The 72,089-nt window shown below is 47.6% G+C and overlaps 2 protein-coding genes across 5 annotated transcripts in view; both read right to left on the bottom strand.

Moving 5' to 3' along the window:
* LOC132835178 (lysophosphatidic acid receptor 6-like) overlaps positions 1 to 4,144 on the bottom strand; it is an 8,361-nt gene extending 4,217 nt beyond the window's left edge. The window contains exons 1-2 of one of the 4 annotated variants that reach the window (XM_060854530.1): positions 4,070 to 4,144; positions 2,426 to 2,610 (exon numbers count right to left, since the gene is read on the bottom strand). The gene's annotated coding sequence lies outside the window, so the exon portion shown is untranslated. Of the gene's footprint in view, positions 1 to 2,425; positions 2,611 to 4,052 lie in introns of all 4 variants that reach the window. The other 3 variants (XM_060854529.1, XM_060854531.1, XM_060854532.1) reach the window with 3 other exon arrangements.
* Positions 4,145 to 14,895: 10,751 nt separating this feature from the next.
* LOC132835280 (lysophosphatidic acid receptor 6-like) lies at positions 14,896 to 34,628 on the bottom strand. Its single transcript, XM_060854695.1, has 3 exons — positions 34,438 to 34,628; positions 32,846 to 32,898; positions 14,896 to 16,319 (listed from the first exon to the last, which is right to left on the bottom strand). The coding sequence occupies exon 3, from the start codon at positions 16,292 to 16,294 to the stop codon at positions 15,191 to 15,193; it is 1,104 nt and encodes a 367-aa protein (XP_060710678.1). The 5' UTR covers positions 16,295 to 16,319; positions 32,846 to 32,898; positions 34,438 to 34,628; the 3' UTR covers positions 14,896 to 15,190.
* Positions 34,629 to 72,089: the final 37,461 nt, after the last annotated feature.

Genomic DNA, 72,089 nt, shown 5'->3' with positions numbered 1-72,089 from the left:
TCAATGAGAGATTTGGAGATTGAGATGAGTAGGATAAGGAAAGTACCAAAGTATTTCCTATGTTTATACAATTCCATTAGTCATATGACTAGAACAATCCTTGATACCAACAATAAACTGTAATGGAAGGGGAAAATAGCCTTTGACATGACTCCGCCCGAGTAATCCACTCACCACCCTACCAGAAGGATGAGATTGCACTGGGGGAGAGTGTGGGGGAGATTTACCAGGGTGTTGCCTGGGATGGAACATCTCAGTTGTGAAGAGGAGATTTTGGATTGGTTTTCCCCAAGAGCAGAAAACACTGAAGGAGGATCTGATCTGAGTATCCAAAATCATCGGAGGCATGGAGAGAGCCAATCCTGAGAACCATCTGCCCTCCACCACCCTGGCAGATCCGTCGAAGACCAGAGGGCGAACGTTCAAGGTGAGAGCCAAGTGGTTAAGAGGAAAGTTGGGAAGTTCTTTTCCCGCAAAGAGAACGTGTGGCCTGAAAGGATGGTGGAAAATCGAGGGTTGGAGGTACAGGGGAGTCACCAGTAACCGATATATACGTGTTCCCAGGAATTCTCAGCACCATAGAATAAGTGGATGCTGAGAGTCCATGAATCACCTCAACCAGTGATAAACAGGCAAATTGGGGTGGCACGGTGGCTCAGTGGTTAGCACTGCTGCCTCGCAGCACCTGGGACCCAGGTTCGATTCCAGCCTCGGGTGACTGTCTGTGTGGAGCTGTCACATTCTCCCTGTGTCTGTGTGGGTTAGCTCCCACACTGCACACACGTGCAGGTTGGGGTGGACTGGCAATGGGGAATTACTGTGACTCTGACATTGTCAACCTGCTGCTTCAAGTTCCCATTGCCGAAAAGTGGGGCGCTGGAAAAGCACAGCAGGTCAGGCAGCATCCGGGGATGTGGAGAGTCACCACTTTGGGCATATCGGAGACACGGGAGAGGAGTGAGAGATAAATAGAAGGGTGGAGGTTGGGCTGGGGCCAAGGTAGCTGTGAGTGCGATAGAAAGATGTAGATGGGAGGTGATTGTGATAGGTTGGGGAGGATAGGTGAGAAGGAAGATGGACAGGTAGGATAGGTCAAGAGGCAGTGCCGAGTTGGAAGGTTGAATCTGGGATAAGGTGGGGGGGTGATGCCATGTAGTTGGAGGATCCCAAGGCAGAAGCTGGCTTGGATTTAGAGGCGGCCCAGGACTTGGTGGAATGGGAGGGGGAGTTGAATTTTCCATTGCCTCACCCTTCCATGTCTTTGTAATCTCATCCAGTTCATCAAATTAGATTAGATTAGATTCCCTACATTGTGGAAACAGGCCCATCGGCCCAAAACGTTCACACTGACCCTCTGAAGAGTAATCCACACAGACCTATTTCCCTCTGACTAATGTACCTTACACTTTGGGCAATTTATGCAGGCCTGCATATCTTTGGACTGTGGGAGGAAACCGGAGCACCCGGAGGAAACCCACGCAGACACGGGGAGAATGTGCAAACTCCACACAGACAGTCGCCCAAGACTGGAATCGAACCCAGGACCCTGGTGCTGTGAGGCAGCTGTGCTAACCACTGAGCCACTGTTGGGTGGAATGGCCGTGCTAAATTGCCCCGTAGTGTCCCGCAATGTGAAGGTTAGGTGGATTAGCCATGGGATGGGTGGGGGGGTTCTGGGTGGCATACCCTTCAGAGGAGAAAGTGAGGTCTGCAGATGCTGGAGATCAGGGCCGAAAATGTGTTGCTGGAAAAGCGCAGCAGGTCAGGCAGCATCCAAGGAACAAGAGATTCGACATTTCGGGCATAAGTCCTTCTTCAGGAAGGGCTTATGCCCGAAACATCGAATCTCCTCTTCCTTGGATGCTGCCTGACCTGCTGCGCTTTTCAGGCATGCCCTTCAGAGGGTCAGTATGCGCAGAATGGCCTGCTTCCACACTGGGATTCTATCAATCTAGGAAATAGTCAACCCTGATTGGATGGGGCACTCTGATGTGACCATTCTAAGGTGGCATATAAACCCCAGGCTGAGTTAACAATTTTTAGGCATTTACCAAATGACTGAGTCTGTGTCTCAAAACAACGCATGACGTCTCTCCTGGAGATGCTTCACAATAGACACAACACAGAGGACAACAGGAAGTGAAAAGCTGGCAGTGAGGAAAGTAACAGAGCTTCAAATCTAAGGAGGATTCGCAGACCCGAGGGGTGCTCTCAAATGTAGAGCAACTCTTGAAGCCTGTGACTGACAGAGACTAGGCAGTGCATGGGGATACCTCAGTCCACATGATTCGTTGAGATTCTAATGGCTTTGAGGGAAGGACATTCAGGAATTGCAAACGTAACTTTTTGGGTCAAATGCTTGCAGGTTTTGCTAGGAATGTAAAGCAGGGAGCAAGGAATGTAAGGTGCCGAAGACCAAACCTACCCTGAGCAACCACGGGCTGCCGTCTCGTTCAAGCGTGCCTTGTGTTCTGAAACAAGCTCGCGGGCCCTCTTATTTAACAGCCATTCACGGGACTACGGGCTTCGCAGGTCGGGCCAACATTTTGTCGCCCAAGTTTCGAGCGAGCCACCCGCTCAAGCACATCGCTGCAGGAGATGCCATGCCCCCTTTGGAGAAAGGATCGAGAGTGAGAAGAAGGCGGCTGGAGGTGTGTGGGAGCATCGATTTAAGGCGGCGTGTGAATCACTTGTCCAAAGTTCAGTGAGACATTCCTGATGAAGGGCTTATGCTCAAAACGTCGACTGTTCGGATGCTGCCTGACCTGCTGTGCTACTCTGGTGCCCCCACGCTTTAGATTAGATTAGACTTACAGTGTGGAAACATGCCCTTCGGCCCAACAAGTCCACACCTACCCGTCGAAGCGCAACCCACCCATACCCCTACATTTACCCCTTAGCTAACACTGCAGGCAATTTAGCATGGTCAATTCACCTGACCCACACATCTTTGGACTGTGGGAGGAAACGCAGACACGGGGAGAATGGGCAAACTTCACACAGTCAGTCACCTGAGTCGGTAATTGAACCCGGTTCTTTGGCGCTGTGAGGCAGCAGTGCTAACCACTGTGCCACCGTGCCACCCACCGTGCCACTTTTTGACTTTAATGAGCAGGGTGCAAAACCTGTTTCTCCTTTGTCCATAAGACTATCTGTCCATATCATAGACTCACCTTCTCCATTCAAAATGATATCTTTCCTTTAACAACTTATCAAGTTGCTCACACTACTGTAGACGTGGTCTCACCAGCACCTTGTACAGTCCCAGTCAGAGTCCCCTCTCCTTTCATGCCAACCCCTTGACATGAGGGCTGCTATGTTCCTATCAGTGTTTAATCCACATTTCCCTCTGTGGAAACAGTCTGATCTGCTCAGTACTCTGAGCAGTTTTTTTCAAAATTATTTGACGAGGTTGATGTTGAGGGTTAACACTCTGTCCCAACTCTCCTCCAAAATTGAAGCAGGAACCAGGGAGGTGGGTTTGGAACATTTCGGGAAGCTTAGTTCATGCCAGGACAAAATAAAGGCACACATTTCCTCCCCCAATCCAAAGATGTGCAGGTCAGGTGAATTGGCCATGCCCAATTCAGCGCGGTGGCTCAGTGGTTAGCACTGCTGCCTCCCAGCACCAGGGTTCGATTCCAGCCTCGGGCAACTGTCTGTGTGGAGTTTGCACATTCTCCCCGTTTCTGTGTGGGTTTCCTCCCACAGTACAAAGATGTGCAGGTTAGGTGAAGTGGCCATGCTATATTGTCAATGCTATACTGCCCATAGTGTTAGGTGCATTAGTCAGCGGGAAATGGGTCTGGGTGGGTTATTCTTCGAAGCGTCAGTTGGGCCGAAGGGCCTGTCCCAACACTGTAGGGAATCTAATCAAATCTATAATCAACCAAGCAAGAGACATGCTCTCGAGACATTCTGAAGTATTGTTTCAGAAAGAGCTTTGAAGTTTCGAACTGCAGGAGCCAATTTCCCCTCAGCGCATTCTCACTGTGAGCAATGTGTCATTTCAGCTCGAGTGATTGTTGACAGTAAAACACAGCAATACTCACTGAGTCCTCAGTCTCACCTCTCAATGGGGCTGCAATGATTGTGGGATCTCTGAAGTTGTTGCCTGTTTGTCTCTCAGCCAAACGTTATCACCTCCTATCTCTGTTGTAACTTGTCTATTTCCCTGGCTTTCCATGCACTGGTCCCTCCTCTCTACTCCAGTACTTCCTCCCACAGTTTCAGGAAACACCCATTATTTTTACATCTGCTCCTCCTCGCTTTATCCCTTACTTTCTGGGGTTTTGTTCTCTGTTCAAATGTAGTGAACGTGTTGACCACTATTCACAGGAGGGTCCGTGTGCGTTCTCACTCTCTGTTTCACTGTGGAAGAGCTGGATTGCAAGTAGTTAGCCCAGGGCATTGAGTGTGGGTTCTGAACTGGTCAAGCTCCCAGACTGTAGCAAGCAGGGGATAGGGACAAAGCAGTTGCTCAGTCTGAGGTATTGGTCTCCAACTGTGAATTGATCCAGTCATCAATCTAATCAGGTTTTAGAGTCATCCGACACAGAAACAGACCCTTTGGTTCCAACCAGTCCATGCTGACTGTAATCCCAAACTAAACTAGTTCCTGGTTCATATCCCTCCAAACCTTTCCTGCTCATCCAAATGTCTTTTAAATGTTGTAACTATACCCCCATCCCGCACTACCTCAGGAAGTTCATTCCACACGCAAATCATCCTCCGCGTAAAAAAAAACTTCCTTTCATGCTTTTTTAAAATCTCTCTCCTTTCACTTTAAAAAGTAACCCCCTAGCCTCGAAATCCCATATCCTAGGGAATAGATAACTACTATTAACCTTAACTATACCTCCCATTACCTGTAAGGTCGCCTGTCAATCTCCTACGCTTCCAATGAAAAAGGTGTCTCAGTATACCCAGCTCAGTGTACAAGCCCTCCAGTCCCAGCACCATCTCCTCTCTCCAAGAGCCTGGCTATGCACTGTTGTGGTCAAATACGTGATATTGTTCAGGAAAGTGTACCCAACAGCCTTTAAATATGTAGGAGAATGGGTCTGGGTGGGTAACTCTATGAAGGGTCGGCATGGACTTGTTGGGCCGAAGGGCCTGTTTCCACACCATAGGGATTCTGCGTTCTATCTCAGCCTTGACTAAATATAATGACCCAACCTTCACGACAGGATTCCACACATGGGAGATTGTGTACGGTTCTGGTCTCCACGCTACCAGAAGCACATGGATGCTTCGGAGAGGGAACAGAAAAGGTTTCCCAGAATGTTGCCTGGCCTGGGGGCAGTTTGGGGATGAAGAAAGGTTGGCCAGATTAGGTTTGTTATCGCTGGAACACAGGAAGTTGAGGGGTCGACCTGGTAGAAGGTTATAAGGTTGTGAATGGCGTGGGTAAGTGTGGAAAGTATGAAGCTTTTTTTTCCCCAGGCTGCAGGGGTCGGTCACTCGGGGACACAGATTCAAGGTGTCAGGGGGAGGGGACGGGAGGGGGAGTTTAAAAGAGATGTACGAGACAGGTTTCTGACACAAAGTGGGGTGAGTGGCTGGAACACGCTGCCAGAGGAGGTAGAGGGAGTTGACACAACAGCAGCATTCACCAGGACAAATACATGATTAGGAAGGGAATAGAGGGATAAGGGTCCTGTCAGTGAAGACAGTTTTAGTATGGAAGAGCGAAATGTGTCGGCGCAGGCCTGGAGGGCTGAAGGGCCTGATCCTGTTCTTTGTTTCTTTGAGACCCTTTAACAGAAAAGTAATATCCTCATCTTTGGCTCAAAACGGAGACCACGTTCCCTCAGTTAATCCCCCGTCATAAGAGGATAAATCCACTCGGTTAACATGGTGTCCCGGCCTCCTCAGTTCACCGCTAATTTGAACGTTCTTTCTCCCTCCAGCCCTGCTTCTCTGTCTCTGATTCTGGCCAAGTGTACCCTGTCCATGAATGTTAACTCCCTTTGTGCAAAGGTCATCTGATCTGCTGATTTGAGGTCTCTCAGTGTTTTGCTTTCGATGACTGGCTGGGAGTATTTCACTTCTGAGCACTCTGTGCGCCTAGGCCGCAATGGGCCTCTGACCCCAAAAACCACTCAGTTTTGCATTAAGTTCCCACTAAGTGTGAGCAGGTTCTCCAACAAGTTGCAGTGAATAGATTCGAGGGGAATTCTCTGAACGTTCAGCGGCAATGAGCTCTGATGTACAGTCATGACTGATTCTCTTGCCAGCTGTCAATTACGAAATGCTTGTTGATTCAAGTTGCTGCAGAGTTTATAATTAGATTGAGGCAACCAAAGGTTTATAAAGTCAGAATGAAATGACAATCCCCTTCCTGTTTTCAGGATGGTTTAAATGTCTTGACTGCCTCAACAGGTTCTCCAAACAGGCATTCAGACATTGATGAAACTATTTCTTGTCTCCTGACGTGTTAATAGAACTGAGAGCTGCTTTTACTCTGGGCTAATGTTGCTGTCCCAATGTTATCTTTTGGCAGCAGGTGAATGACATTTGGTTTCTCCGTCATCAGCCTTTTCTCTCCATCTGACATTTATATTTTCCCTGTAGAATGGAATCCCAACAGCATGGGAACAGGCCATTCAGCCCATTGTCTCCACATGGACCCCACCACCCACCCTTGGGACGTCAGGGTGACCTTGTAGAGGTTTATCAAATCATGAGGGGCATGGATAGGATAAATATCCATGGTCTTTTCCCCCGAGGTGGGGGAGTCCAGAACTAGGGGGGCATACGTTTAGGGTGAGAGGGGAAAGATATAAAAGAGACCTACGGGGCAACGCAGAGGGTGGTACGTGTATGGAACGAGCTGCCAGAGGAAGTGGTGGAGGCTGGTACAATTACAACATTTAAAAGGCATCTGGATGGGTATATGAATAAGGAAGGGTTTAGAGGGATATGCGTCAAGAGCTGACAAATGGGACTAGATTAATTTAGGATACTTGGTTGACACGGACGAATTGGAGATGGCTCAGCAGATACATTAACACTGATTTCTCTTCACAACTGCTGCCAGACCTGCTGAGCTTTTCCAGCAACGTCTGTTTCTGGTTGTTTAAACAAAAAAAAATCAGTCTACTCTTCCCGTGAGAGAGCAGAGTCCTTCCCTTCACTCCACACTAAATCAACTCCTGAAAAATGTGTTGCTGGAAAAGCGCAGCAGGTCAGGCAGCATCCAAGGAGCAGGAGAATTAACGTTTCGGGCATAAGCCCTTCTTCAGGAATGAGGAGGGTGTGCCAAGCAGGCTAAGATATAAGGTAGGGACTTGGGGGAGGGGCGTTGGGAATGTGATAGGTGGAAGGAGGTTAAGGTGAGGGTGATAGGCCGGAGAGGGGGTGGGGGTGGAGAGGTCGGGAAGAAGACTGCAGGTCAAGAAGGCGGTGCTGCGTCCGAGGGTTGGGACTGAGATAAGGTGGGGGGAGGGGAAATGAGGAAGCTGGAGAAATCTGCATGCATCCCTTGTGGTTGAAGTGTTCCTAGGCGGAAGATGAGGCACTCTTTCTCCAGACGTCGTGTTGCCATGGTCTGGCTATGGAGGAGGCCAAGGACCTGCATGTCCTTGGCGGAGTGGGAGCGGGAGTTAAAGTGTTCAGCCACGGGGTGGTTGGGTTGGTTGGTGCGGGTGTTCCAGAGGTGTTCTCTGAAATGTTCCGCAAGTAGGCGGCCTGTCTCCCCAATGTAGAGGAGGCCACATTGGGTGCAGCGGATGCAGTAAATGATGTGTGTGGAGGTGCAGGTGAATTTGGGATGGATATGGAAGGATCCCTTGGGGCCTTGGAGGGAGGGAGGTGAGAGGGGAGGTGTGGGCGCATGTTTTACATTTCTTGCGGTTGCAGGGGAAGGTGCCGGGAGTGGAGGTTGGGTTGGTGGGTGGTGTGGACCTGACGAGGGAGTCGCTGAGGAAGTGGTCTTTCCAGAATGCTGATAGGGGAGGGGAATATATCCCTGGTGGTGGGGTCTGTTTGGAGGTGGCGTAAATGACGAAGGATGATACGATGTATCTGGAGGTTGGTGGGGTGAAAGGTGAGGACCAGTGGGTTTCTGTCCTGGTGGCGATTGGAGGGGTGGGGTTCAAAGGCGGAGGAGCGGGAAGTGGAGGAAATGTGGTGGAGAGCATCATCAACCACGTCTGAGGGGAAATTGCGGTCTTTGAAGAAGGAGGCCATCTGGGTTGTTCAGTATTGGAATTGGTCCTCCTGGGAGCAGATGCAGCAGAGGCGAAGGAATTGGGAATATGGGATGGCGTTTTTACAGGGGGCAGGGTGGGAGATGGTGTAATCGAGGTAGCTGTGGGAATCGGTTGGTTGATAGTAAATGTCCGTGTTGAGTCGGTCACGTGAGATAGAAACGGAGAGGTCTAGGAAGGAGAGGGAGGAGTCTGAGATGGTCCAGATAAATTTGAGATCGGAGGATGTTAGTAAAGTGGATGAACTATTCAACCTCCTCGTGGGAGCACAAGGCAGCGCCGATACAGTCATCGATGTAGTGGAGGAAAAGGTGGGGATGGTGCCAGTGTTGCTGCAGAAGATGGACTGTTCCACATATCCTACGAAGAGACAGGCATAGCTGGGGACCATGCGGGTGTCCATGGCAACTCCTTTAGTTTGTAGGAAGTGGGAGGATTGGAAAGAGAAGTTGTTCAGAGTGAGGACCAGTTCAGTCAGTCGAAGGAGGGTGTCAGTGGAAGGGTACTGGTTGGGTTGGTGGGAGAGGAAGAAGTGGAGGGCTTTGAGTCCTTCGTGATGGGGGATGGAGGTGTACAGGGACTGGATGTCCATGGTGAAGATAAGGTATTGGGGGTGGGGGAAGCGAAAATCATGGAGGAGGTGGAGGGCGGGGGTGGTGTCCCGAATGTAAGTGGGGAGTTCTTGGACTAAGGGGGACAGGACCGTGTTGAGGTATGCAGAGATGAGTTTGGTGGGGCAGGAGCAGGCTGAGACAGTGGGTCGGCCGGGGCAGTCAGGCTTGTGGATTTTGGGCAGGAGGTAGAAGCGGGCAGTGTGGGGTTGTGGGACGATGAAGGTGGAGGCGGTGGATGGGACCATCCATAACCTCATTACCTCAGGGGATCTCCCATCCACCGCCTCCAACCTCATTGAAGATCTCATTGAACCTTAAGGGGTTCGACTGGCTCAATACTGAGAGGAAGTTTCTCCTCATGGGAGAGTCTAGTACCAGAGGGCACGATCTCAGAATAAAATGGCACCAATGTAAGACTGAGATGCGGAGGAATTTCTTCTAGAATATAACACATACAACATTCCAGCGCAGTACAGGCCCTTCAGCCCTCGATGTCGTGCCGACCTGTGGAACCAATCCAAAGCCCATCCAACCTATGCTATTCCATTCTAATCCATATATTTATCCAATGACTATTTAAATTCCCTTCAAGTTGGGGAGTCTCCTACTGATGCAGGCAGAGAGTTCCACACCCCTACTACTCTCTGAGTGAAGAAACTACCTCTGACATCTGTCCTATATCTATCTCCCCTCAATTTAAAGCTGAGTCCCCTTGGGCTAGCCATCACCATCCGAGGAAAAAGGCTCTCCCTGTCCACCGTCTGTAACCCTCTGATTATCTTTTATGTCTCAATTAAGTCACCTCTCAACCTTCTTCTCTCTAATGAAAACAGCCTCAAATCCCTCAGCCTTTCCACATAAGACCTTCCCTCCAGACCAGGCAACATCTTGGTAAATCTCCTCTGAACCCGTTCCAATGCTTCCACATCCTTCCTGTAATGCAGTGACCAGAACTGGACACAATTCTCCAAGTGTGGCCGCACCAGAGTTTTGTACAGCTGCAGCGTGATCTCATGGCTCTGAAACTCTTGCAACCTTGAAACCTTATTTCTGACCTCACTACTCTCAACCTCCTGGACACTCAAACTATAATTCCAGGTCCTATCCCCCTGTTGAATTAGTTTAAATCCTCCTGAATAGCATTAACAAATATCCCCCCAGGACGTTGGTACCCCTTTGGTTCAGATGAAGACCATCCTGTTTGTAGAGGTCGCACCTACCCCAGAAAGAGCCCCAATTATCCAGGAATCCAAAATGCTCCCTCCTGCACCATCCCTGTAGCCATGTGTTCAACTCCTCTCTCTCCTTATTCCTCACTTTGCTAGCACGTGGTACGGGTAACAAACCAGAGATCACAACTCTGTTTGTTCTAGCTCTAAGTTCCACCCTAGCTACCTGAATTTCTGCTTTAAATCCCCATCTCTCTTCCTACCTATGTCGTTCGTGCCTGGGTGGACCATGACTTAGGGCTTCTCCCCCACCCCCTCAAGGATCCCAAAAACACAATCAGAGACATCACGACCCCTGGCACCTGGGAGGCAACACACCAACTGTGAGTCTCTCTCATTCCCACAGAACCTCCTATTTATCCCCCTAACTATGGAATCCCCAATGACTGATGCTCTGCTCCTCTTCCCCCTGCCCTTCTGAGCAACAGGGACAGACTCTGTGCCAGAGACCTATGCCCTATTGCTTTCCCTTGGTAAGTCATCCCCCCGCCATCAGTATCCAAATCAGTATGCTTGTTGCTGAGGGGAATCCCTGCACTGCCTGCTGGTTCCCATTCCATCCCCTGACTGTAACCCATCTACCATCTTCTTGTATCTGAGGTGTGACTACTTCCCTGTAACTCCTCTCAATATTCCCCTCCACCTCCCGAATGATCCGAAGTTCATCCAGTTCCAGCTCCAGTTCCCTGATGCGGTTTTCGAGGAGCTGGAGTTGGGGGCACTGCCCACAGATGCAGTTCGCAGGGACACTAGTGGTGACCCTTACCGCCCACATTCTACAAGAGGTACATTCAACTGCCCTAACCTCCATTCCCACTGTTCTAAATTCCCAATGAGAAAACCGAAGGAAAAAAAACCTAGTTACCTTACCAATCCGGCACACAGAATCTTTATTTTGGGAATCAGAGGGTTGAGATTCCGTGTCACAGAGAGCCAATCCGTGGGGGCAGAGCCCTCGTGTGTATTGAAGGCCGTGACAGATAAATTCTTGATCAGTCAGGGAATCAAGGGGGAAGGACAGGGACATGGACGTGGTGAGTGTTGGGATCAGCCATGGTTTGGTTTATTATTGTCACATGTCCCTAGGTACAGTGAAAAGTTTTGTTTTATGTGCAGTACAGACAGATCATACCATACAACGTGTGTAAGGGTAACAGAACAGAGTGAGGAATACAATGCTGCAGAGAGCTAGAGTTCAACATTAAATTTAAAATTTGAGAGTTCCATTCAACAGCGGGGAAGGTTAGAGAGTCACACAGTCATAGGGGCTGACAGCAGGGAGACACACCCTTCAGCCCAAACTGGTCCATTCTGATCAAAATGTCCGTCCATGCTCACCCCATTTCCCTCCACTTGGCCCATGTCCTTCTAATCCTTTCCAGTCCGTATGGTTCCACATCTGTGATCTGACTGAATGATGGAGCAGGGTTTGGCAGCCCTATGGCACACACCTGGTCCTATTTCCTATGGTCTTTGCTGGAGGAGGTGAACGCTCATTCCCCCAGATCCCCCTCCTCACTCCACCCATCGACCAGTTTGGTCGCAATTCTCTACCCTGGGGCAATTTCAAATTGCCTTGCCCAACGTCTCTGTTCCACTCGCTGCTCCCAATGCAGAATGCCAGTATCGCTACCCATCGGATCTCTGCCTGCCCTTGGTCCATTCAGGCTAATTGAAGGCAGAGTGACTGGTGAGGACATCCCAGTTCACACCCCTTTTCTGCAACTTCTTCCAAGTGATTACATGTTAATACTGTCGACTGGTTTGCGTCTCTTTGTCTGGATCGATTCCTAGTGGTTTTTCAAATCCAGACTCTCACCTTCTCGTGTAGTCAGCCCTTGAACTACCAGCCTCTGTCACAAACAGATTATTTGAGGGAGCTGGATTTCAACCCTTTCAAAGTCTTGTACCTTTTAAGTTGTGTTGGAATGTATATTCTGGCTGGCGTTTGAGGGAAGCTGAAAATGTGTTGCTGGTTAAAGCACAGCAGGTTAGGCAGCATCTCAGGAATAGGGAATTCGACCTTTCGAGCATAAGCCCTTCATCAGGAATCCTGGCTTATGCTCGAAACGTCGAATTCCCTATTCCTGAGATGCTGCCTAACCTGCTGTGCTTTAACCAGCAACACATTTTCAGCTGTGATCTCCAGCATCTGCAGACCTCATGTTTTACTCAGCGTTTGAGGGAATCCAATGTGTGAAGAGAGGAGGACCTACAGTGATTCCTGATGAAGGGCTTTTGCCCGAAACATCGATTTTACTGCTCCTCGGATGCTGCCTGAACTGCTGTGCTCTTCCAGCACCACTAATCCAGAATATAGTGGTTCATTGCCAACACTGCCCACGAGCTGAGAGTTATCAGTATCATACCACAATTGTTTACTGTTGCAATGTTGTATTGACCAGGCGTTTCAGGCAGTGACGAGTGCCTGCGATGGGACAGCAGTGTGAGTGCTACAATAGAAGTCACTACAATGTCATAAAAAGGCATGGGAAAGCAGTCAGGTTGCCCTCTGCTGGCCTCTCCTAGAGATTGTGCTCAAGAGAAGGGAAGCTCATGTGTATATGTTTGTGGATAGGTATACGTGTGTGTATGTGTGCGTCTGTCTGTGTGTGCATTTTTGTGTGTCTCTGTGTCTGTGTGTGTGTGTCTGTGTGTTGTGTGTCTGTGTGTCGTGAGTGTGTATGTCTGTGTGTTGTGTGTGTGTCTCTGTGTCTGTGTGTGTGTCTGTGTGTGCGTGTGTGTGTGTATGTGTGTTGTGTGTGTGTGTCTGTGTCTGTGTGTCGTATGTGTGTCTATTTGTCTGTGTATGTGTCTGTGTGTCTGTGTGTTATATGTGTGTGTGTGTGTGTGCCTGTGTTTGAGAGACAGAGAGAGTTTAAATTGCGTATAAACACCAAGAATCCTGGAGAAACTGAGCAGGTCTGGAAGTGAGAGAAACAGAGTTCACGCTTCAAGTCCGATATGACTCTACTTCAGAACTGGTAATGGCTGGTAAATGGATTTTATACAGTGACAGTGGGGCGGGTGGAGTGAGGGGAACTGCTTATGAGGGTGCCCAGAGCAAAACACCATCTACAAGGCTCAAGTCTCTCACAACACACACACGCGCATAGACTCATTCTCACACACACTGTCTCACTGTCTCACACACACACATTCTCTTTCTCACACAAACACACAAACTCTCTCTCACTCACTCACACACACAAACTCATTTTCACACACTCTCTCACTGTCTCACACACAAATTCTCTTTCTCGCACTCACACAAGCTCTGTCTCACTCACATACACACAATCACAGACTCTGATACAGACACATAAACACTCAGACACACACTGGCACTCCCAGACACACACATTCAGAGGCACACACAGATAGTCACAGACAGATACACAGACACAGATACACATAGACACACGCATGCATTCATAGACACATGTTCTCTCTCTGACACACACACACAAACACACACACACACAGTGACACACACACACTGCTTTTCTCATTCGAGAGTAATTCGAGAGGGGCGGCACGGTGGCACAGTGGTTAGCACTGCTGCCTCACAGCGCCAGGGACCTGGGTTCAATTCCCGCCTCAGGCAACTGACTGTGTGGAGTTTGCACATTCTCCCCGTGTCTGCGTGGGTTTCCTCCGGGTGCTCCGGTTTCCTCCCACAGTCCAAAGATGTGCAGGTCAGGTGAATTGGCCGTGCTAAATTGCCCATAGTGTTAGGTAAGGGGTATATGTAGGGGTATGGGTGGGTTGCGCTTCGGCGGGTCGGTGTGGACTTGTTGGGCCGAAGGGCCTGTTTCCACACTGTAAGTAATCTAATCTAATAACTGGTGAGAGGTTGATCTGAGCGAGTGGAGACAATGAGAAGGCGAGGCCTTCATGGTAACCTGAGCCAGTGCAGTGGTTGAACCCACACTGCGGCATCGCAGACCAGCTGCCCAACCAACTGTGGGTCAGTTAGTTCACACCGAGCGCCAGACATTAACTCTGTTTCTCTCTCCACAGAAGCTGCCAGACTTGCTGCGCTTCCGCACGGTCCTCTTCAGATTTCCAGCAGCTGCAGCAGTTTTGCTGTCCCTGAAGCCAATTGGATCGATCGGTTAAACAGTGACACACACAAACAGAAATGGCTGGAGAAGCTCAGCAGGTCTGGCAGCATCCGTGGAGAGAGGGGGGGAGGGAGAGAGAGAGCTAACGATTTACCACTGGGTAGGTGAGGCAATGCTGAGTGCATGCGCATGAGAGCTCGAATCTAAGAAGATTTGACTGTGTGAGAAAGGAAAAATATTTATGAGAGAAAGTGTGTCTAAACAAATGGGTCAGTCCTTTCTCTTTGCCAGTGATGGCTTTGTGCGAGGACGGTAGTGTATATGGGTGTGTGTGTGTGTGTATGTGTGTGTGTATGTGTGTGTGTGTGTGTGTCTGTGTGTGTCACTGTGTCTGTGCGTGTGTGTGTCACTGTGTGTGTCTGTGTGTGTGTGCATATGTGTGTGTGCGTGTGTCACTGTATGTGTCTGTGTATGTGTGTGTCACTGTGTGTGTGTGTCAGTGTCACTGTGTGCCACTGTGTGTGTCTGTGTGTGTCACTGTGTGTGTGTTTGTGAGTATCAGTGTCTGTGTGTGTCACTGTGTGCATATGTCTGTGTGTCACTGCGTGTGCCTGTCTGTGTGTGTGTGCGTGTGTTTGTGTGTCACTGCGTGTGTGCCTGTGTCTGTGTCTCTGTATGGATGAGTGTGTCTGTCTGTCTATCTGCGTGTGTGTTTGTAAGAGTGTGAGTGTCTGTGTGTGTGTGTGTGCGCGTGTGTCTCTGTCTTTGTATGTGTGTGTGTGTGTGTTTGTGTCTGCATGTGTGTGTTTGTGAGTGTGAGTGTCTCTGTATGTGTGCGTGCGTGTCTGTGTGTGTGTGTGTGTGTCTGTCTGTCTATCTGCGTGTGTGTGTTTGTGAGTGTGAATATGTGAGTATCTCTGTATATACGTGTGTGTGTGTGGGTATGTCTTCGATGGAGATGCCAATGTTGGCTCACACTTTGCTCAGTGCGCCCTTTCCTTCACCAAGCGCCCCCACCCTCACCAGTTCAGGCAAAGGCAAGGCAAGGTGATGGAAGGCCTGGGCCCTCAGAGAGCAGCTTGACGTGACGATTTCCTCTCCGACGTCTCCTTGGTTCGAAAGCTGATTGTAGGCCCGTCGCCCGGGCAACACAAGCGCCTCCACTGGAAGGTGTTGCTGGTGAATGAGTAGACCACAGGGTCCAGGCAGCTGTTGAGGCTGGTCAGCGCCATGGTAACCCGCCGGGCCGAGTAGGTGAACTGGATGAGGCGGCAGCTGGACAGCACCCGAATCCGCCTCAGGGTGTGCACCAACTGGATGAGGTGGTAGGGCACGAAGCAAATGAGAAAGACCACCAGCACCACGAGTACCGTGCGGAGGGCCTTTCGCTTCACTGAGTGCACTGACTCCTTGCCGGCGGTGGGCTCCAGCAGCTTCTTGGCGATGAGGGGGTAGCAGACGATGATGACCACCAGCGGGATGAAAAAGCCAATGACGGCAGCCACGATACTGATCCTGGAGATGCGGCTGCCCCAGGACTTGGCGTTGAAGTTCTCCAGGCACGCTGTGTTGCCGTTGGGGAACTGGCTGGTCAGCGGCCCTCCGAGACACAGGTAAAGCAGGATGGCGGCCAGCAGCAGCCAGATGAGGCAGCACGTGACCACGCGGTAGCGGGTTTTGCGCAGCCAAAGCGAGCGGATGGGGTGGACCACGGCGATGTAGCGGTCCACGCAGATGCAAGTGAGGAAGAGCGTGCTGCCGTACATGTTGGCGAAGAAGAGGGAGCCGGTGATCTTGCACACCACCTCGCCGAAGATCCAGTCATTCTCCAGGGCGTGGTAGACGATTTTGAAGGGGAGCAGAACGGTGAAGATGAGATCGATCATGGCCAGGTTGATCATGAAGATGTCAGAGGGTGTGAACTCCCCCTTCTTCCTGAAAAGGTACCAGAGGACGCAGAGATTGGAGACGGTGCCAAAGACAAACACCAGGCTGTACACCACGGGAAACAGGACATACTGGAAGTCAGCGCTGACCTGGCAGGGGTTTGTGTTGTTGGTGAGATTGGCACTGCCTGTGGAATTGGTACTCATTGGAGACGATGTGTGTGACGTCCATCCCAGGGACCAGTCTCGCTGGGTCACAGTGAAACCAGTGTCAGCTGTCAACATGTTTGGGTCAGTCGCGGCAAGGAATCTGAAATTATAACAACAAGGAGCAACAGAATTACATTAGCATATGCGAATTTCATTTGAATCCAACAAAACATCTTTGTTATGCCACTAGAGTGCACTGACCTTAATCTACACATTTTACAATCCTTCGGCATTGGTGGAACAGTCTTTACAGGCTGAAAGGCTTTTCACTATTGTATGCTTCAAACTGTCATAAAGTCATAGAGATGTACAGCTCAGAAACAGATCCTTTTGATCCAACCCGTCCATGCTAACCAGATACCCCAACCTAATTTAGTCCCACTTGCCAGCACTTGGCCCATATCCTTCCAAACCCTTCTTATTCATATACCAATCCAAATGCCTTTTAAATGTTGTAATTGTACCAGCCTCCACCACATCCTCTGGCAGCTCATTCCATACACGTACCACCCTCTGTGTGAAAAAGTTGCCCCTTAGGTGTCTTTTATATCTTTCCCCTCTCACCCTAAACCTATACCCTCTAGTTCTGGACTCCCCAATCCCAGGGAAGAGACTTTGCCTGTTCACCCTATCCATGCCCCTCATGATTTTATAAACCTCTATAAGGTCACCCCTCAGTCTCCAAAGAAAGTATCTAGACCAAATCAGGTAAGGATAGCAGTTTCCATCCTTAAAGGGCATCAGGGAACAAGATGGAGTTTTCCTGACAAACTGGTCAACATTAGATTCTTAATTCCACATTTGTTTTAGAATTGAATTCTAATTTCACCATCTGCCATGGCAGGACTGGAACCCAGATCCCCAGAATGTTATTTGGGTGTCTGCATTAGCGGTCCAGCGATAATACCTCTCAGCCATCACCTCCCCCCATTTGCTCATTCATGGGATGTAGGTTTTTTTAATTAATTAACTGATTAACTCATAATTAAATAACTAATTCAGTCAATGTGAAGATCGTGAGCCAAGTGCTGAGAAGGTGGGATTGGAATCATGATATGGTTATCCTGGACTGGTGTAGACTGAATGTGTTGAAGGGAACTTTCTTGTGCTGTAGATCTTGCTGATGAATCTTCTTCATTCTTTTTCTCTCCCATGTTTTCGTTTTTTCTGTTTGCATCTTTTCCCTTTGCCTTTCTCTCTCTCTGTCTGCCTTCCCGCCTGAATTTATCCATGTGAACCTCCCCTTCTGCTTTATATTTTCATCTTTAAATTCCACAGGTTCTGAGGTTTAATGAAAAATTAGCACCCGTGGACTCGTCGCATCAAAATCTAGAATGGTACGTGATAAAGAAAGGTTTTCCTCCCTCTCTTCTCTAAACCTCTCGCCTTTCACTTTAAAATGATGCCCTCTTGATATTGACCCTTTGGCTAAGTTGCTATCTACTCCCTCTTAATCTTATGCAAGTCTGTCAGGTCCCCCCTCAATCTTCTCTATGCCAAAGATACCAACCTGAGCTTATCCAGCCTCTCTTAGTCACTAAACTGCTCCATCCCAGGCAACATCCTGGTGAATCCTCTGCTCGGATGTCTTTGTAGTGACAATACTGCACAGAGTACTTCCCACAGTGGCCTAACCAAGTTCTGAACAGCTCCAATATAACTGCCCTGCCCTTATAACCTATACTCTAGATTAGAGTGGTGCTGGAAAAGCACAGCAATTCAGGCAGCATCCGAGGAGCAGAAAAATCGACGTTTCGGGCAAAAGCCCTTCATCAGGGATACAGGCAGAGTGCCTGAAAGTCTCCACCCTTCAGGCTGTCTGCCTGTATTCCTGATGAAGGGCTTTTGCCTGAAACGTCAATTCTCCTGCTCCTCGGATGCTGCCTGAACTGCTGTGCTTTTCCAGCACCACTCTAATCTAGACTCTGGTTTCCAGTATCTGCAGTCATTGTTTTTACCTTCTAACCTATACCGTGACTGATTAGGGTAAGTGTCCTACATGTCTTCATAATTACCCTATTAACCTGTCCTCCCAGCTCCAGGGATCTGAGGACGAGCACTCCAAGATTACTCTGAGCATGTTATTCATTGAGCACTTCCTTGTTTTGTTCCTTCTTCCAAAGTGCATCACCTTTAAATTCCACCTGCCAAATATCTGCCCAACTCATTTATATCCTCTGAAAACCAAACCTAGTTCATGGAATCCTCACTACATGGAAGGGGACCAAGCCTATGTTTGAGTCCAGACGACCTCAGTTGAAATCAGAGAATCCCTGCAGTGCAGAAAAAGGCCATTCAGCCCATTGAGTCTTCACTGACCCTTTGAAGGGCATCCCATCCTCACCAGCCCATGGATCATCCACCTAGTCTGCTCCTTCCTGGCAGGGCAGGGCAGTTTCTCACAGCCAGACCACCCTAACCTGCACATCTTCGGACTGCAGGAGGAAACCCAAACAGACACAGGAAGAGAGCACGCAAACGCCACACAGACAGCTGCCCGAGGCTGGAATTAAACCCAAGTCTCTGATGCCATGAGGTAGCAGTGCTAACCACTGAGCCACCATCCCAAATTTATTTCCCATGGTGTCCATACAATTTCTTTTTCATTGCTCACTTCCAACATACAAATGACAAAGTGTTTCAGACAATTAACTGCAAAATGATTTTCCTTCAGAACAAAGGGGGACCAATTTAAGACTGACATGAGGAAGAATGTTTTCTCTTGGGGGAATGAGTCTTCTTGCCACAGAGAGCCGATGGAGGGAGGTTAGAGTCCTTGCGTATATTTAAGGCTGAGTTCAATTGATTCTCAATCAGTCAGGGAATGAAAGGTGACTGGGAAAAGGGAGGAAAATGGACGCAAGGAACGTTGGATCAGCCATGCTCCCCTTGAACGGTGGGGTAGACTCGAGGGAGTCCAACAGACTACTCCTGTTCCAATTTCTCGTGGTCTTTCCTGGTCGTATGTCTCCTGCAAATTGAAGGACTTTAGGCTCAATCTACAAACTTATTTTCTTTTATGTATGAGCCAAGTCCTGCGTGCTCTTTAAATAAAGCAATAAGAAAAGATATTTAATCTTACACTTTTAGTTTTATTCTAACAATAAATGGATAAAGTATACAGAGCTCTGGGTCTTAACCTTTCTGTCCCTGACAAACTATTAAGTCAGTCAGTTCAGAAAGAACAAAGGACGTATATCTGTCCCTGACCCAGTCTTTTATACCATACAAAACATCATACCATCACTCAAGTGAGATTGTTTTCTAATTGGCTGTTGCTCTGACTCCATTCCCCGCCTCCTCGCATTCCCGGATGTCCGATCCCACGTGACCTTCCCTTTTCGGAGACAAAGGAACACCACGCGGCCTCCTTTCGGGCGCAAAACGGCAGACTCGCACACTTCCGGGGCGCGAAACGGCTGATCACGTGACCTCCCGGCACTCTTCCAGAGCGTGAAACAGGGAGACCACGTGACCGCGCCCGCGTCTCGGAGCACCACGTGGCCAGCCTCTGCGCACGCATCAGAGGACCACGTGACCTCCGAGCGCCGTGGACACGCCCACTCAGAATCTACAATCTATTTTACTGGTAAGTTTTATATATATTCACAAAATCTTGTTGAAAACCTCAAATCTATAGTTCTAAGTCTTTGGAAATAAGAAGCAGCTTTGTCAACCTTCCATCATGATTTTGTCCAAGTCTATGCAAACAACTCTCCATGTCCTTTGCTCCAACTTCTCCAGCCTGAACGTATCTTAAAATGTACGCACTGTACAGCGATATATCCTGTTACTCCATTGGGAAGTAAGCAAGGGAACCAAGAAAGCGAACGAAATGTTGGCTTCTGTGTCGAGAGTGTTGGAGTACAAGGATGCTGACATTGTGCTGCAGTTATACAAAACCCTGGGTCGACCCCACTTGGAGTACCAGTGAACAGATGAGGGCCCCACACTTCAGAAAGAATATCTCAGCCTTGGAGGGAGCCCAGGACAAGGATGATACCTGGGCTCCAGGAATTAAGCTGTGAGGAGAATTTGCACAAATGAGGCCAGTTTTCTCCAGAATTTAAAAAGTTACGGGGTGATCTGATCGAAGCATTCAAGATACTTGAGGGAGAGGCAGCATTGAGGAAGTGGGCAGGTTGCGGAAGGATTTGGACGGGTTAGGAGAGTGGGCAAAGAAGTGACAGATGGAGTACAACATGGGAAAGCGTGAATTCATGCACATTGGTCGGAAGAACAGAGACATGGGCTGTTTTCTAAATGGGGAGAAAATTCAAAAGTCTGAAGTGCAAAGAGACTTGGGATTCTCTCAAGGTAAATTTGCACGTTGAGTCAGGAGTTGGGAAGGCAAATGTAATGATGTATACTTTGAGAGGACTTGAAGATAAGAACAGGGATGTATTTCAGAGGCTCTATAAACCTCTGGTCAGGCCCCATTTGGAATATTGTGCGCAGTTTTGGGCCCCATATCTCAGGAAGGATGTACTGGCCCTGAAGCGTGTTCAGAGGAGGTTCACGAGAATGGTCCCAGGACTGAAAAGCTTAACGTACAAGGAATGTTTGAGGATTTGGGGTGGCACAGTGGTTCAGCGGTTAGCACTGCTGCCTCACAGCACCAGGGTCCCAGGTTCAATTCCAGCCTTGGGTGACTGTCTGTGTGGAGTTTGCACATTCTCCCCATATCTGTGTGGGTTTGCTCCGGTTTCCTCCCACAGTCCAAAGATGTGCAGGTCAGGGTGAATTGCCCATAGTGTTAGGCACATTAGTCAGAGGGAAATGGGACTAGTTGGATTACTCTTTGGAGGGTTGGTGTGGACTGGTTGGGCCGAAGGGCCTGTTTCGACACTGTAGGGAATCTAATCTATATTCGATGGAGTTGAGAAGGATGAGGGAGGATCTAATTGAAACATCCAGAATAACAAATGGCCTGGACAGAAAGGATGTCGGGAAGATGTTTCCATTGGGAGGAGGGACTAGGATCCGAGGGCACAGCCTTAGAGTAAAGGGAAGAGCTTTTAGAATGGAGATTCTTCTTCAGCCAGAGAGCGGGGACTCTATGGAATTCACTGTCGCAGAAGGCTCTGGAGGCTAGGTCATTGAGTATATTTAAGACTGAGAGAGAGAGAGGTTCTTGAGTATCAAGGCAATCGAGGGGTACAGGGAGAAAGCGGGAGAATGGGGTTGAGAAACTTATCAGCCATGATTGACTGGCAGAGCAGAATCGATGGGCAGGAAGGCTTGATGTTTGCTCTTATGCCTTCTGTCTTATTAACAGCAAAAGACAGAGATAAACCATTTCCACTGGTTGGGGGTTGTAGAACTCAAGGGCATCGTCTGAGAATTTGAACCGGACTGTTCAAGAGAGACGTTAGGAAGCACTGCTGCACACACAAAGGGTGGTGGAGGTTTGAACCTCTTTTACATAACTGGCTGCGTTAGTTAACTTCACATCTGAGACAATATTTTGGTCAGTATGGGTAGGTTTGAGCCAAAGGGCCTATCCGACTCAATGACTCTACTCCTTTCATGAAACAAAGGTATTTAAGGGATAGGGTCTTCGGCCACAGATTAGCCACTGAGTAGTGGAATAGGGTCAAGAGGCCTACTCCTGATCCCATGAAAGAAAATCGATGATATTCGTCCAACACATTCAGGGTTGTGCAAATACCTTTCGGCGTGCCTTGATAAACACAAAGCTTCCTAGGTTTCCGTTGTCTTTTCGTTACTCTGTTGTGGTGTATGGGTGTACCGGTAAAGTCCAGTATCTGTTGCCCATCTCTTCATCGCCTGTGGGAAGCTCCTGGTGAGTCATCTTGCTTGAGCTGCTGCTGGGTGTACTTTTAGGGAGGGAAGTTCTGGGATTTGGAGCCAGCGACAATGAAAGAGTTGGGGAGGTGCGTGACTCAGAGGGGCATCTGCAGGCGATGTGCCCACTGCCCTTGTCTTACGAGCTGGCAGAGTAGGTGGATTTTGGTAGGTGTTGCCCATTGGTTGAAGTGTCGGAAGTCCACCTTGCACAGCAATGCACGTAGCTCTCACTGCATGTTGGCATCGGTGAGAGATAACCTTTTCTAATAATTGTATATTATTCATTAAAAGCAGTCTTTATTTATATACATAGTCACCAGAGCAGTTCAATTCAGTCAGTGGGTGACACACCAAACAATTAGGCTGCTTTACTCTGGATGGGCTCATGATAAATGACATAAAACCTGCATCCCCACTCGAAGTGATTAAAGAATTAACAGCAATCCCAGTTTGTTCAATACATCACATCAGTTGTATGGCACTTTGATCCTTTTACTATAAATTCTGACTCCTTTAATCCTGCCCCACCTGGCAAAGGAGCGGCGCTCTGAAAGCTAGTGCTTCTAACTAAACGAGGTCAATTCCTGGAATGGCGGGACTATCTTACGCTGAAAGATTGGAGCGACTGGGCTTGTATACCCTTGAGATTAGAAGACTGAGAGTGGGATCTGATTGAGACGTATAAGATGATTAAAGAATTGGATATTCTGGAGGCAGGAAGCATGCTTCCGCTGAGAACCAGAGGACACAGTTTAAAAATAAGGGGTAGGCCGCTTAGAAAAGAGTTGAGGAGAAACGTCTTCACCCAGAGAGTGGTGGCTGTGTGGAATGCTCTGCCCCAGGGGGCAGTGGAGGGCAAGTCTCTGGATACTTTCAAGAAAGAGCTCTTAAGGATAGTGGAATCAAGGGTTATGGGGATAAGGCAGGAACAGGATACTGATTGAGGATAATCAGCCATGATTATAATGAATGGTGGTGCTGGCTCGTAGGGCAGAATGGCCTACTCCTGCACCTATTGTCTATTGTCTAAACCTGTTGGACCATAACCTGGTTGTCGGGTGATTTTTTGTCCACCCCAGTCCAACACCGGTCCCTCCACATCAACAATCAGTAGTGTTTAGCTATTCCAGGCTAGGGATGGAGGGGGAGGGAGGCCTATTCCATCATACGCCTGCCATGTGAGTTATGTATGGTGAACTGCTGGGGGGTCGGGGATGACTTAACTCTGTATTCAGAACTATTCAGTAATTACGTAGCTGCGTGGTTCAATTTCTGGTTGTTAGGGTGAAGCAAAAAGTTGATAGTAGGTGGAATTCAGCACTGAGTGCCAATGTTTTCCCATATTATTGTTTGTAAAATCTCTTGTATCAAGCTAGCACAAAACGCAGCTAAGAGCCTCTGCCTTGGCTACAAGCTTTCAATTGTTTCATGTTTATTTGAATTCCTGGAACCTTTGCTACATTCTGTGGCACACCTTGTCTCCAAAGCCTTGTGAGCAGCATGTAAATAAACTACCTTCACCCACCCACGTCTCCATCAATTCCTGACAGAGCTCAGTCAGGTTGGTTAAACATACTCAGCATTCCCCGCTTATCACAGGATCGGGAAATTCTCCCCTGCCCAGAAAGAGGCCGTTTCACTCAAAGGTTCACTTGCCCCAGCTCTCTGAATGAGCAACTCACTTACTGCCAATAACCGCCACCATCTTCCTCTAATTGCCCGCACTGTACCCTTTCTGATGACAGGCTGGCTCCCCTTCAGCAGAGTTTGCATCTCGCCTCATCGTTGTTCAGGTTGAGACGAGACAACCTTTCTCCCCGTCGTAAAAGCGTAGCAGCAGAGACGGAGGCCATTCAGCCCGTTCAGTCTGCTCAGCCATGCAACAAAATCATGGCTGATCCGACAATCCTCGACTCCACGCTCCCTTGTGGCCCTCACTTCCCTTCCTCATTCAAAATCTCAGCCTTGAGATCAATCCTCCTGCTGTATTAATCCCCACCTCTCTCACTGGGGTCTGCGCCCGCGCGCTTCCCTCCACTTCACCCGACGAAGGAGTGGCGCTCTGAAAGCTTGTGATTTCAAATAGACCACAACCTGGTGTCACGTGACTTTGTCCACCCCAGGCTAACGCTAGCAGCTCCACAACACTGTGGGCTGGCTAACAGAACCTCCCTTGTGTACAGTATAGTGAAGTGGCTCTGAGGAGTCAGGGAATGACAGCACATAAGGTGAAAAATATTGACTTAATACCTCAGCAACAGCTCTAATTAAACTTTCTCTTCCTTTTACGGCCCATTTACTATTCATATGCTATAAAACATTTTGGTGTTCCCTTTAATATTGGCCAAGTTTCTATTTGCATCCACTGAGTTCATTAGCTTTTCATTTCCTCTCTGAACCTTCAGTCTGGCTCTCCATTGTATGACCCATGTGGCATTTACCAAGATTACATCTCACCTTCTTCATGTCAATCTCTACCTTTTATGTCATCAAGGGTCGTATCCATTTGTTTACACCCCTTAACTAGTAATATAGTGATATGGTGGTTAGCACTGCTGCCTCACAGCGCCAGTGACCCGGGTTCAATTCCAGCCTCGGGCGACTGACTGTGTGGAGTTTGCACATTCTCCCCGTGTCTGCGTGGGTTCCCTCTGGGTGCTCCAGTTTCCTCCCACACTCCAAGGATGTGCAAGTTAGTGGGATTGACTGTGCTAAATTGCCCATAGTGTTCAGGTTAGGTACATTAGTCAGGTGTAAATGTAGGCTGGGGGCAATGGGTTTGGTTGGGTTGCTCTTGGGAGGGCTAGTGTGGACTTGTTGGGCCGAAGGACCTGTTTCCACTCAGTAAGGATTCTAATTCTAAACTGTGCCCAATGTACCTGAAAGTCACCCATCGCTCAGAGATTGCAAGATTTTGATTAAGGTTAAATCCAGCCAAGATCAGGATTGGCTTTCACCCATTACTCTGGATTGTTCCTTGCCCTTTTTCATAGCAAATCTAAAACATATGATAGAATGATCACTGTCCCCTAAACATTGCCCCATTAGCATTTGGTACACTGGGGTGTTGACGAAAAGGAGAGGCAAGTTACGCTGCAGCTTTATGGAACTCTAATTAGGCCACACTTGGAATATTGTGTACAGTTCTGGTCACCACACTATCAGAAGGATGTGGACGCTTTGGAAAGAGTTCAGAAAAGGTTTACCAGGATGTTGCCTGATGTGGGGAATTTTAGTGATGAAGATAGGTTGGATAGACTGGGTTTGTTTTCACTAGAATGTAGGAGGTTGAGGGGTGACCTGATAGAAGTTTATAAGATTGCGAATGGCTAGAGAGGAAAATATGAGGATGTATCCCAGGGTGGAGGTGTCAATAACCTAGGGGACACAGGTTCAAGATGCGGGGTGGGGGGATGATGTTTAAAAGAGATGTGCGAGGCAAATGTTTTTCACACAAAGAGTGGTGAGTGCCTGGATCGCACTGCCAGAGGATGTGGTGGAAGCTGACACAACAGCAGCGTTCACCTGAACGAACACATGAATATGAAGGGAATAGAGGGAAATAGATCCTGTGAGTGCAGCAGTTTTAGTATGGAAGGGCAAAATGTGTCAGCGCAGGCCTGGATGGGCCGAAGGGCCTGATCCTGTGCTGTATCAATTTTTTTCACAGAATCGCAGAGTGTTAGAGTGCAGAAGGCGGCCATTTGGCCCATGGTCCTTGTCTTGGCTCTTTAGATGAGCATCATAACCAGTCCCACTCTCCTGGCTTTTCCCCAGACCCCTGTGGATTACTACTATCCAAACAGCCATCCAATGCCCCTTTTGGATGGTTCAATTGAAGCTGCCTCCACCACATTTCCAGGCAATGCATTCCCGATCCGGGCTACTCGCTGCGAGAAAAGCTTTTACCTCAAATCACCCTTATTTGGTTTTCACATCACTTTAAGTTCCTGCTCCCTCTTGTACATCTTCCCTTTGAGTGCAGGAACAGCTTCTCTCTCTCTCTCTACCCTGCCCAGACCCTGCTCATGATTTTGAAAACCTCTATCAGATCTCCCTCTCAGCCTTCTTCTCTCTGAGGAGAACAGTCTCAATGTCTTCAATCTGTCCTCATTGCTGAACTGTCCAATCCCTGGATCCATTCTTGAAAATGGCTGACTGCACTTTCTCTCTTTCCCTCTCTCTCTCTCTCTCTCTCTATCTCTCTCTCCCCGATGCGTTCAGGTCTTTCCTATCTTGTGGCACCCACAGTACTCCAGCTGAGGTCCAACAGGCGTCTTATACAAGTTCAACATCTCTTCTTTGCTCTTGCACTCAATGCCCACCTTAATAAAGCCAGGAGCACTGTGTGCTTTATTAACTGGTTCTCTTCATCTGTTCTGCCACCCTCAATGATTTGTGCACCAAGACTTGGGTTATTCTCTCTGAGCGACAGAAGGTGGGATACAGGGTAGAAGTCAGTAAAATGATGAGCTGCACAGTTAGGGTTGGCAGTCAGAATACTTTTCTCCCCCAGAGTTGGAATATGTAATACTGAGGTGGGGGCAGGTGAGAGGCGGACAATTCAAAGGAGGGGGCAGTTTTATTTTTACACAGAGAGTGGTAGGAGTCTGGAACGCACCGCTAGGGGGTGGTGGTGGAGGCAGATACGGTAGGGGCCATTTAAGGGGCTTAAAGATAAACACATGAACATACTAGGAATGCAGGGGTATGGAGCAAGAAGGGACTAGTTTAATTTGGCGTCACTTTCGGCCCAACATTGTAGGCCAAAGGGCCTGTTCTGTGTTCAAAACATAACAAGCTCCCCCTGCTCCTGCACCATCTTTAGAATTTTACCTCCTATTTAATGTTGCCTTTCAAAGTTCCTCTCAATAAAATGTGTCAACTCACACCTCTTAATCAACCATCTTATTTCCAAATTCCAGGTCCGTTTCTGCCTCCCCTCTCCTGGGCTGCGAAACACATGCTGCTGTTGAATATTTTCTTGAATGCCACCCTGTGAATTCTTGCCCATCTTTGCACTTTTCACCACTTCCACCTGAGGCGATATTCCGATCATCAAACTTCCCTCCCAATGGCTCCCACACATGACCACTACTTTTCTCATTCCTATGCCTGCCTGTACATACATTATAGATGAGATTCCGTACAGTGTGGAAACAGGCCGTTTGGTACAACAGGTCCACACCAACCATACTCATTTCCCTCTGACTAATGAATCTATCACTACAGGGCATTTTAGCACGGCCAATTCACCTGCATGCCTTTGGACTATGGGAGGAAATCAGAGCACGCAGAGGAAACCCACACAGCCAGTCACCCAAGGCGGGAATTGAACCTGGGTCCCCCACACTGTGAGGCAGTCGTACTAACCACTAAGCCACCATGTCCCTTTAAATTTGGAATATGATTCTCTCTGAACATAACCACGGATTTTCCCTTTTCCGTCCCTCTGCTCAATAATGGCTGATCTACGCCCTTCCCATTACCTTGTAGACTACTCCAATACAAGTTTATATTTGCATAATTAATGTTCTCCTTTAATGCTGCTCTTGAAATCTTGTAGCGCTCTCTAATCTCTTTGCAAATTTGTTTTTCCACTTCCTTCCTGTCAATTAGAGGCTTACAGATTCCAAAGTGCAATGTAATTGTGGTGTTTTTGTGGAACCTGTTCAAATATGTTGTGCCCCGCCCAGCTTCTGGAGCAGGCGGCTCAGAAAGGGAACTCCAGCATTGCACCCAGATCCTGCACACCCAATTCGAACACGGATCACTAACTTCAGACTCTACCCTGCTCGCTGCCACTCTCTGGAATGCACAGCGCTATCTTAATCAAACTGTCCAAAGTGATCTAAAATGCGTGCACGGTGCTTCAGTGGCTCGCATTGCTGCCTCACAGTCCAAGGACCCAGGTTCAATCCCAGCCTTGGGTGATGTCGTGTGGAGTTTGCACATTCTCCCCATGTCTGCGTGGGTTTCCTCCCACTGTCCAAAGATGTGAAACTTGGGGTGGATTGGCCACATGAAATAGGCCATAATGTTAGGTGCATTTGTCAGGGGGAATGGGTCTGAGTGGGTTACTCTTCGGCGGGTCGGTGTGGACTTGTTGGGCGAAGGGCCTGTTTCCATTCTGTAAATAATCTAATCTAATGGCCTGCTTCAACACTGTTGGGACTATGATTGCGACGTATACAATGATGAGGGCACACAGTCAGGCTCTTTTCTCCTTGACAGAGTTATAAATGACCAAGGGGGAGAAGGGCTGTGAGAAAAAGCTTTTTTAACTCAGAGGATGAAGGAAATCTGGAACTCCGTGCTTGTAACATGCAACAAAGAATACAGCACAGAAACAGGCCCTTCGGCCCACCAAGTCTATGCTGACATGCCACCCCCTTCCAAACTAAAAACCTTTTGTCTTTACACTGTCCATATCCTTCTATTCCCTGCCTATTCATGTATCTGTCAAGATTTCTCTGAATCATAGCTAATGTATCTATTTCTATCACGCCCACCTCCCCTCCACCCAGGACTGCATAGTACTCACGACCCTCTGTGGTAAAAGCCTTGCCTCTCTTATCTCCTTTAAAATTTAGCCCCTTCACCTTAAACCCATGTCCCCAAGTATTTGATGTTTCGAACGTAGAATTGGAAATTGCTGGAGAAATCTCAGCAGGGTCTAGCAGCATCTGTGAGAGAGAAGGCTGAGTTAACATTTCAGGTCCGGTCACCTTTCTCCAGAACTGTTCTTCCAACCTGCCCCGTTCTCCCAGAAATGTTTGTTTTTGTCCCTGATTTCCAGCATCCACAGTTCTCTTCAGCCATATTGACGCTCCTACCCTGGGAGCAATAGACTCTGTCCACCCAATCTACCGGTGCCCCTCATACGTTTGTACACTTCTATCAGGTCGCCCCTCGTCCTTCAATGTTCGAGAGAGAGCAAGCCAATCTCTCCACAGAGTTAATACCCTCCAAACCAGAAGCTCTGAATTACGGTTACTGACCTCGAAACATTAACTCTATTTCTCTCTCTGCAGATACTGCAGAGTTTCTCCAGCAATGCTGGAGAATGTGGGCGTCACTGGGCAGGGTGCACCGCCCAACCCGAGTTGCCCAGAGGGTCGTTAAGAGTCAACCATGTGTGTCTGGAGTCACGTGTAGGCCAGACCAGGTAAAGATGGCAGTTTCCTTTCCCCTAAGGGCAGTACGGTGGCTCAGTGGTTAGCACGGCTGCCTCCCAGCACCAGGGTCCCAGGTTTGATTCCTGCTTCGGGCAGACCATCTGCATGCAGCTTGCAAAATCTTCCCCTGTGTCTGTGTGGGTTTCCTCCCACAACCCAAAAATGTGCAGATTGGATGAATTGACCATGCTAAACTGCCCTGTAGTGTACAGGGATGTGTAGGTTAGGTGCATTAGTCAGTGGTAAATGTAGAGCAATAGCTTCTGAATGGGTTGCTTCTTTGGAGACACGGACTTGTTGGGCTGAAGGGCCTATTTCCACACTGTAGGGATTCTATTCTAGGACACTATGAAAGTCCCAGCTGTGTTGACGTGTGCAAACATTTAAACTAGTGTCACAATATTGCCATTCTCAATTCCCTTTTCCCAACCACATACTGTCAGTCTGACCAACTGTGCTCTTGCTGCATAAGGGCCTGCCCTTTTCCGTCCATGAGCAGCTGCCTAACTTTTGCAATCTTTCAGGCCTTCCAAGCTGCCCATGAGTTGAAAGGCGGTTGCTAATTTGTGGTCAGGGCAGCTCCCATTTTCACATACTGTCAGTTAATCATGATGCCATCTATTTGACCTGGATGACCTTTCTGCACTCAGCGCTGTCAGCAGTGTTAAGTATTTCCCCTTTATCTCGCAGCTGGTATCTCTGCGGCCGTTGACATTACATTCACACCGAGTGCTCCATTTCCTTCCAATGAAGGCATTGGCGTTCCATCAGAAGGAGCCAGAAGATAGCAAGGGTTGCAGATGCTGGGAGAGTCAGAGTCATTAAAGGCACTCCTGGTCAGGCAGCATCCGAGGAGCAGGAGAGTCTACATTCCATTAGGATTTGGGAGGGGAAAGGGAGCTGAGACATAGATGAGGGGGGTTGGGGCGAGGGGAAAGGTAGGTGGGATGGCGATAGGTGGGCCAGGACAGGAGGTGATGGTGATGGGTTGGTGGGAAACATGGAGCAGAGAGGTGGGAAGGAAGATGGCCAGGTCAGATGTCCAGTCGGAAGGTTGGATTTGGGATGGGGTGGGGGATTTGGAAACTGGTGAATTTGGTTGGAATCTCAGCCATGTTTTTGGTCACAGTAGAGGATTCCCATTCTCATTCTGAGATCATGCAATGCCCATGTCCTTGTTTTGGGGGATCGGCTTGACTTTTGTTCCACAACCAGATCTAATTCCCTTACGGAACGTGGGCAATGTCTCGGAGTCAAGTGGAGACGTTCAGAGGGTTCAAGGCTATGTTCACCTCCCAGGTAATTCCGGGGGCTACTGTAGGGAATTTTGAAACAAAATGCAATTCACAGGATGCGAGCCTCACTGGGCACGATGCACTGCTCATCTTGAGTTGTCCAGAAGATTGTTAAGGGTCAACCATGTGGGTCTGGAGTCACGTATAGGCCAGACCAGGTAAAAGTGGCAGTTTCCTTCCCTAAAGGACATTAGTGAAAAGATGGGTTTTCTCCCTGACAAACAGCAATGATCATTAGAGTCATAGAGCTGAACAGCACAGAAACAGACCCTTCAGTCCAACTGGTCCATGCCAACCAGATATCTTAAGCCAATCTAGTCCCGTTTGCCAGTACATGGCCCATATCCCTGTAAACCCTATTCATGTACCTATCCTGATGCTTTTTAAAATCATTGTACCAGATTCCACCACTTCCTCCAGCAGCTCATTCCAAGCACGTACCACCCTCTGCGTGAAAATGTTGCCCCTCACATCCCTTTCATATCTTTCCCCTCTCACCCAAAACCTATACCCTCGAGTTCTGGACTCCCCCAACCCCATTCATGACTTTATAAACCTCTGTGAGATCACCCCTCAGCCTCTGATGCTCCAGGGAAAAGCCCCAGCCTGTTCAGCCTCTCCCTATAGCTCAAACCCTCCAACCCCAGCAACATCCTTGTAAATCTTTTCTGAACCCTTTCAAATTTCACAATTTTCTTCCTACAGGAGGGAGACCAGAACTGTACATATTACAAAGCATTTTGAAGATACTAAGGGAAAATTATAGAATTCCTCTCTAAGGGAGATTTAAATGGGCCAATTCTATCCCCTAATCATTTGTGTATACTCGCTGATATTCTTATTTATTTTTCTCCTTCCTATTTAAAGTGACCTTTGATACCTTATCTTAATGCATATCCCATGTAATGTGTCAAACGGAAACTAAACAAGTCCTCAAGTGCAGTTTAATCATTTTTTAAACAGGCTTATTTTTCCCAAACTCATTCCTTCCCCCCCAAAACTAAAAGTTATTCTGACCCCCCTCACCTTCTAACTATTTATATCGTAACAGACTCAAAACGTTCTCACTACTTTCAACTTCCTGAGAGTCAATCACGTATTGAAACTTGCTTGGTGACTTTCCCAAGATTTTGTTGGAACAATTCAGACGTCTGTCCCGGCCATCAGAAAATCGGAGTCAATTTCGATTTGGTGTGACTGCAGGAACACCATTAACATTAGAACCAGAATGTTAGGAAGGCCAAAGAACCAGATAACAATGAGTGAGCAATGCTGAATGAAAGCTAGGCAACTGGGTCTCATGGAGAATGGGCACAGTGGCTCAGTGGTTAGCACTGCCGCCACACAACACCGGCATCACAGGTTCGATTCCAGTCTCGGGCAACCGTCTGTGGGAAGTTTGCACATTCTCCCCAGTTTCTGTGTGGGTTTCCTCCCACACTTTGAAGATGTGCAGGTGAAAGAAGATTGACTATGCTGAAGTTGCCTCATAGTATCCAGGGATGTATAGATTCATGGGAGACGCAGCGTTTTAGAGAAGGGGTAGGACCAGGAGGAATGATCTTCAGAGAGACAGTGTGAGCTTGATGGGTCAAATGGCCTGCTTCAACAGTGTAGGGATTGTACAAAGCTCCCTTAATCTCCACTTTAGTCAGTGAATTCCGATGAAATGAAGTTTATAGTCCTCAGGAAATTCTAGACCAGGGTATCTTGCCTGATTTTGTTTTATCAAAATTCAGATAAAGTCACTGAACAGCTTAGGGAAGGTCAGTGATAAAGCAGCAATGTTACTGGGTTAGTAATCCATGCAGTTGTTTGGGAGCATTGAATCCCTACAGTGTCAGGGCAGGCCAATCCAGTCAATACCAACCCTGCAGAAACCACCTAGATCCACCCTATCCCTGCATTTCCCAAGGCTAATCCACTCAACCTAAACCTCCCTGGACAACTTAGCATGGCCAATCCACCCTGACCTGCACATTTTTGGATAGTGGGTAGAAACTGGAATGAACTGACACAGACATGGGGAAGAACGTGCAAACTCCACACAGAGAGTCATCCGACAGTGGAATCGAACCCGTGTCCCTGGCGCCATGAGGCAGCAGTGGTAACCACTGAGCCACAGTGCCACATGGGCCTGAAACCAGCCACGGAACCGAATTTGTTTAAAAAAGCTCCGGAATTAAAAGCCAGCCACTGGCGATCACTGATTGAAAAAGCCACCCGGTTCGGTGAAGGAAATATGTCCGACCTCGTGCAGTTTGGACCGGACACACGACTCCAGCTCCCCCTACCCCCGCCCTAATCCCCTCACCCTCCCCAGTGATGCGGTGGCCGCTTACCTGAGCAAATAGATGGGCGACAGGTCCTGGCACGAGCCTCTGCCATCCAGGTCCTACCAACAAATGAAGAAAAAAAATTCCGTCACCACTTCCCTTTTGCAAACGCTGAGGTTTGCTACTTTAGTCACAAGCGAGTGACGGAAGACACATTGCAAGGCCAGGCTGAGAGAACTCCCCAACAGCCTTCTGAAAACTGCAGATTACACACACGAATCAGTTCAACTGCACAGGGCTCCGATTCCGCACAGGTCTCCAGTTTTTTTGGGGACAGGGGGTATGCAAGTGAAGGTTACCAGACCATAAGACTGTTCTCTCATCAGAGAGGTGGTGCTTTCAGCCCGAGGGTCACCACACTTCAGGCAAGACAGTTCACCACGGTACCAGCAACTGGTGCAGCAATTGTGAGCACTCACTTCGTTCCACCAACTGAAATGGCTGAGGTTGGCCTCCCTTGCATCCAGTTGCAAATGTTTAAGCCTTAAAGCTTCTCCCAGGCAATCTGACTGGCGACGTGAGCCACTAAGCAAGAGGCTCAGTGGTTAACGCTGCTGCCTCACAGTGCCCTCACAGGGTTCGATTCCAGCCTCAGGTGACTGTCTGCGCGGGTTTCCCTCGAGTGCTCTAGTTTCCTCCCACAGTCCAAAGATGTGCAGGCTAGGGTGAATTCGCCATGCTAAATTGTCCATTGTATCCAGGGATGTGCAGGTTAGGATGGATTAGCCATCCTAAATTGCCCATTGTGCTTGGAGATGTGTACATTGGATGGATTGACAATGCTAAATTGCCCATTGTGCCTGGAGATGTATAGGTTGGGTGGATTGGCCATGATAAATTGCCCGTTGTGCCTGGAGATGTGTAGGTTGGTGGGGATTGGCCATATTAAAGTGTCCATTGTGCCTGAGATGTGTACATTGGGTGGATTGACCATATGAAATGTGGGGTTATAGGGTCTGGGTGGGAAGCTCTTCGGAATGGACTTGTTGGGCCAAATGGCCTGTCTCCCAACTGCAGGCAATTCTCTCGGTGAGGTAAAACCCACAGTGACTGAAGGAGGTCATTCAGCCCATCAAGTTTGTTCCATTATTCAACATGGCTGACCTGAGGTTCCTCAACTCCACTTTTCCTGCCTTCCTCCCCTTGACCCTCGATTCGTTCACTGATTCAAATTCTGCCAATTTCATTCTCGCAGCCCATCTATGTCTTATGGTCTTATGGACCTGCAGGCTTTTCACTCACTCCCGGCCTCCCCACCCATCTTTCTGCCAATTCACACATTCACTTCCCTCAGCCGAGTCACTTGTTATTTCTATGTATCACAGAGCAAAAACAGTGGGTCTCGGGACAAATCTCCTTCCCTCAAACCCGACCAGCTTCCAAAACATTTTCGAGACAACCAATGCGAGTTTCTCCGGAACTTCCTGCGTTTGCACTTTCACGGTTCTGTCCCTTTCTCCACTTGGTGACTGCAGTGGCTCATTTGTCCAAAAACTCACACTCTCCACTCCACCCCAACACCAAGAGACAGCGTTGGGGAGTCGCCTGAGTTGCAGTGACAGTCCGTTCCCAAGACATACAGAAATAAAATGACTCACCTATAACCTGTGTCTTCAGAGATCTTTTGCGATGCAGTGGAATCAGATTGGATTGCGGAGTCTCTGAAGTTCTTTCTCAAAAGACTTTTAAATGTTCTGCTTTTCTTGCTTAATAATTGCTCCCTCTCTCACTCCTTGAATCTTTCCAACTCGCTTTTTTCTGGATGTTCAGTCACACGGTCTATCTGCTGTTCCTTTCTCTCTCTCTCTCTCTCTTTCTCTCAGCGTGTTCGTCTCTCTCTTGCTTTTTTTTGTGAAACGTGAGATTCTGTGACTGAACGCCTTGGTGACTAATTATTGCAACCCGAATGGCTTCCAATAAGCCTCTCACTCAGAGTCCCATGCCTTTCTCTGTTGGTAATATTATTTTAAGTGCTTGGAATTTCCACATTGTGCAACTGAATGTGTTTGATCAGAGGCTGCTCACTGGAGCCTGTTACAGACTCTCATTAATCATGCATTTGGAGCGAGCAAGGGGGTTAAAAACAGTAAAAGGTAACTGAGCAGTTCATTAGCGCTGCCTGAGACTCACGGTCTGAAGATAAGGGACAGAGATGAGAGGGTTCTTCACAGAAGGAAAAAACAATTGAAGCCGAAACGTTAAATGTTTTCAAGTAGGGGAAGCTAGCAAAACTTGGGATGTTTTCTCTGGAGCGGCCGAGGCTGACGGGAGACTTAACAGAAGTCTACAAAATTATGAGACACATAGGCAGGGTGGATGGTCAGAGTCTTTATTCCCGAGAGTTGCAATGTCTAAAATTAAAGGATGTGCATTTAAGGTGAGAGGGGGCAAGTTCAAAGGAGAGGTGAGGGGCATTTTATTTAACGAGGGTAGGAGGAGTCAGGAACATGCTGTCAGGGGTGGTGGTGGAGGCAGATGAGATGGGGTGTTTAAGAGGTTTTTAGGTAAGCACATGGATATGCAAGGGATGGAGGGACAGGGAGGAAGGGCAGGCAGCAGGGATTAGTCTAATTTGATGCCATGTTCATTGTGGGCCGAAAGGCCTGTTTCGGTGTTGTTACTGTTCTATGATTAGATTCCCCACAGTGTGGAAACAGGCCCTTTGGCCCAACAAGTCCGCACCAACCCTCCAAAAAGTAACCCACCCAGACCTATTTCCCTCTGAATGATGCATCTAAAACTAGGCAATTTAGCACGGCCAATTTACCTGACCTGCTTGGACTGTGGGAGGAAACTGGAGCACCCGGAGGAAACCCACGCAGAAGATGTGCAAACTCCACACACACAGTCACCCGAGGCTAAATTGAACCTGGGAGCCCTAATGCTGTGAGGCAGCAGTGCTACCCACTGAGCCACCATGCTATTCTGTGTTCAAACTAGGCTTGGTTCTTAAGACAAAAAGGATAGGGGACAAGGGGAAACCAGAGTAAACGGTCATGTGGAATGGCAGAGCAGGTTTGAAGGGCAGAATGGCCCACTTCACCTCCTATATTCTATGCTTCGAATGTTAAAACCAGCTGGACCCCTGAAGCATATTCATCAGAGGACTGGGGGAGAGGGATGAGGTGCAGTCAGGATGTTGCTGAGCTCAAATGTGGGAGTTACAAAAGAGTACATTACAGACCGTAGGAAATAGAGAGGGATCTTGGTGTGCATGTCCAAAGCTCCCAGAAGTCAGCAAGACAAGTAGTTCAGAAGGTATATGGGATATTTGCCTTTATCAATCAACACATTAAATAGAAGAGCAAGGCCCAAAGGGCACCCCATATAATACTGAATGAAAAAGGAAGTGGGTGACATTATTTTATGATTTGTGTTTTGTATTGTCACGTGTATTTTACATTTTCCCATTGTTGCCATGATCCAGCACTCTGGTTTTAAGAAAAAGAAGAGATATAGGAAGGTAGAGCTTCAAGGGAGTCTCTCAGGCCTGAGCCAGCTTATTGTCAATGACCCCTGAGCTGCCATCCCATTCCCCCACCATCTTGCCACTGCCTATGGTGGACCTGTCAATGTCGGAGTCCTGTCTCTCACCCGCTGCGCCCATCTCGCCGATGTCACTGTGATTCCCTTCCCCCCCAACGCTTCGTCGCCGTCAACGTCAGACCCTAATCAACAACAAAATCACCCACCCTCAGACACCATCTTTCCCTGCTGGGCATATCTCGCTGATTGGAGCAGCCATCAATACCTATGCACAAGGTCCTGTGCTCGTCCCTGGAAACGTAAATAGGGGCTCGCTCACTGCCACACTCGGGTCTGCACTGGGCCCAATTAAATCCGCACTCACTCAAATCCGGACAGAGATCACTTAAATCCGTATTGGGCCCACTCAAATCCGTACTCACTCTACTCAAATCCGTACAGGGATCACTTAAATCCGCACTGGGCCCACTCAATTCTACACTGGGCCCTCTCAAGTTATGCACTCAGCATACTCAAGTCCAATGCTGGGCCCTCTTGAGTACGCATAGGATCCATCCGAGTCGACACTCGGCCCATTCAAATCCACGCCAGACCCAACTGGGTTGGTGCTGGGCCCACTCAAGACTGCAGTGGGCCCACTAGAGTCTATCTGGGCCCTCTTGTGCCTGTTCTGGGCGCTCTCAGGTCCATATGGTCTGTACTGGGCCCATTCAAATTCTAACTGGGCACACTCCAATCCACACTGGGCCAATTCAAATCCGCACTGGTTTCACACAAATCCACATTGGACCTTTTCAAATCTGCCCTGAGCTCACTCAAATCTATTTGGATACAGAACTGGCTCAAAGGTAGAAGACAGGGTGGTGGTGGAAGTTTGTTTTTCAGACTGGAGGCCTGTGACCAGTAGAGTGCCACAAGGATCGGTGCTGGGTCCTCAACATTTTTGTCATTTTCATCAATGATTTTGATGTGAGCATAAGAGGTATAGTTAGTAAGTTTGCAGATGACACCAAAATTGGAGGTGTAGTGGACAGCGAAGAGGGTTACCTCAGATTACAACAGGATCTGGACCAGATGGGCCAGTGGGCTGAGAAGTGGCAGATGGAGTTTAATTCAGATAAATGCGAGATGCTGTATTTTGGGAAAGCAAAGCTTAGCAGGACTTAAACACTTAATGGTAAGGTCCTAGGGAGTGTTGCTGAACAAAGAGACGTTGGAGTGCAGGTTCATAGCTCCTTGAACGTGGAGTCACAGGTAGATAGGATAGTGAAGAAGGCGTTTGGTATCGGTCAGAATACTGAGTACAGGAGTTGGGAGGTCATGTTGCGGTGTACAGGACAAATTCGACGTTTCGACCAGAGCCCTTCATCAGGAATGAGGAGAGTGTGCCAGGCAGGCTAAGCTAAAAGGTAGGGTGGAGGGACTTGGGGGAGGGGCGATGGAGATGTGATAGGAGGAAGGAGGTCAAGGTGAGGGTGATAGGCCAGAGTGGGGTGGGGGCGGAGAGGTCAGGAAGACGATTGCAGGTTAGGAGGGCGGTGCTGAGTTGAGGGAACCGACTGAGACAAGGTGGGGGGAGGGGAAATGAGGAAACTGGAGAAATCTGAGTTCATTCCTTGTGGTTGGAGGGTTCCCAGGCGGAAGATGAGGCGTTCCTCCTCCAGCCGTCGTGTTGTTATGTTACTTCGACTGACTGAACTGGTCCTCACCCTGAATAACTTCTCTTTTCAATCCTCCCACTTCCTCCAAACTAAAGGAGTTGCCATGGGCACCCACATGGGCCCCAGCTATGCCTGTCTCTTCGTAGGATATGTGGAACAGTCCATCTTCCGCAACTACACTGGCACCACCCCCCACCTTTTCCTCCGCTACATTGATGTCTGTATCGGCGCTGCCTCGTGCTCCCACGAGGAGGTTCAACAGTTCATCAACTTTACTAACACCTTCCATCCCGACCACAAATTCACCTGGACTGTCTCAGACTCCTCCCTCCCCTTCCTAGACCTTTCCATTTCTATCTCGGGCAACGGACTCAACACAGACATCTACTATAAACCGACTGACTCCCACAGCTACCTGGACTACACCTCCTCCCACACTGCCCCCTGTAAAAGCTCCATCCCATATTCCCAATTCCTTCGTCTCCGCCGCATCTGCTCCCAGGAGGACCAGTTCCAACACCGTACGGCCCAGATGGCCTCCTTCTTCAAGGACCGCAGATTCCCTCCAGTCGTGATCGATGATGCCCTCCACCGCATCTCCTCCCCTCATTTCCCCTCCCCCCACCTTGTCTCAGTCGGTTCCCTCAACTCAGCACCGCCCTCCTAACCTCCTAACCTCCTGATGAAGAGCTCTGGCCCGAAATGTCGAATTTCCTGTATTCCTGATGAAGGGCTCTGGCCCGAAACGTCGAATTTCCTGTTCCTTGGATGCTGCCTGACCTGCTGTGCTTTAACCAGCAACACATTTTCACCTCTCAAATACACAATGGGCCCAATCAAATCCGCTCTGGGCCGTCTCAAATCCACACTGGGGCCAATCAACTCTGCACTGGGCCCTCTCAAATCCGAACTGGGCCCTCTCAAATCCACAATGGGTTCACTCAAGTCCATCCTAGATCCATTCAAATCTGCATTGGCCCACTCGTGTCCACACTGGTTCCACTCAAATCTGACTGTGCCTTCTCCACTTTGCACTGGACTCACTCAAATTCACACGGGACTCACACAAATCCACACTGGGCCCTCCTAAATCCGTACTGGGCCCTCATTTTTCCGCACTGGGACCACTCAAATCTGCACCGGGCCCACTCAATTCTACGCTGGACCCTCTCATGTCTGCTGGAAGAGCACAGCAGTTCAGGCAGCATCCAAGGAGCAGCGCAATCGACACTTCAGGCAAAAGCCCTTCATCAGAAATAAAGACAAAGAGCCTGAAGCATGGAGAGATAAGCTAGAGGAGGGTGGGGGTGGGGAGAAAGTAGCATAGAGTACAATAGGTGAGTGGTGGAGGGGATGAAGGTGATTGGTCAATTCCAGCATCTGCAGTCATTGTTTTTACCTCTCATGTCTGCACTGAGCGTTCTCAAGTCCCATGCTGGGCCCCCTGGAGTCTGCACTGGAACCATCCGAGTCTGCACTCGGCCCATTCAAATCCACACGAGGCACAAGTGAGTCTGTGCTGGGCCAACTCAAGCCTATGTTGGGCCTCTTGAGACAGCAGTGGGCACTCCAGAGTCCATCTGGGCCCTCTTGTGCCTGTTCTGGGCCCTTTTGAGTCTGTCTGGGCCCTCTCAAATACACACTGGGCCCATTCAAATCTGCACTGGGCCAATCAAATCCGCACTGGGCCCTCTCAAATACACACTAGGCACATTCAAATACATACTGGGCCATCTCAAATGCACACTGGGCCCAATCAAATCCACACTGGGCCCAATCAAATCCGCACTGGGCCCAATCAAATCCACACTGGGCCCATTCAAATACACATTGGGCCCATTGAAATGCACACTGGGCCCTCTCAGATCCACACTAGGCCCAATCAAATCCGCACTGGGCCCAATCAAATAAACACTGGGCCCTCTCGGATCCACACTGGGCCCAATCAAATCTGCACTGGGTCCAATCAAATACACACTGGGCCCATTAAAATCCACACTGGTGGGCCCATTCAAATCCACACTGGGCCCTTTCAAATCCACACTGGGCCTTCTCAGATCCACACTGGGCCCATTCAAATACACACTGGGCCTTCTCAGATCCACACTGGGCCCATTCAATTACGCAGTGGGCCCATTCAGATCTGCAATGGGATCACTCAAATCTGCAACAGGATCACTCAATCCTGCACTGGATCCACTCAAATCTGCATTGGGCCCTCTCAAATCCGCACTGGGCCCTCTCAGATCCACAGTGGGCCCTCTCAAATACACACTGGGCCCATTTAAATCCACACTGGGCCCTCTCAAGTCCACATTGGGCCCACTCAAATACACACTGGGCCCATTTAAATCCATACTGGGCCCTCTCAAATCCGCACAGGGCCCTCTCAAATCCACATTGGGCCCTCTCAAATACACACTGGGCTCACTCAAATCCACATTGGGCCCACTCAAATCCACCCTGGGCTCTCTCAAATCCACACTGGCCTTCTCATGTCTGCACTGGGACCTCTCAGATCCACACTGGGCCCACTCAGCTCTACGTTGGACCCTCTCAAGTCTGCACTCAGCTGACTCAAGTCCCACACTGTACCCCCTTGAGTTCACACTAGACCCATCTGAGTCTGCACTCGGCCCATTCAAATCCACGCCAGACGCAACTGGGTCTGTGCTGGCTCCACTCAAGCTTATGCTGGATCCTCTCGATTCAGCAGTGGGCCTGCTAGAGTCCATCTGGGTTCTCTTGTGCCTGTTCTGTTCTCTCAGGTCTGTCTGGGCCTTCTCAGGTTCAAATGGGACCCACTCGAGTCTGCGTTGTGCCGACTCAAGTCTGCGCTGGGCCCACGCAGTCCACATTGGGCCCACTCTAGTTTGCACTGGGGCCACTCAAATCCATACTAGGCCCACTCAAATCTGCACTGAGCCCACTCGATTCCACGCTGGGCCCTCTCAAGTCCATCTGGGACCCACTTGGGTCTGCGCTGGGCCCTCTTGAGTCCACGAGGTGAAAGTGAGGACTGTAGATGCTGGAGATCAGAGTCAAGATTAGAGGTGGTGCTGGAAAAGCACAGCAGGTCAGGCAGCATCCGAAGAGCAGGAAAATCAATGTTTCAGGCAAAAGCTCTTCATCAGGAATGAGACAGGGAGCCTCTGGGATGGAGAGATAAATGGGAGGGGGGTGGGGCTGGGGAGAAGGTAGCTGAAAGTGCAAAAGTGGATGGAGGTGGGGGTAAAGGTGATAGGTCAGAGGGGAGGTGGGAAGGAAGATAGACAGATGGGACAGGTCATGGGGACAGTGCTGAGCTGGAAGGTTGCAACTGGGGTAAGGTGGGGGGGAGGGGAAATGAGGAAACTGGTGAAGTCCACATTGATGCCCTGGGGTTGAAGTGTTCTGAGGGGGAAGATGAGGCGTTCTTCCTCCAGGCATCTGGTGGTGAGGGAGCGGCGGTGAGGGAGGCCCAGGACCTCCATGACCTCTGCAGAGTGGGAGGGGGAGTTGAAATGTTGGGCCAGGGGGCGGTGTGGTTGATTGGTGTGGGTGTCCCAGAGATGTTCCCTAAAGCACTCTGCTAGGAGGTGTCCAGTCTCCCCAATATAGAGGAGACCACATCGGGAGCAACGGATACAATAAATGACATTGGTGGATGTGCAGGTAACACATAGATGGATGTGGAAGGCTCCTTTAGGGCCTTGGATGGAGGTGAAGGGGTGGTGTGGGTGCAGGTTTTGCAATTCCTGCGGTGGCAGGGGAAGGCGCCAGGACGGGAGGGTGGGTGTCTCCTTCTTTAAAGACTGTCATTTCCCTTCCCACGTGGTTGAAGATGCCCTCCAATGCATCTCATCCATGTCCCACACCTTCGCCTTCAAACCCCACCCCTGCAACCGCAACAAGGACAGAACCCCTCACCTTCCACCCTACCAACCTTCACATAAACCACATCATCCCGCTGACATTTCCACCAGCTACAATCGGACCCCACCACGAGGGATATATTTCCCTCCCCCACTCCTATCTGCTTTCAGCAAAGACCGTTCCATCCGTGACTACCTGGTCAGGTCCATGCCCCCCACCAAACAACCCACCCTCCCCTCCTGGCACCTTCCCCTGCCACCGCAGGAATTGCAAAACCTGCACCCACCCCGCTCAAATCCACACCACCCAATGCAGTCTGCTGGGAGCACTCAAGTCTATGTTGGGCCCTCTCAAGACTGCAGTGGGCCCACTTGAGTCTGCGCGGATCGTCTTGAGTCCGTCTAGGCCCTCTTGTGTCTGTTCTGGGCCCTCTCGAGTGTGTCTGTGCCCTGTCAAGTCTGCTCTGGGCCCATCAAATCCATCTGGGACACACTCAAGTCCACAATGGGCCCACTCAAATCCGCACTGGGCACACTCAAATCTGCATTAGGCCCACTCAATTCTACGCTGGGCCCTCTCAAGTCTGCACTGAACTTACTCAAGTCCTGTGCTAGGCCCTTTTTGAGTCTGCCCTGGAGCCATTTGAGTCCGCACAAGGCTCATTCAAATCCACACCAGACCCAAATGAGTCTGCTGGGCCCAATGCAGTAGGTGCTGAGCGCTCTCATGTCTGTCCTAGACCCACTCAAGCCTGTGCTGGGCCCACTTGAGTCCACACTGGACCCACTCAAGCCTGTGCTGGGCCCACTTGAGTCCACACTGGACCCACTCAAGCCTGTGCTGGGCCCACTTGAGTCCACACTGGACCCACTCAAGCCTTTGCTGGGCCCACTTAGTCCACACTGGACCCACTCAAGTCTATGCTGGGCCCACTCAAGCCCGCACTGGGCCTGCTCAAATCCACACTGAGCCCACACAAATCCGCACTGGGCTCACTCAAATACACAATGGGCTCACCCGAGTTCACACTGGGCCCTGCTCAAGTCTGCACTGAGACCTTTCGAGTTTGTGCTGAGCCCTCTCAAGTCTGCATCGATTTCAGTAAGCTTACTCGAGTCCTGTGCTGGACCCACTCGAGTCTGTGCTGGATCCACTCCGGTCTATACTGGACCCACTCAGGTCTGTGCTGGGCCCACTCACGTCTGTGCTGGACCCTCTCGAGTCTGTGCTGGGCCCACTCAGGTCTGTGTTGGACACACTCAAGTCTGTGCTGGGCCCTCTCGAGTCTGTGCTGGACCCTCTCGAGTCTGTGCTGGACCCACTCACGTCTGTGCTGGGCCCTCTCGAGTCTGTGCTGGACCCTCTCGAGTCTGTGCTGGACCCACTCACGTCTGTGCTGGACCCACTCACGTCTGTGCTGGGCCCTCTCGAGTCTGTGCTGGACCCTCTCGAGTCTATTCCGGGTCTACTTGAGTCCACACTGGGCCCGCATGAGCCCACACTGGGCTTACTCCAGTCCCTGCTGGGATTCCTTACCATTGCTGACGGTAAATAAAAGGAAGTGAGTAAGGTAAAGGGGAAAAAACAAGAGAAGAGAAAACAGGAAAAGTGGTCGGAGGGAATGAGCCCTGACACCGAAGCTTTAATGCATCAAGATGGAAATGTTAAGTCCTGGTACTGATGGCCTTTTGCATAGAAACAGGAAGACTAGTTGATACCAAGCGTCAGTCATTGAACAACGAGTCTGTGGTATTAGACCAACTAAGATCAGGAATTTAACTAACGTTGAACTGGGATGGAGGCTGTTTCTGTTTCTGCTCACTGTTTGTCCACACTGTTAGATCAACCAGAAGAAAGTGAGGATGCTGGAGATCAGAGCTGAAAAATGTGTTGCTGGAAAAGCGCAGCAGGTCAGGCAGCATCAAAGGAGCAGGACAATCGACGTTTCGGGCATAAGAAGGGCTTATGCCTGAAACGTCGAGTCTCCTGCTCCTTTGATGCTGCCTGACCTGCTGCGCTTTTCCAGCAACACATTTTTCACCTCACACTGTTAGATTGCCTTGTGTTTGCAAGAAAGAAACTCAAACCCCTGGCTTTCAACTGTGTCCCTGTTCATGGTCACAAGAAAACATTTAGCATTGAACGAAAAGCTGTGCTTGACATTAGTCAGGTCACAGCTAGAGTACTGCTCCCTATACGCTACAGGAAGGATGTGATTGTGTGTGAGAGAGAGAGAGTGCAGAGGAGAATCACCAGGATCATAGAATCCCTATAGTGTGGGGCTGGCCATTCAGCCCAACACCAACCCTCCGAAGAGTAACCCACCCAGACCCATTCTCCTTACCTATTACTTTTACATTTCCTCTGAATAACGCAGCTAACCTACACATCCCTGGATATAATTTGGCATGGCCCATTCACACATCCCTGAACACTATGGGACAACGTAGCATGGCCGACTCACCTAATCTGCACACCTTTGGAGGGTTGGAAGAAGCCAGAGCACAGCCACACAGAGAACATGCAAACTCCACACAGACAGTCACCTGAGGCTGGAATCAAACCCAGGTCCCTGGCGCTATGAGGCCACTGAGTCACCATGCCACCCAATGATGCTCAGGATGTTGTCTGAGCTGGTGGGGTTCAGTTGCGAAGAGAGACAAGATAGACTGAGGTTGTTTCCTTTAGAGTAGAGAAGGGGTCACCTGATTGGGGTGTACAAAGTCCTTTCTCCTTATTAGACGGGTCAGTAATGAAGGGGCACAGCTTTAAGGTAAACAGCAGGAGGTGTAGAGAGGATTTGTGGAGATTTTCTTTCACCAAAAGGGCGATGAGTGTCTGGAACTTAGGGGCTGAAAGAGTAGTTGAGATGGGAACCCTCAAAGACCTAATTTATTGAACATAGCGTGCACGGCTAAGTGCTGGGAAATGGGATGAGAAGAGATAGGTATTTCTGACTGTCACAGGCATGGTGAGCTGGAGGGCTATTTCCAGTGATGTACACACCCCATGACTCTAGGAATCAGAACGCCAGTAATCAAACCTCAACTCCCACAGTGGGAAGTGGCATCACACAGTCATAGAGTCATCCAGCGCGGAAACAGACCCTTCGACCCAACCAGTCTATGCTTACCGTAATCCCAAATTAAACAAGTCCTACCTGCCTGCTCCTGTCCCGTATCCCTCCAAACCTTTCCTATTTATGATCTTATCCAATTGTCTTTTGGTTGCAAATAGACCCCTGCATCCACTATTTTCTCTGGCAGTTGAATCCACATACGGACCACTATGTAGGAAATTTGCCCTCATGTCCTTTTACAAACTATCTCCTCAGATTTAACAATGTGTCCCCTGGTATTGAACCCCTCCACCCTCAGGAAAAGACCCTTGCTATTTGCCTTCTCTACACCCCTCAGGATTTTATCAGCTTCGACAGGGGGTCACCCCTCAATCTCCTACGCTCCAGCGAGTAAAAGGCCCACCCTCTCCTTATAACTCAAATTTGCCATTCCTGGCAATGACCTGTTTTCTGAACCCTCTCAAGTCAGGGGCAATCAGCTAGCTTTCTCTTGCCGATAGAATCCCCACAGTGTAGAGGCCATTTGGCCCATCAAGTCCATGCTGACACAACCCTTCACCCTACCCCATCTCCATTCTTGTAACCCTATGGCTATACCCACTAGGACTGCATGGTGCAGGGCAATTTAGCGCAGCCAATCCACATAAGCTGCACATTTATGGGGTATGAGAGGAAACTGGAATACCTGGAGGGAATCCACACGGACACAGGGTGTGGGTGCAAACTCCACACAGGCAGGAATCGAACCCTGGTGTGGCGAGGCAGCAGCAATAACCACTGAGCCACCTGTAATAAATCCTCCTTCCTTGACCGGGACATGGTTTAACAGAGCAGGCACCTGAATACAAACCAGTGACCCCCTGAGTGCTCTGCATTGGGCCCATCCTATCAAGAAATATCCACCTTCCTTCTCAAAGCATCCTTGCGCGATGGTGCTTTCCATGATTTGCGAGTCAAAGTTTCTTCAATTCGGGAGGGATGCAAACTCGCACCTTTTGAAAATTAACCCGGGTTTCTGGTGTTCACATCTTATAAGGTCATCGCAACATAGCCAAACTGCTCCCAAACACCAGCCCATACACTGGCTGAGCCATTGTTGCTGTTACCAACTCACTTCTGAATATTCACCTGAAAAAGAGAACATCTCTCTGTAACTTGGACACGCAAGACTACATTTCAGGCGGATTTAGACGGATGAGCTGGTCAGTGGGAAACGGAATTCAATCCTGATAAATGTGAGAGAACAAGGCAAGGGAATACACAATGAACAGCTGTGAATTGTTTTACTGTCTCCTTAATGGCTGCTAGACCTTTTTCAAATTAAAAAAACCTCTCAGATTTGTTTTAACTCAATCACTCCAATTGCTGTGCCGCTATTTGAACTGACATCTTCAAAATATTACACCAAATTTCCGGATTATTAATCAAATAATTGCCATTACGATACCGCTGTCCTCTTCTCCTCCAACCCCGCCCACCAGAAATAAAGTCATGAAGTCACACAGTCATACAGCACGGGAACAGACCATACTGATCATCATCCCAAACTGAACTAGTCCCACCTGCCTGCTCCTGGCCCATATCCTTCCAAACCCTTTCCTCGTCATGAACTTATCCAAAGGTCTTCTGAACCTTGCAACCATACCCGCATCCACCACTTCTTCCGGATGTTCATTCCACACACGAACCAGCCTCTGTGTCAACAAAAATGTCTTTTTTGAAACCTTCTCCTCTCGCCTTAAAAATGTGCTCCCTAGTCATTAAATCATAGAGGAAGGATATCTGCCATTCACCTTCTGTATACCCCGTTTGATAAACCTCTATAAGGTCATCCCCCAACCTCCGACATTCTAGTCCCAGCCTCTCCTGATAACTCAAAGCATTCCCAAGAAGTTCTGAAGAGAAGTCATTGTCTAAGATTTGAGGGTCACCTCTTCCTGATGGCGGTTCCGCCAGCAGTTTCCGATTTCATTTCAGATTCCCAACCTCTCCAGTGTTTTGCTTTCGCTTCTAAGGAGTAAATTGTAGAAAGACGCATGTAAGTGGGTTCAGGACTGTAGCGCTGTGTCCTGAGTACTAGCAAAGAAAACAATTGAGGTGTTTGTAAACCGGATGGGTCATTAGATCTGCAAGACTATAGTCATTTTGTTTCCCCTTTTTTTTCAAGAAAAAGTGTCATTTCCATTGGAAACAGTTCAAAGAAGGTTCACTTGGATGATCCCCACTGGCGAGGGCTTAACTATTGAGTAAACACGAAATAGCCTGGGACTCTACTCACTGGAGTATAGAAGAATGAGAGGTCATTCTGTTGGAACGTATCAGATTCTTAAGGGGCTTGACAGGGTCAATGTTGAGAGGATGTTCCCCCCTCATGGGATGAGTCGAGGACCAGAGGGCACAGCCTTACAATAAAGAGGCACCAATTTAAGACTGCGATGAGGAGGAATTTCTTCTCTCGAAAGGTTGTGAGTCTTTGGAACTCATTCTCGCAGTGAGCTGTGGGGGCACTGTCTGTGTGCGTTTCAAGCTGAGAGAGATAGACTCTTGATCAGTCAGGGAATCAAAGCTTACAGAGAAAAGGCAGGTCTTACGGACAGGAGGAATTGGATCAGTGAAGCAGGCTGAGGGGATGAGTGGCCTACTCTTACAGTGCTCTGATCTTAGCGAAGTGATGACCTGATAAGACCATAAGATCATAAGACAGAGGAGTGGAAGCAAGGCCGTTCGGCCCATCGAGTCCACTCCGCCATTTAGTCATGGCTGATGGGCATTTCAACTCCACTTACCCATACTCTCCCCATAGCCTTTAATTCCTTGTGAGATCAAGAATTTATCAATCTCTGCCCTGAATACATTTTTTGTCCCGGCCTCCACTGCGTTCCGTGGCAGTGAATTCCACAGGCCCACCACTCTCCGGCTGAAGAAATGTTTCCTCATTTCCATTCTAAATTGACCCCCTCTAATTCTAAGGCTATACCCGCAGGCCCTAGTATCCCCACCTGATGGAAACAAATTCTTAGTGTCTATCCTTTTTAAGCCATGTGTTGTCTTGTAAGTTTCTGTTAGATCTCTCCTCAATCTTCTAAACTTTAATGAGTACAATCCTAGGATTCTCAGCCATTCATCATATATTCAGCCTACCATTCCAGGGATCATCCATGTGAATCTCCTCTGGACATGCTCCAGTGCCAGTATGTCCTTCCTGAGGCGTGGACCCCTAAACTGAACACAGCATTCTAAATGGGGCCTAACTAGAGCTTTATAATGTCTCAGAAGCACATCGCTGCTTTTACATTCAAACCCTCTTGAGATAAATAACAACATTACATTTGCTTTCTTAATCACGGCCTCAACCTGCAACCTGAGAGGTCAAAAGATCTGGGTTCAAATCCCACCTGGCTCAGATGTTTCTCTGAGCAGATCGATCAAAAAGCGAAGGTTTAAAAGATAGTTGTGTCATCATTATTTCTGATACTCGGCACCTTAATGAACGGAATTTTTACCCCTCCCCCAGAGCTACCGCATTTGACAACTGAACTCCTATTTTCAGACCATAAATCCAGATGAAGCATTTTTATTCCAGAAAATGCTTAAAAAGTTCAACACCTTCCCTTTTCCTTCATTTACTCCATGAATCTCAAGATCCATCCTCAATATTTTTAGCCACTTTATAAACTTTCTTCTTCCCCTGTTCAAACTCTGCTGTATTAATAGAATTTGCAAAAGTGCATTGCTATGTATTTTCACTTGGTAATGACAGAAAGTGCAATAGAATGTAACTTGTCCATAGACAGCATGTTCCCCTGTGATAAAAGCAACGTACTGTGGATACCGGAAATCCGACGTGCACACGCGCACACACACGCGCACGCACACACATTGCTGGTGTAACTCAGCAGGACAGATCAGCATCTGTGCAGAATGAATCTTCAGGTGTAAATCTTCTTCAGAACTGTTCTTCACTTCAGAGTTCACTATTGCCAGGATACTAAAGCGAGTCCTGTGTTCTCGAATGCTGTAAGAGTTAATGTTACAGCTGTACAAAACTTTGGTTAGGACACATTTCAAATATTGCGTGCAGTTCTGGTCACCACACTGCCAGAATGACGTGGATGCTTTGGAGAGAGTGCACAGAAGGTTCACCAGGATGCTGTCTGCACTGTGAGACCACTTATGAGGAGAGGCTGGATAGACTTGAATTGTTTTCATCAGAAAGATGGAGGCTGAGGAGCGACCTGATAGAGGGCTACAAAATCATGAGAGGCATAGATGCGGTGGATAGTCAGAGGCTTTTTCCCAGGGTGGAAAAGTCAACTACAACAGACCATAAGGCCATACGAGCAGAAATTAGGCCATTCAGCCCATCGACTGTGCCTCATCATTCTATCATGGCTGATGTTTCTCAACTGCAAATGTGTTGCTGGTCAAAGCACAGCAGGTCAGGCAGCATCTCAGGAATAGAGAATTCGACGTTTCGAGCATAAGCCCTTCATCAGGAATAAGAGAGAGAGAGCCAAGCCGGCTGAGATAAAAGGTAGGGAGGAGGGAGGACTAGGGGGAGGGGCGATGGAGGTGGGATAGGTGGAAGGAGGTCAAGGTGAGGGTGATAGGCCGGAGTGGGGTGGGGGCGGAGAGGTCAGGAAGAGGATTGCAGGTTAGGAGGGCGGTGCTGAGTTGAGGGAACCGACTGAGACAAGGTGGGGGGAGGGGAAATGAGGAAGCTGGAGAAATCTGAATTCATACCTTGTGGTTGGAGGGTTCCCAGGCGGAAGATGAGGCGCTCCTCCTCCAGCCGTCGTGTAGTTGTGTAACTCCCCCTCCCACTCCACCGAGGACATGCAGGTCCTTGGATTCTCAAACAGCCCTGATATGTTTCTCAACCCCATTCTTCCACTTTCTCCCCATTACCCTTGATCCCCTTGACAATCAATAACCTATCCATCTCATTACTCAATGACCTGGCCTCCACAGCCTTTATGGTAGTGAATTCCATAGATTTCCCAGTCTCTGGCTGAAGACATTTCTCCTCATCTCTGTTCTAAAAGCTCTTTCCTTTCCTCTAAGGCTGTACCCTCGGGTCCTAGTCCCTCCTACCAGTGGGGACATCTTCCCAACATCTGTCCAGGCCATTTGTTATTCTGGATGTTTCAATTAGATCCTCCCTCATCCTTCTAAACTCCATCGAGGATAGTCCCAGAGTCCTCAAACATTCCTCATATGTTAAGCTTTTCATTCCTGAGACCATTCTCATGAACCTCCTCTGAAACCTTTCCAGGGCCAGTACATCCTTCCTGAGATATGGGGCCCAAAACTGCAATCAATACTCCAAATATAATCTGACCCTAGTCTTATAGAGCCTCAGATGAATATTCAAGTCTTTTGCCAATAAATGCCAATATTGCATTTGCCTTCCTAACCACTGACTCAGTCTGCAAGTTTACCTTGAGAGATTCCTGGACTAGATCTCCCAAGTCTCGTTGCACTTCAGACTTTGGAAGAGGACGCAGATTTAAGTTGCGAGGGAGAAAGCTTCAGGGAGAAATGAGGGGAAAATCTTTCCAGTGCCCGGAATGCACTGCCAGTGGATGTGATGGAAACAGGTACATCAGTAATGTTTAAGGTGTGCCTTGACACAGGAGGGAAAGGGAAGCGAACAGAGGGAGAGAAACTGCAATCAGTAGCAACTCGAAATAAGAATTGGAGTCAATGGAATTGGGTCTGAGGGCCTGTTCCTGTGGTTTTTGGTGTTTCATTTTTGAGAAGGGGTTGAAAAGCAGAAATGTGGAGATATTTCATGATTTAGGGAGTGAATGATTGGGTTTGACACTCAGCCGAGTCCACGGGTCTTAACAGTGAAGCAAAAATGGCAGAGATATACAAGATCCCAGTCAGAGCTGCAAAGCAGAAGGCTGGTAGTTGAATGACACTTGTAAAGGTGGGTGCACCCACATTGATCACTCAGAGCCATGAGGGAACTCCCCTGTATTTACCTGGATCTCCTAATTTTATTTTATTTATCAATTTTGTGGGATATGGGTGTTGCTGGCTGGGCCCCGCGTTTCTTGCCCATCCCTAATTGCCCCCCTGAGAAGTGGGGTGGGGGTGGGGTGGGGGGTGAGCTGCCTTTTTGATCAGCTGCAGTCCCCCTGCTGTGGGTTGAGCCACAATGCCGTTAGGGAGGGAATTCCAGGATTTTGACCCAGCGAAGGCAAAGGAACGGCCAATGTGTTTCCAAGTCAGGATGGGGAGTGGCTTGGAGGGGAATTTAAACGGGGTGGTGTTACCATTTCAGTGCTGCCCTTGCCCTTCTAGATGGAAGTGTCATTGGTTTGGAAGGTGCTGACGTAGGATACTCGGTGAATTTCTGCAGTGCATCTTGTAGATAGTACACACTGCTGCTACTGAGCGTCGGTGGGGGAGGGAGTGGATGTTTGTGGATGTGGGGCCAATCAAGCGGCTGCTTTGTCCTGGATGGTGTCAAGCTTCTTGAATGTCATTGGAGCTGCACCCACCCAGGAAAGTGGGGAGTATTCCATCCCACTTCTGACTTGTGTCTTGTAGATGATGGACAAGCTTTGGGGAGTCAGAAGGTGAGTTACTTGTTGCAATATTCCTAGCCTCTGACCTGCTGTTGCAGCCAATTCATTTATGTGGTGAGTCCAATTAAGTTTCCGATAATTCAATGATAACTCTCAGGATGTTGATGATGACGGATTCGTGATGGTAACACCATTGAATGCCAGGAGGTGGTAGTTAGATCGTCTCCTACTGGTGATGGTCAGAGGCTGGCATTTGTGCGTTGTGAATGTTAATTGCCACTTGTCAGCCCAAGCCTGGATATTGTCCAGATCTTGCTACATTTGCACGTGGACTGCTTCAATATCTGAGGAGTCATGAATGGTGCTGAACATTGTGCAATCCTAATGTTGGGACAGACTTCATAACCAGCCTGGTGTAATAGGCTGGTAAAAATTAGGAAGCGTGTCAGCAGAGGAATGTCAGATAATGTTTGTGGCTGTGGGTTCAATGGTTTCTTGCTCAGGACCCAAGGGAGAGCTCAGTTCAGTGATGGTGCAAGGAACATCCTGAAGTTTTCTATGATTCAGAGCTCAGCAGACATAGACTCACAGAGTCATACACCACAGAATAGACCATTTGGCCCAACAGAATGGTGGCAACCTATCTAGAGTGACAGGGTGGCTCAGTGGTTAGCACTGTTACCCCAGTGAGCCGGGTTCAATTCTACTCTCGGGTGACAGTCTATATGAAGGTTGCACATTCTCCCTGTGTCTGTTTGGGTTTTCTCTGGGTGCTCCAGTTTCCTTCAACAGTCCAGAGTGTGTAGCTTAGGGTGGATTAGCCATGCTATAATGTCCAGGCATGTACAGGCTTGAAGGTAGGAGACAGAGGGTTTGGAAGAAAGTAATCTTTCCAACTGGAAGCCTGTGACCTGTGGTGTGCTGCAAGGGTCGGTGCTGAGTCCAATGCTTTTTGTCATTTATATAAATGATTTAGATGTGAATATCAGAGGAATGGTTAGTAAGTTTGCAGAAGAGACCAAAATTGGTGGTGTAGTAGACAGCAAAGAAGGGACCTTGACCAGATGGGCCAGTGGGCCAAGGAATGGCAGATGTCATCAAGTCAACTGAAACCTTTTGGTCAGTGACCATGGGGCAGATATATCCAACTGGTGACCTCTCCCTGGTTTCCATGTGACCAATCCTTGCCAATCAGTCTGCCATGCAGAAGCTCTTGAAAGGTTTTAGTATTTGGTGCCTCGGGGAAATTCGGTCTCCTAAAAATCACAAAAGCGATGGGTCCACATGCTGCGAGAATTCCTTGTTGCTTTTCGTCCGCCATTTGCCTGGGAGAAGTAACACATTCTGTCCTCACGCTGGACCCAGGCCTCAACAGCAGGATCAAACGAGACAAGTTTCCCAAATTACAGCACGATGAGGAAATACTTTTCCCAGCTCAAAGACGACTGGTGCAAGCGAGTTTCATGAGGAGCAGAGTTTTTTACTCTCGTCGCCACTGAAATAACTCCACAGTGGCTGGTATCCTGTCACCAATTCACCCTTTATTTCCATGTGCATAGTCCTTGACAGTGACCCAGTACCCTCAGAGCAGGCTCTCAGAGTGAGCAGAAACTCTGACCCTCATGTTTGTATCTGTCAGCCAGGGCTCCCTGATCGAACACGGTTAACAGCCCCAATCAGGGAACTCCTATTCTATGAGGTCCACTTGGCTGACCCCATTACACTTGCTGAGCCCCGTGTATTGTGCTGTACCAGCCCCTAGACGGGTCATGAAGGGTACAGTGTTACTTGAAGCAGTGTTAAGTTTCAATGTTTGTGACCACTGTTTCCCAATGCAGGAAATAATCTGATCATTTCTCAAGTTTGTTAAGGCACACAGTTCCGATATGACCGTTTCATCAATCTGATAAAGGAAGTGTACCACCACGACAATTGAGGATGGCTCATTGATACCCAGTGACATTAACGGTAAAGCTGCCACAGTCCCAGAGGTCTATAGGACTGCTCTCTCATTGTGGTGCTGTTAGGGAGTTCTTCCTTCAGTCTTCCTTCTCCCCCTTTGGTCCACCTTCCACCTGCAGAAGGCAGCTCTCCGACAATGTCTGTTATCAACAAGGACCACTTACACAACAGCCCTCTGCCCCTGCATTCCTCAATATACCCGATTCCCAGAGGCAGGGGGCTTACACCGTGTCACTAAACTGCCTGAACCCTATTGGCCAGTAGCCAGGTGGCAACATGGCCTGGCTGTAATCTCCTCACCTTCCTCCATTTAACGGTTAGCTGTCATTACTTCTCAGACCAAGGCATTCGATTTTCCCAAACACTGCACTGACAGTAAGGTAATGTGGGCCCAACAGATGGTGGGCGCCAGTTCAATGCCATATCACAATTCATAAGAACATTGAACATAAGAACCAGGAGCAGGAGTAGGCCGTCTAGCCCTTTGAGCCTGCTCTGCCAGTCAATAAGATCATGGCTGATCTTTTCATGGACTCAGCTCCACTTACCCACCCTCTCACCTTACCCTTAATTCCTTTACTGTTCAAACATTTACCTATCTTAGCTTTAAAAACGTTCACTGAGCAAGCCTCAACCACTTCACTGGGTAGGGAATTCCACAGATTCACAACCCTCTGGGTGAAGAAATTCCTTCTCAGTTCAATCCTAAATCTGCTCCCTCTAATCTTGAGGCTATGCCCTCTTCGAGGAGAAAGTGAGGTCTGCAGATGCTGGAGATCAGAGCTGAAAATGTGTTGCTGGAAAAGAGCAGCAGGTCAGGCAGCATCCAAGGAACAGGAAATTTGACGTTTTGGGCATAAGCCCTTCCCGAAACATTGAATCCCCTGTTCCTTGGATGCTGCCTGACCTGCTGCGCTTTTCCAGCAACACATTTTTAGCTATGTCCTCTTGTCCTGGTTTTACCTGCCAGTGGAAACATCCTCTCTACATTTATCTTATCTATTCCCTTCATAATGTTATGTGTTTCTATAAAATCCCCCTCATTCTTCTGAATTCCAGTCTCTCCTCATAAGCCACCCCCTCAACTCTGGAACCAATCCCGTGAACCTCCTCTGCACCCCCTTGCAGTGCCAGGACTTCCTTTCTCAAATAAGGAGACCCCAACTGCACACAGTACCCCAGGTGTGGCCTTACCAGCACCTTGTACAGCTGTAACATAACCTCCCTATCTTTAAGCTCAATCCCTTTAGCAATGACCTTTTACCTTCCCAATTACCTGTTGTACCTGCAAAGCAACATTCTGTGATTCATGCATAAGGACCCTCTGCACAGCAGCATGCTGCAACTTTTTGTCATTCAAGTAATTACTGTTATTCTTACCAAAATGGATGGCTTCACATTGATTAACATTGTGTTCCATCTGCCAGACCTTTGACAACTCACTCAATGTATCTATGTTCCTCTGCAAAGTTTCACAATCCTCTGCACACTTTGCTCTGCCTCTCATCTGAGTGTTATCTGCAAACTTTGACATACTACGTTTGGTACCCAACTCTAAATCATCTCTGTAAATTATGAACAATTGCGGTCCCAACACTAATCCCTGAGGCACACCACTAGTTACTGATTGCCAACCAGAAATGCATTCATTTATTCCCACTCTTTGCTTCCCGTTAGTCAACCAATCCTCTAACCATGCTAATACTTTACCCATAATGCCATTCATCCTTATCTTACGCAGCAGTCGTTTGTGTGGCACCTTGTCAAAGCCTTTTGAAATCTAGGTACACCACATCCACTGGGTCCCCATTGTTCATCGTGTTCAAAATGTCTCCATAGAATTCCAAAAGGTTTGTCAAGCATGGCCTGCCTCTCCTGAATGCAATGGGACAATTTATATCTAGGTACGCTGCTATTTCTTCCTTGATAATAGACTCAAGCATCTTCCCCACTACAGAGGTTAAGCTCACTGCTCTATAATTCCCTCTTGTTTGTCTACCTCCCTTTTTAAACAGTGGCATCATATTTTCCATTTTCCAACATGCTGGGACTCCCCAGAGTCCAGTGAATTTGGAAAATTTCCACAAGGACACTTGCTATTTCTCCCGCCATCTCTTTTAGTATCATGGGACGCATTCCGTCGGGGCCAGGAGACTTGTCTGTCCTTAGCTCCAGTAACTTGTTCAACATTACTTCATCGGTAGTAACAATTGCTTCCAGGTCCTCCCCTACCTTTGTCTTTGTGTTAGTTACTGGCATGTTATTCCTGTCCTCCACTGTGAAGACTGATATAAAATATCGATACTAAGTATTCAATGCTTCAGCCATTTCATCATATCCCATGACCAAAATTCCCTTCTCATGTCATTTACAAAAACATCTTGCAAGAACTATAACAAACACTACATTGGACAGGCAGAAAATTAGCCACCAGGATATATGAACATCGACTAGCCACAAAAAGACATGACCCATTCTCACTAATATCTTTACATACAGATGAGGAAGGGACATCACTTTGACTGGGACAACACCTTCATGCAAGCCAAACGGAGATACACATGAGAATTCCTAGAAGCATGGCATTCCAACCGAAACTCTATCAACAAACATATTGACTTGGATCCCATTTACCGCCCCCTGAGAAAAAGAATGGGAAATGACATCATCACATGAAATGATGTCACCATGGGAATTGGCATGACCAATGTAAGGAAATCTAAACACATAAATAGAAAGCGGGCCATACCAGCCGTGCTTCATCCAGAGGCTCACTGATCATGTTACCTAGAATGGTGATGAAACGTCTGAAAACGAACCTTCCAGCTCAGTGAACAAACCTACATCCAGAACCCTTTCTCATCCAGCGTTTCCTCTGGCCACTCTTTTCTGTGTTATATATTTATCTATATTGATATGTTTATTCTTATGGCCTTTCTGGTTGTCTTTCTTCATGAGGTATTTGGAGAGCTGCCCTCTGTTGTAGCTGAGATCTCATGCTGCACAGAAAATGCAAGGAAAACTCACCCCAATTTTCCATCCCAGGCACGGGCTGGACTGGAATCTGTGAGTTTATCGAGGAAATCACCTCCTCAGCCAGCTCAGGCACCTTTGAAACGTCTTACAATCGAGCCGACAGTGAAGTGGGCAATTTGGCATGATGCCCGATTCTCAATCTGCGGGGTAAAGGTGCCACGTTCAGTGAAACGCTCACAATCTTCACCTGGAAAGTTACAAAATGAAAGAAGGTGCCGCAGTGACTGGGTATGATTCGTAATTCCTGCAGGAAACTGATGCCTTTCCTCTCATTGTCCCAGTGTGGCCGCACGGGACACAGAGAGAATCAGAGTGGCTCGTTCAGCATTGATGAAGGTTTTCCTTCCAGTACCTGTTTGGATTCGCCAACGTCTCTGTTCAAATGCCAGCGGAGACCATTGGATATGAAACAGAATTAGGCCATTCAACCCATCAGGTCTATGTCCCCATTCAATAAGGTTATGGCTCAGTGATGAAAGAAAGCTGCCGACACTGTGGTGATTAACACATGGCAAATAATGGGACATTGCAAAGCGGTGGGTCTTTATTGAGCAAGGATCTCAACAAGGGCTCATTCCCCCATGGAGAGCTCATTTGAACCTTATGCTGAGAAGTGGGCAGTGTTGAAGGGCTAGTGCTGCTGCGGAAGACCCAGAGCTATGGAGAGCTAATTCCTGCCGTTGGCAGTAATAATGAACAGCAGTAGTGAAAGGGTTCAGAAAAGATTTACAAGGATGTTGCCAAGGTTGAAAAATGTGTTGCTGCAAAACCACAGCAGGTCAGGCAGCATCAAAGGAGGAGGAGAAGCGACTGATTCCTGAAGAAGGGCTTATGCCCAAAACGTCGATTCTCCTGCTCCTTTGATGCTGCCTGACCTGCTGCACTTTTCCAGCAACACATTTTTCAGCTCTGATCTCCAGCATTTGCAGTCCTCACTTTCTCCCTGTTGCCAGGGTTGGAGGATTTTAACTAAAGGGAGAAGTTAAATAGGCAAGGGATATTTTCCCTGGAGAATCAGAGGCTGAGAGGTGACCTTATAGAGGTTTTTTAAATCATGAGGGGCATGGATAGGATGACTAGACAAAGTCTTTTCCCTGAAGTGGGGGAGTCCAGAACGAGAGGGCATAGGTTTTTTAGGTGAGAGGGGAAGGTTATACAAGAGATATCTGGTCGGCATGGATGTGTTGGACCGAAGGGTCTGTTTCTGTGCTGTATATCCCTCTGACTCTATAACAGTGACCACCTGGCCCAGGAATGTAACAGTAGTTAATATTTCGGATTAGATCAGAGTGTGAACTGCAAAGGAACCTCGATTATCTGAAGACACAGGCTGGGAATATTTTGTTCGGTTAATCGAGTTCCAGATAATCGATGCCGGATAACATAGTCAGCCACGCATTGGAACCTTGTGATCTGGTGTGGATAATCCGAAAGTCTGCTAATTGGAAGCCAGATAATCGAGGTTCCTTTGCAAAATATAAAAAAATGAGCAGAACGTGACACAAAAGCACAGAGTATTGTTATAAAACATGAATTCTCATCATCGACATATCTTGACCATCCATGAAAGGGAATAATTCACTCCATTTCTCAACACCTCTCTAAACCTCCTCTGGGTGACAGTGTAAATAAAAGTATTTGTGCAGCAGCTTAACAGCTGGAGCATGATGCCAATTTCTCGAACGAACGCTGGTACAAAAACAGAATATTCCATGTAATCTAGTTGTCTCAATATAGAACAAACCATGAAGATTAGCCACAGCAGAACAAAGTTCCCTGATATCGCAAACAGCAGAACCATGGATTTCCTTCGACTACCCAACTCTGGGTCACTTTGACTCTCACTGTTACTCCAATACTGAAGTCTCTTGCGTACTCTGCTGGCCGTTAATATGTGCCTGACTGTCAATGCATTGAGGAGAAGAATCAGAATAAATGGAACGAATGGTGTTAGTATGTAATGGATTAATTCAACGATGGCCCAGGCCAGTGAATGGGATACTCTGAGAGCCACACGGCAGAACCAAGAACTGTTTGAAAGCCAATATTCACGTGTGTACCGAAAATACCAGAAAATGTTTTCCACAAAACACAACCCTGTCACTCTTCCTATGACCACAGCTGCCGTCTTTTCAGTGCATTAATTAGATTTCAGTTTCTGGCAAGAAATGACCACAAATCAATCAAAGGTGAAAGTGAAGTGAACCAGATGGAACTGTCTGTGGCTACATAAAGCAGAGCGGTGTGGATATTGCACAAGGGAATTACAGGGTGGTTTTTTGGAGCAGTTTGTGATGAAGCCCACAAGGGAGCAGGCTATTCTGGACTAAGTGTTATGTAATGAGCCAGACTTTATGAAAGATCTTAAAGTAAGGGAACACTTAGGAGGCAGTGAACATAATATGGTAGAGTTCAGTCTGCAGTTTGAAAGAGAGAAGGCAAAATCAGATGTAATGGTGTTACAGTTAAATAAAAATAATTACAGAGGCATGAGAGAGGAACTGATGAAAGAGCCTAGTGGGGAAGACAGTAGAGCAACAATGGCAGGGGTTTCTGGGTGTAAATGAGGACACAGTACAGAGATTCATCCCAAAGAAAAAAAAAGGTTATCCACGGAGGGGGTTAGACAGCCATGGCTGACAAAATTGAAAATCACACCACACCAGGTTATAGTCCAACAGATTTAATTGGAAGCAAACTCGCTTTCGGAGCGACGCTCTTTCACTATCACCTGATGAAGGAGCGATGCTGCGAAAGCTAGTGTGCTTCCAATTAAACCTGTTGGACTATAACCTGGTGTGGTGTGATTTTTAACTTTGTACACCCAGTCCAACACCAGCATCTCCAAATCATGGCTGACAAAAGAAGTCAGGAATTTTATCAGAGAAAAAGAGAAAGCCGAGAAAGTGGCCCAGAGCACTGGGAAATCAGAAGATTGGGAAGACTACAAAAACAAAGAAAGAAATAAGGAAGGAGAGGATCAGATATGAAGGTAGGCGAGCCAGTAATATTAGAAATGATAGTAAAAGTTTCCTTCAATACATAAGAAACAAACGAGAGGCAAAAGTAGAGATTGGGCCCCTCCAAGTTGATGGTGGAAGGCTAGTGATGGGAAATAAGGAAATAACTGAAGACCTTAAGTACTTTGAGTCAGTCTTCACTGTGGAAGTCATGAGTAATATCCCAACAATTAAGGAGAGTTGAGTGTGGTAACCATTACAAAAGAGAAAGTGTTAGAAAAGCTAAAAGGTCTAAAGATTGATAGATCTTCTGATCCTGATGGGCTACATCCTAGACTCCTGAGGGAGTGGCTGAGGAAATAGTGGAGGTGTTGGTTGTGAACTTTCAGAAATCACAGGAGTCAGGGAAAGTCCCGGGTGATTGGAAGATCGCTGTTGTAACCCCCTTGTTCAAGAAAGGATCAAGACAAAAGATGGAAAAAGATTTCTAAATTCTTGAAAGTGCAGGGTCGGATTAGAACAAGTCAGCATGGATTTAGTAAGGGGAGGTCATGCCTGACAGACCTGTTAGAATTCTTTGAAGAGGTAACAAGTAAGTTAGACCAGGGAAACCCAGTGGATGTTATCTATCTAGACTTCCAAAAGGCCTTTGATAAGGTGCCTCACAGGAGGCTGCTGAGTAAAGTGAGGGCCCATGGTGTTCGAGGTGACCTACTGGTATGGATTGAGGATTGGCTGTCTGACAGAAGGCAGAGAGTTGGGATAAAAGGTTCTTTTTCGGAATGGCAGCCCATGACAAGTAGTGTCCCGCAGGGTTCAGTGTTGGGGCCACAGCTGTTCACTTTATATATTAATAATCTGGATGAAGAGACTGGGGGCATTCTGGTGAAGTTAGGTGGACAGGCAGGTAGTACTGAGGAGGTGGGGAGGATGCAGAAAGATTGAGACAGTTTAGGAGGATGGTGCAGGAAATGGCTGATGAAATTCAACGTGAGCAAATGTGAGGTCTTTGGAAAAAGGAATACAGACATGGACTATTTTGTAAACGGTAAGAAAATTCATAAAGCCAAAGTACAAAGGGATCTGGGAGTTCTAGTCTAGGATTCCAGGATTCTCTAAAGATTAACTTGCAGGTTGAGTCCATGGTTAAGAAAACGAATGTAATGGTATTATTTATTTCAAGAAGGTTGGAATGCAAAAGCAGCGATGTGGTACTGAGACTTTGTAAAGCTCGAATAATGCCTCATTTGGAATACTGTGTTCAGTTCTGGGCCCCACACCTCAGGAAGGACATACTGGCACTGGAGTGTGTCCAGGGGAGATTCACACGGATAGTCCCTGGAATGGTAGGCTCAACATACGATGAACAGCTGAGGATCCTGGGATTGTATTCGTTAAGAGTTGAGGAGGTTGAGGGGAGATCTCAGAGAAACTTACAAGATAATGCCTGGCCTAGAAAGGGTGGACACCTGGAATTTATTTCCGTTAGGTGGAGAGACTTGAACCCATGGGCTTAGCCTTAGAATTAGAGGGGGTCAGTTTAGAACAGAAATGAGGAGCCATTTCTTCAGCCAGAGAGTGGGGGGCCTGTGGAATTCATTGCTACGGAGCGCAATGGAGGCCGGGATGTTAAATGTCTTCAAGGCAGAGATTGATAAATTCTTGACCTCGCAATGAATTAAGGGCTACGGGGAGAGTGCAAGTAAGTGGCGTTGAAATGTCCATCAGCCATGATTCAACGGCGAAGTGAACTCGATGGGCTGAATGGCCTTACTTCCACTCCTATTTCTTATGGTCTTATCCAGCCTCTACTTATAACTCAAACCCTCCAGTCCCAGAAACATCCTTGTAAATACTTTTTCTGTGGCTTTTCTAGTTTAACAATATCCATCCTATAGCAGGGCGACCAGAACTGTATACAGTACTCTAAAATTGGCCTAACCCAATGCTTAGTTCAGCCGCAACATGACGTCCAAACTCCTATACTCAACGAAAGTCCAAAAGAATTGTGGATGCTGGAAATCAAAAACAAAAGAAATTGCTGGGAAAACTTAGCAGGTCTGGCAGCATCTGTGGAGAGAAATTAGAGTTGACGTTTCAGGTCCAGTGACTCTTCCTCAAGACTGATGTAGCCAGGAGAAATGGTGGATTCTGTGCAGTTATTAGGGTGAGGGTGCAGGGGTATGGACTAAACGATAGGTGGAAGCAGAGTCCAAAGAGAGAAAAAAAACAGTTGGACAGACAAAGGAGTGCATAACAGTCAGCCTGGGAGAAGTAATATCTGCTAATGGGAGCTATTAGTGGCTAATAATGGGTTGTGTGTAATAACAGATCATGTGATAACATGGCCTGGCGTGTGGAGGTTGGGGAAAGTGTGGATTAGGTGCTCAAACCCTAAAGTAGTTGAATTCGATATTGAGATGAGAAGGCTATCGAGTTCCCAAGCGGAAAATGAGGTGCTGTTCTTCCAGCTTACACTGAGCGTCACTGGAACACCACAGTGAGTGTGAGACAGTGATGTTGTCCAGGGGACAGGATACTGTGTTAAAGTGACAGGCAACTGGAAGCTCAGGGTCCTTTGTTGGAGGGAACAGACTTTGCGGAAGGCTGCAAGGGAGGGTGTTCGACATCACTATATCTATTACTGGAGATAGGCTGGCCACCAACATCCACTACAAACCAACCCACTCCCACAGTTACCTTGAAAAACAGCCTCACACCCCGTACCCTGTATTCCATCCGCTCAGTTCCTCTGGCTCCATCGCATCATGAGGCCAGATTTGACGAAAGGGCTTTCCGAAACATCCACCTTCTTCCCTCAACTGAGGATTCCTCCAGACCAGGACCTTCATCCGGGTCTTACCCATCCCCCGCACCTCCTCCCTCACCCCCATTCTCCCCTCCCACAATAATGACAGGGTCCACCTTGTCCTTACCTACCATCGCTGAAAATGTGTTGCTGGAAAAGCACAGCAGGTCAGGCAGCATCCAAGAAGCAGGAGAATCGACGTTTCAGGCATGAGCCCTTCTTCAGGAAAGACTTTCCTCATTCCTGAAGAAGGGCTCATGCCCGAAACGTCGATTCTCCTGTACCTTGGATGCTGCCTGACCTGCTGTACTTTTCCAGCAACACATTTTTCAGCTCTGATCTCCAGCATCTGCAGTCCTCACTTTCTCCTTACCTACCATCCCAGCATCCACATCCAATGGATCATCAGCAGTCATTTCCACCACCTCCAGGGAGATACCAGACACGTATTCCCTTCCCCTCCCTCGTCAGCCTTCCACAGGGACCGCTCCCAGTAGGACACCCCTGGTCTATTCCTCCTTCACTCCCAACACCGCACTCCCCCAGCTCCACGGTACCTTCCCCCACAACCACAGAAGGCTTTTACAAGGTTTGCGAAGGTTTGTAGCTCAGGTTGAGGTTTAGGGTATAGGTTTTGCTCGCGGAGCTGTAGGTTTGATATCCAGACTCCACTTGGAGGTCACTACTGATGATGTTACCTAGCCAGGTAATGAAACATCTGGATATCAAACCTACAGCTCAGCGAGCAAACCTACACCCTAAAGCACAGAAGGTGTAATATCTGTTGTGTACATCCTCCCTCCTCAGTATCCAAGGGCCCAAACACATCTTCCAGGTGAAGCAATGCTTTTCCTGTACTTCACTCAGTCTAGCCTACTACATTCGCTGCTCACAATGGTGTCCCCTCTACACTGGGGAAATGGAGTGTCGGCTGGGTAACGTGGAAAATGGGAGCTTCGTGGAACACCTACATTCTGTCCACAAAGAAGACCCTGAGACTCCAGTTGCCTTACCCCCACACCCCACCCGGTCTTCTGCATAAAAACAACTTTTCGGAGCAATTGTCAGTTCTGAGGAAGGGTTAACCTGAAACGTTAACACAGATTTCTCTCCACCTCACAGCACCAGGGTCCCAGGTTCGATTCCAGCCTCGGGTGACCGTCTGTGTGGAGTTTGTGCATTCTCCCTGTGTCTGCGTGGGTTCCCTCCGGGTGCTCCGATTTCCTCCCACAGTCCAAAGATGTGCAGGTCAGGGTGAATTGGCCATGCTAAATTGCCCATAGTGTTAGGTGCATTAGTCAGAGGGAAATGGATCTGGGTGGGTTGCTTTTCAGAGGGTCAGTGTGGACTGGTTGGGCCAAAGGGCCTGTTTCTGCACTGTAGGGAATCTTGTGCTGAGTTTTTCCAGCAATTTCTGTTTTCGTTCCTCAACGCAATGCTCTGGACCAATGAAGGTAAATGCACCAAATGCCGTCTTCACCACTTGTGATGCTACTGTCAAGGAGTTATAAACCTGCAGCCTTCGGTCCCTCTGAAATACTCTAATCCCATTTTCCATAACCCTGTACCCTTTGCATCAGAAGTGCCTATTTAAATACTTGTTAAATAAAACCATTTTAAAAAAGGAGGTGCCATTCGGCCCTTGAGCCTGTAGTACCATTCAATAGGATTGTGGTCAATCCTACAATCCACACATCCAATTTCCTGTCTTTGCACTTAATTCCCCAACCTATCAATAATCTCTCTCTCTCTCAGCCTTAAGTAAACACAAGGACTCTGCCCCCACATCTCTCTGTGACAAGCATCTCCAAAGACTCTCAACCCTCAGAGAGAAGAAATTCCTCTTCATCTGAGTCTCACATTGGAGCCCCTTTATTCAGAGACTGTACCCCTCTGGTCCTAGATTCTCCCCCGAGTGAAAACATCCTCTCAGCGTTAATCCTGTCAAGCCCCTGAAGCAGCCGATATGTTTCAATGAGATTCCCTCTCTTTCTTCTCTGCCACAGTGAGTACAGCCCAATCCTGTCTGACCTTTGCTCAAAAGCCAATCCCTCCAAACTGGGATCATCTGAAAGTATCTGCTCTGAACTGCCCCCAGTGGAAGTTATACCTTTTCCTTTCGGGACTAAAACTGCCTACAATACCCCCAATGCAGTGTGTACAGGTGCAGGAAGACTTGCCTTTTCTTAGACTATAAGACCACATGAAAAAGGAGCAGAATTAGGCCATTCAGCCCTTTGAGTGTGCTCTGCCATTTGATTATGGTTGATATGCTGCTCAACTCCATTCTCTCACCTTCTCCCTGTAACCCTTGATCCCCCTCACCATAGAACAGGGAACATAGAACATTACAGCCCAGTACATGCCCTTCGGTGCTCGATGTTGCACTGACCTGTGGAAGAATCTGAAACCTAATAATCCTACATAATTCCATTTTCATCCATATGTTTATCCAATGACCATTGAAATGTCCTTAAAGTTGGCGAGTCTACTTCTGCTGCAGGCAGTGCGTTCCACACCCCTACTATTCTCTGAGTAAAGAAACTACATCTGACATCTATCCAATCAAGAACCTATCTATCTCTGTCTTAAATACACTCAATGACTTGGCCTCCACAGCTCTCTGAGGCAATGAATTCCAGAGATTTACCACCATCTGGTTGAAGAAATTCCACCTCATCACAGTTCAAAAGGGTCGTCTCTTCACCCTGAGGCAGTACTCCGAGTGCTGGTTTCTCCTGCTAATGGAAACATCTTCTCCATGTCCACTATGCCCAGGCCTGTCAGTATTCTGTCAGATTCTCCCTCATCCCTCTGAACTGAATTGACTAGAGACTCAGAGTTCTTAACTGGTCCTCATATGATAAGCCCTTCATCTCCAGGATCATTCTTGCAAACCTCCTCGGAAAACTCTCCAAAGCCAGCACATTCTTCCTTAGATACCGGGGCCAAAGCTGCTCGCAATTTCCCAAATGCAGCCAACAGTACAACCCTGCCCTTGCATTCTGGCCCTCTTGAAATGAAAGCCAACAGCGCATTTGCCTTTCCAACTACCAATTGAACCTGCATGCTAACCTTAACAGAATCCTGAACTAGGACTCTGAAGCCTCTTTATGCTTCATGCCCTGGAAGTCTTTCCTCATTTAGAAAACAGACTGTGCCTTTAGCCTTCCTACTGAAGTGCATGCCTTCACACTTTCCCACATTGTATTCCATCTGCCCCTTCTTTGCCCAATCTCCTCACCTGTTCTTCAGCCTCCCTGCTTCCTCACACGACCTTTCCCTCCACTTATCTTTGTGTCATCCGCAAATTTAACAATAATGCCCTCACTTCCTCGGTCCAGAGTCTAACGTGAATAGCTGTGGTCGCAACTCTGATCCCTGTGGATCCCCACCAGTTACTTTAGCCCTACTCTCTGCCTTCTGCCAGTCAGCCAATCCTCTATCTATGCCAGTATTTTGCCCCCAAAAGCATGGGCTATTGTCTTATTTTGATCTTTATATATTCCAACCCCCTTGAAGTAAGGTCCAACATTCCATTTGCTTTCCTGATTCGTTGCTGCTCCTCTGTGTTAGCTTTCTGTGTTTTATGTGCAAGTCCCCACCAAGTCCCCTTTGTGCTGCAGCTTTCTGCAGGTTTTCTCCATTTAAATATTAACCTGTTCACCCTTGTTCATCCTGCACATTTTCTCTGGTTTGCCAATTTCTTGTCTACCTACTTGATCTATCACTATCTCTCCGTAAACCATCTGCATCCCTCTCACAACTTGCCTTTCCATATATCTTTGTGTCGTCTGCAAATGTGGCTGTAGCACATTCACTTCCTCCCCCCAGGTCATCAATATTTACTGTAGACAGTTATAGTCCCAGCACTGACCCCTGTGGAGTCCCAGTGGTTACAGGTCACCAACCTGATAAAGAGTCCCTTATTGTAACCCACTGATCCCTGTCCATCATCCAATTCTTTATCCACGCCAATTTACCCCCTCCAACACAACACACTCATCTTATGACTTAACCTTTTGTGAGGTTCCCTGTCAAACACCATTCTGGTTGACAGTTCCTTGAAAAGACAGTGGGATACAGTTTGAAAATAAATAAAGATAGACAGAGAGAGAAAGGAAGACAGAAAGAAACAAAGAAAGAAGGAATGAAAGCAAGGAAAAGGTGAGAAAGAGAGAGAGAGAAAGAAAGAGAGAAAGAAAGAAAGACAGAAAAAGAGTGGGAAAAAAATGATTGACTACCAGGCCAAGTGTATGAGGATCTTTCAATGTTAGAGGAAATGACATCTCATTACTTGTGTGAAACCCACTGCTCTCCACATGTTCTTTAAACCTCCTACCCTTTGCATTAAATCTCTGTCCCGAGGTCAATGATCCCTTCACCAGGGGAAATCTATGCCTGTCATAGTTTTCTACACCTCAATCATCTGGTGAACCCATCTGGTTCCCTAATGTATTGAGAGTCAGAAATCTGCCATCCTCACCAGGTCTGGCCTACACGTGACACCAGACCTTCAGCAAAGTGGTTGTCTCCTAACTATGCTCTGGGAAATGAGGGATCGGCAATTAATGTTGGTCTAGCCAATGATGCCTTCATCCCGTGAATGAATCATAAAAGAAAATGTCCCAGTCTGTCCAATCTCTCTTTATAACTGAAACATTGCAGCTCACGCAACATTCTGATAAATCTCTTCTATACCTGCTCCCACCTTCCTACGGCCCAACCAGTTTTTTACCTTGTCCAAGATAGTGCTGTACCTTTTAAAATTTCTGACTGAAACCAGGCTAAAGGATCCAGCTTTTAAATTCCAAGCAATATCACACAGTCCAAGGATGTGCAGGGTGGGGTGAATTGGCCATGCTAAATTGCCCATAATGTTGAGGGATGTGTAGGTTAGGTGCATTAGTCATGGGTAAATGTTGAGTAATAGGGTAGGAGAAGGGGTCTAGGTGGATTGCTGTTCAGAGGGTCACTGTGGACTTGTCGGGCCAAAGGGCCTGTTTCTACACTGTAGAGATTCTAGATATGTAGGATGTAGAGAGTCGCAGAGTCAAACATCACAGAAACAGACCCTTTGGTCAAACTGGTCCATATCTATGAAATAAACTAGCCCCACTTGCCCGCGTTTGGCCCATATCTCTCTAATCCTTTCCCATTCATGTACCTATCCAGATGTCTTTTCAATGTTGTAACTGTGCCCACATCCACCACTTCCTCTGGCAGTTCATTCCTCACATGAACTACCCGCTGTATGAAAAAGTTGCCTGACCAAGAAAAAAACAGCCATTTCTCATGGATAATGACATTTTAGCTTTTATTTTCAAGTGGAGATACTCTGTATGACGGCTTTATATATTGCAAACAATTTTTTTCTTTTCCATATGCAAGGATAACAAGAGAAAGCAGTGAAAAGAAAAGTATAAGTGCTGAAGAAGGATGTATACATATGTCAGAGATAATTAAATTACAGGAGTTGAGACTTTGCGAGTAGATTAATGAAAGGACCAAAAAAGCATAAAGTAATTTGGGATGAGATTTTAACCAAACGTTAGAATATGGATTCAGGGTGTTCTTACCAATTGAGTTAACAGCCTTGATTATACACCACATCGATATCGACACAGGCTAGAACACTTGTTTCCTCCTCTTCAGTATTTTAAAAGCCTAAACTCCAACATTCATTTAACATATGAATCATGAAGAATGTAAGTTGTCAGTCTATTAATAAACAACAGAGTTCAGTTCACAAAATCAGTATTAAATTAAAAGCTTGTTTGATGGATGATTTAATTTTCTATATTATGTTTGAAACAATCATTTCACCCTCCATTTCTTGAGCCCAATTCAATAAGTTATCACACTAACAGCTTAACTTGTCAGAATCTATGAAGGTGTAGCTTTTGACCTTGTATTCAGTGCTTTAAGACCATAAGACCATAAGACATAGGAGCGGAAGTAAGGCCATTTGGCCCATCGAGTCCACTCCGTCATTCAATCATGGCTGATGGGCATTTCAACTCCACAGACCGGTGGTTAAATTGCTTGTATTCAAAATCGTGTAGTGAAAGTTTCCTCTGCGATTTGTTTGTTCAGTGACTGCAACTAAATCCATTCAACATGGGATCAGAATTCATGCCCGGGTGGAATCTCTGTTTTAAAAGTAAGGAGAATCCTCACACCTTGTCAATCGGAGGATCATCCTCAACATCAGCAGCAATCTGTCAGGAAAAGGGGCATGGCACTTGATTTTCTCATCAAGCTCAAGATTCTCTGGGCACTGTACGACATCCAAATGGTGTACTTCCCCATCCTGGCTGCATTCGGTGTGCCAGGTAAGTGACTCACTGCAGCGAGTACCCAAGATTACACCAGGGGGACATTGAGTTCAAGGACCCATTTCTTACTTTCATCATCTTCACTGCAGTTCGCTACATGAGTGGGAACTGCAGCTTTCACAATGCTAATGACATGTCATTGCCTTGCTTTAATCCATTGGCCTCATCCAATCACCAGCTCAGCAACAAGGCAGTTCAAATGCTCAAAGCCCCAAGCTGTCTCTTCCCCACTGGCCCACATTCACTGATGCTGCTGTTTTTAGAACAATTAATTTTGTGCTGATTGGGAACTCATTTTTTGCATTTAAGGGCAGATGATGATCAAACAGTGAGTGAAAATGCTGTCACTTTAAGAGGTAATTTTGTCCCAGGTTTGTTTGTGAAGAGAGATTGTAAGGCCGAGGCTCTGGCCTGTCTCTAAGAAAGTAAACAGTCTGTGAGGGTTCTTATAAAGTTGGAACAATGGAAACAGCCTGAAAGGGTGTGGCTAGCTCTCAAAGGCCAGGCTTTCGAGTTTTCTTTTTAGGTTTTAGATTTAGCTTTAAGTTTTAAGCATTTGGGGCTCGAAAGAGTTGGAAACTGCAGCCAATGTTTCCTAGCTGCTACACTCTCTGAATTTTCTCTTGATTTATTTTCCTCCTGGATGAGAGAACTGTGTGTGAGAATCTGTGTCTAAATTTGCCTTTTTGCCAAGGGGTGTGTTTCTAGAATGTTACAAAATTGGAACAGTTAATAGCTACTGTATATTATTCGGTTAAGGTTTCCAATTGTTAAGGCATTTTAAATTTCTCTTTTTGTTGCCTATATTTTAACGGTAGTGTTTAAATAAATTGTTTGGCTTATTGTTGAGTAGTTTGACCAGTCACATCACATCTGGAACACTGCACTTCCCATCTCCCATTAAAATTAGAAAATGTTAGGGTCTTGGTAACCTTCTTCAAATATTTTGAGAGGATCTGGTCTGGTCCATAGCAAGTGTTCCCATTAGATTATTAATCCAGATACCCAAGTAATATTCTGGGGATAGCATTTCAAATCCTGACATGTCAGATATTGGAACCTGAATTTGATAAAAATCTGGAATTAAGAGACTTAATGAAAGTGTTGCGGATAAGTGAGGAAGGAAGTTTTTGGTTCACTAATACTCTCTAGGGAAGGGAACGGCTGGTCTGTGTGTGACTCCAGACCCACAGCGATATGGCTGTCTCGGTATATTTAGGGATGGGCAAAAACTGCAGGAGCAATAAGGGACACCCACCTTTCATTAATAAATAAAGGAAAAATTCTGTCTATATAATTCAACTGGTGAAGGACCATACCCCAGTCTGCGAAATCATGGCTCATCTATGTTGTAAATGCATTGCCCCTTTATGCCTATGTCTATTAGTAGCCTTGGCTAGCAAAGATGAAATCACTTCTCAGCATTGAAATCTGGGATTTACCTCACGTCAGGAGCAGTTTTGAAGTTAGTAGCAGATCTTTGATGTACTTTACTGTATCAAAGTGCTTCCTGACAATACCCCCGAATAACCAAATAAACAGTCAAATTGATACAAATATAAAATATCTCAGAGCAGGAGTGAGCTGTTCACCATCTCCAGCCTGCCTTATTATTCTGTAACCCAGTTTACCCCAATTTCATGTGCAGTTTTCACGATCCTTGACCATATTGTATGTCAAAAATCCATGCCTAGTTAACCGTAAGTTTCCACAAGAGGGAATAGATTATCACTGTCCGTTCTTCAACCCTTTAATCATAGTAAACATTTCAAATAGATGAATCTCAAAATTTATTCAGAGAGAATATAAACTTTTTCTTTGAAATGTATGGTTATGCATTGTTAATGGGTGTAATTATGATGAATATCTATATTACTGAGTGTCATGGGTAAAATTATACATTTCTAGCATTGGATGCAAAGTGAATTTTTGATTGATTTCAGGTTCCAACAAAGAGTTTTATGGCTGCATTTACATAGCCATCTTTATGTTTCAGTAACATACCAAAACATGTTTTTATTTCCTAAAGTGTGGATAATTTCCCTCTCCTCAATTTCCTCACAGTTAATGTGGTGGCAATAGCCATCCTAGCCGGGGAAAGTGTGGTCTTTCCAAATGCATGACTCACTACCAGGTTGCAATGGCACTTGCGGTTCTACTGGTTGCCATCGTCGATCTGATAGTATGGCAGATTCTGATTGTCTACCGGGAGCAGTTCAGTTTCCTGAGGAGCGTCAGTTTGTATAACATCCATGCTGTCTTGCTTTACGCGGTCACAGACTGTTCTGTGTGGTTCATGGTCATGTTCACCTTTGATCGTTTTGTTGCCATTTGTTGCCAGAAATTGAAATTGAAATATTGCACAGAGAGTACGGCAGAGGTGATTCTGGGAATTGTGACAGTGCTTAGCTTTTTGAAGAACATATTTTGGTATTTTCTGTATACCACTGAGCACTGGCTTTCAAACAGTTCCTGGTTTTGCCATGTAGCATTCGGTGTATCGCTTTCAATGGCCTGGGTTGTTGTTGAATTAACGCATTACATGATAACACCATTTGTTCCATTTTCCCTTGATTCTACTGTTTAATGCATTAACATTAAACAGCTGCTCCAGGAAGCCAGAAAAGAGGTTGCTAAGCTGCTGGCGAGGATATTTACCTCCTCATTCTCCACAGGAGTCGTACCTGAGGATTAGAAGGAGGCGAATGTTATTCATCTTTTCAGGAAGGGTAATAAGAAAATCCCTGGCAATTACAGACCAGCCAGTCTTATGTCTGTGGTCAGCAAAGTTTTGGAAAGAATTCTGAGGGATAGGATTTATGACTATTTGGCAAATAAAGGCAGTCAGCATGGCTTTGTGAGGGGCAGATCATGCCTCACAAATCTTATTGAGTTCTTTGAGGAGGTGTCAAGAAAGGTCGATGATGGTCGAGCAGTGGATGTGGTGTATATGGATTTCAGCAAGGCATTTGATAAGGTTCCTCATGGTAGGCTCATTCATAAAGTCAGGAAGTATGGGATACAGGGAGATTTGGCTATCTGGATTCAGAATTGGCTGACAGAAGGCAGAGAGTGGTTGTAGATGGTTGCATTCTGCCTGGAGGTCAGTGTTGAATGGGATCCAGCAGGGCTCTGTTCTTACTTAGATTAGATTACTTACTTAGATTACTTACAGTGTGGAAACAAGCCCTTCGGCCCAACAAGTCCACACCGACCTGCCGAAGCCCCATTCCCCTACATTCACCCCTTTACCTAACACTATGGACAATTTAGCATGACCAATTCACCTGACCTGCACATCTTTGGACTGTGGGAGGAAACTGGAGCACCTGGAGGAAACCCACGCAGACACGGGGAGAATGTGCAAACTCCACACAGTCAGTCGCCTGAGTCGGGAATTGAACCCAGGTCTCTGGCGCTGTGAGGCAGCAGTGCTAACCACTGTGCCACTGTGCCAACGGGCCTCTGCTCTTTGTAGTTTTTATAAATGACTTGGATGAGGAGGTTGAGGGGTGGGTCAGTAAA

This window comes from Hemiscyllium ocellatum, chromosome 44 (genome assembly GCF_020745735.1).
Source record: "Hemiscyllium ocellatum isolate sHemOce1 chromosome 44, sHemOce1.pat.X.cur, whole genome shotgun sequence".
NCBI lineage: Eukaryota > Metazoa > Chordata > Chondrichthyes > Orectolobiformes > Hemiscylliidae > Hemiscyllium > Hemiscyllium ocellatum.
The sequence above is the reverse complement of the archived record's forward strand: the minus strand, read 5'-3'. Positions and strand labels throughout refer to the sequence as shown.

Excerpts from the sequence above, each read along its gene's own strand:
- LOC132835280 (XM_060854695.1), bottom strand. The coding sequence starts at position 16,294 with ATGTTGACAGCTGACACTGGTTTCACTGTGACCCAGCGAGACTGGTCC.